This window comes from Hibiscus syriacus, unplaced genomic scaffold (assembly GCF_006381635.1).
Source record: "Hibiscus syriacus cultivar Baekdansim isolate YM2019G1 unplaced genomic scaffold, ASM638163v2 tig00110013_pilon, whole genome shotgun sequence".
In the NCBI taxonomy this organism is placed as follows: Eukaryota; Viridiplantae; Streptophyta; class Magnoliopsida; order Malvales; family Malvaceae; genus Hibiscus; species Hibiscus syriacus.
Window position 1 is genome coordinate 180,591 of NW_024062563.1, and position 72,089 is coordinate 252,679.

Here is a 72,089-nt window from a genome sequence, read left to right on the forward strand (position 1 = left end):
CGGACCGACTAAAAATCGGGAAAAAACGGGATTTTTGTTTTTTAAAAAAAAAATTAAATCAAACAACGTCGTTTGTTAAACTAGCCAAGTAGAACTCGAGTATTGTTGAGCTCGACTCGAATTTGAAAACTTTAAAAGTAAGCTCAACTCAACTCAAATTCACAAGCTAAAAATTATTAAGTTCAACTCAAACTCGAAATATAATATTGAAACTTGAACTCAAAAAGGCTTGAACTCAAAAAAAAAATTAGAAGCTCGATTGAAGCCTAAAATTCGAGCTTGATTGAAGTGAAAGAATAGTTCACTCAATACTCACCAAAAGGCTCCATGATTTTGAATGTCAAATTACCTCTATTATTTATAGAAGTTAGTTGTGATGCGCTTCTATGTTTCTTAGCAATGTGAGATTGTTTTATTCTCACATTTTTATTTTTTAGACTTTTGGGATACTCTTCTATGTTTCTTAGCCATGTGAGATTGTTTTTAAAAAAAAATTAAACCAAACAATATCATTTTATTATGATTTTTTTAATCCCAAATTTATTTTTTAATTATAGTTATATATTATTTATTATTTAATATGTTTTACCTTAAATATTATATTGTAGTTAATTTGAATCATTTTGTTTCACTTGATTTTATGGTTTTTAACTTATACATGTTATGACTTACTTTGAATATGACTTGTGATATAAAAAATTATTTTTATTAAATATTTTTGATATTTTTATTTAATTTTTTAAATAATTATGACGTCGTCCGATTTTTTCGACCGATCGAACCGATTCAACCGATTGAATCAGTAAACCAATAACATGACCGATTCACTAACTGATCCAGTTCTAAAATCCATGCAAGAAACTGAAAACAACAAAAGAAAACAAAACTAGAGAAAGATAAGATTAAAAAACCAAAATACACGGCGGTCCAACTTTTGCTTCTTGGAAAAACTAATGATGATAACTCGAGAATGAAGAAGTCTGGAATAGGTTACAAAACAGTAAACAAATACACCCTTCAAAGAACGGGAAAGAAACGAGAACCTTCATCTGAAAAGAGTCACAAAGGGTCTACCAGTCGATGACGGTCGGAGGAGCTTCTTCGATCCAGAATTAGTCAGTGTTTTCTTTAATCCCAGTTGTGGCTAAAGCATGCCCTACTTTATTTTCATTTCTTGGAACAAATTGAAAATGGCACTCTTCAAAGTCTTTGATCTTCTCTCTGATGTCTATTATGGAAAGGAGAATGGCTGAGAAATCTGAATCATTTGTTTTTATACGTTTATAACAAATAAAACATCTCCTTCGACTATGACACGCCTGAAACCCATTTCTTGCGCGAAACAGAGACCATGCAAAAAAGCCAGTGCCTCCGCTGCAAATGTCGAATTAACCAGGTAAGTCACTCGGTAACTAGTACCTAATATTTCTCCAGAAACATCCCTAATAATACTACCTGATCATGCCTTCTCCATTTGATGCAAGAAACTGGAGTCCACATTGATTTTCACAAATGGGTCGACAGGAGGCAACCAACGAGCTTCAGACGCAATGTTTTGGTGTTGAAAAGGACAAGTTAAAGCATTTAAATCAGTCAGGTAACTCTTAACAAAAGATATAACTTCCTCAGCACTTTGATTCTTACCTTCATGAACCAATCTGTTTCGAGAGAACCACAAACCCCATATGCAAATACAGAATAATTGTTGATTTTGTTTGTTGACATTCTGCAAAACCCATAGGAACCAATCTATGAAATTTGTGTGGCATGTGAAAGTAGTCCAATCAAAACCCAAACCCCTCCATACCCGAATTGCATAAGGACAATCACAACAAACATGGACATTAGATTTAACCACTTGGGGGCATCTAGGACAATTGTAACTTTGGGTAATTCTTTTAATATAAAAGTTGTGAAAGGTAGGCACATAATTATGAAATAATTTCCATAATAAAATGTGCAGCTTATTGGGACATTCTTGTTGCCACAGCTGAGTGAAAGCTTGTTTAGAATCCACATACAACTCCTGGGAAGCACAAAGCATCTTATAACCACTTCAAACTGTGTAAATACCAGTTTTTCCCCACTCCACACTTGCACATCGTCCGTTACAACCAAGGAAATACGAATCCTTAGAATGTGCAGGACGTCTTCAGTTTGGAATTTAGATTCCAGCAGATTAATGTTCCGTGATCTGTCATCTGATTTAATAAGTCTGCCATCATCATTAATCTTTAGACTAGATCCGTTTTAACCCTCCTTTGACCCAGGCCTGGAAACCAAAAATCATTCCAAATGGACACTGAATTCCCAATCCCAATTTTCCAACACAATCCAGAATCTATGAGACCTCTACTGCTCCAAACACTTCTCCAAATTAGCGAAGGATTTGCCCCTAGGGTCGCCTTCGAGAAAGCCGAGGAATAATAATATTTTGCACAAAAAACTCTCACCACGAGGGAGTCAGGATGATAAAGGAGTCTCCAGCCCTGTTTAGTCAGTAAAGTGATGTTAAATTTATCGAGATCACGCAAGCCCATACCATCTTCATCCTTTGAAATGCTCAGCTTCTCCCAAGTGCATTGTCCTCATTTTGTGAGTATTAAATATGGACGCGAAGTATGTGCAAATATACACAATCGAACAAGTAATAAAGTGATGAGTGAGTATCGTATCCACATGGATTGGAGAGATCTTGAGTAAAGTTTATGCACTATTCTAATTAACTAAGTATAGCTAATGGTATTGACAAATGAGAATGATGTGGCAAAATGAAATGGATGTTGGTGGGAATGGAATGATGGTGTAATGTAATGTGGCAACAAATTGAGATATTGTGGCAAATTATATCGTGTTCGGCGCAAACAAATGAAAATGTAAAGGCAAAACAAAATATAAATGTAGGATTTGATTACAAGAACTTTAACTTCCTCACACGACAAGCTACTATGAGAATGAATGATAGGAGTCACTTGGGAAACTTAAGTCTACTTCTCAGAATGGTCTTACTTCCATGCCTTATCTGCTCGACAGAGTTTACTAAGGGTGCCCTAAGCTATCTCTAGTTAAGGGACTCGACAGATTGAAGATGTCTTGGCAAACCGATTAGCGTTAGCCACTGCAGTGATCTTATTGGTTCAGATAACATGATATGTCTCGGCAATACCTTTTTGTGGTAGCATTAACATCTAACCTCCTGTTCATGCACAATTCTTTTTAGTTGAATGAAATCTTAGCCTTATCTCTAAGGTGGATTAGGCCTAGTTACTATCTAGAACCTCTTGCTTATGTGGTTCCTCCCTAGTTTCTATCGAACACTAAGGATGTGCTACCTAGTCATTCTCTCGAACACTAAGTAATCTCCTAAGTAATGGCTACTCTCATAGCTCCTACAACTTTAAGGCAATAAGCTTCATAAACAAAACATATAATAACATATAAAACAACCATTCATTAAAGCAAATCTTAAATATCCAAATTGAACACCTACCAAATAGGATTAGTTCATGGTGGGGTTCGAATATATCAAGCACAAAGCAAGTTAATCCGTTCCTTACAACCTAAACAATAAATAATTAAAGCAAAGAGTAAAGGGAAGGAGGAAAAGCCTTTGACGTGCACTACCGGAGCTTCCCTTGACCACCACGGGCTGTCCCAGTGAACTAGCTCCTCTCGGAAGCCTAAAATGCCACTCCCTCTAGCTTGTCAACGGAAGAATGCCACGGTAAATAGGATGGGTAGAGAAAGGAGAGACATTTTTCTCTGAATTTTTAGGCTCTTGGCGGCGTGTGTAAAGTCTCATTTTCATTGTGGCTTCATCTCTTATTTATAGGGGGAGAATAGCCCTAGGGTATTGTGTTAAATTTATCATAGTACCCTAAAGTTCATTCATTTTATGTGAGAGATGGTGCAGAGGTGGTAATGGGCCCCTCCTATGTGGCTGATAGCAGAAATCATGTGTAGACAATGACAACTGGCTCTTACTAAAAATATATTCTTTTATCGCGGCAATCGCATTTTGCTCAGTAGTCTTATCATGTCATGGCAATTCCCTTTTACTTATCCTTGCTCCCAAATCTTGCACATCATCAAACAAAACACATTCCCCATAAAGCATCACCGATTACAAAATAAAATGTCGTGACAAACATATTTTCACCACGTGCAACTATATGCTCCTAAATGCATCTATATGAGCTCTTAGACAGTCAATAACTTAAGTGAAAATGTCTCAAATATTACCTTTTTACGGAGTTATCACACCCCCAAACTTAAGCTATTGCTTGTCCTCAAGCAATAGATAGTATTAAGCAAAATAAAAATACCATGGCAAGTTTAGAAGCATAATAGTTATATGGGATAAAATTTCAGCCCTCAGAACATTTGGCTTCAACATGCTAGACTAGTTTGAGAAATCAAGTACTATCTCCTAGGACAAGATCCTTTGTGTGAGTGTATGCATGTGATTGTATCTAGTCCATACTTAACGAACCTAAAAAAATTCTAAGCAAGCTCTCTTATTTTGCCACGAAATTTACAAATTTACTCCCACATTGTTTTCTTTTTCTTCTTTTTTTTACACTGCTACGAGGGGAGTTAGCCCATCACACCTACTATCCCACACTCTAGGAGAAATGGAGCATACCTTCCACCCCCGAGCTAGTAAGGTAGAATTATCCCGTGACTACTTTTATTCACTCATATGTTGTGGCTTCCATTTATTTAAATGCAGTTTCCTAGCAATGTCGTCGCATAGCGGAGTGTCCCTCTACAGATATGCCGAAACATTTATTCGTAATTTTATTATTTTGTTTCTTTTTTTACGGGGTTTTCATCATTCATTATCAAAGTTTTATGTCAAGACATGCAAGAATTCTCTTATAAAAAATTTCTAAGTTCCTTAAGCATGGAAAACATACAACCGTGTATTCAAAGATTTCAAAGAAGCAAGTCCTAGAGTTGGTTCTATCATCCTCAACAGTCATGTACATTCAATTCTAGCCATAAAGATTTCATCATCATCGGGAATCCTTAATTTATTCCATAAAACTAATTTTAACACTTACTAATGTCATGGCATAATCATTCTACTAATACTATCATGCAATGATTTGAGAACCCAACCTCCCCCAAACTTGAGAGAAGCATTGTCCTCAATGCTAAATACAAACTAAGTAAAACTAAACTACATGTTATGTAATGCAATGCAATGTACCTTGACTTTATGCTAGTGGTGATGCGGCGGTCTTGCAATGTGTGCGCTTTCGCAGTTGTGTAAGGTTGGAGTGTTAAGAGTATGATGCTGGCGCAACAGGGGGAGTACTGGGGATAGTTGAGGCTCTAATTGTAATGCATCGTATGGCTTCGTGTGCTGCATTGGTGCTGGTAGAGTTAGTAGTTATGGCTCAGTCTCTTGTCGCTCGATTGTAGGCACAGTGTGGATTGAGTTAATATCTTTCGGCTCATCCTCATTATCTAGTTATTGAGCATCTGCTAATGTCGTGGCATTCACAGATGTTTGTAAAAGTGTATAAGTAAAGATTAGAAGATCAAGAGCTACATGCGGAAGGAGCTCCTTGAAGATTGTTTCCATAACCTCGTCCCTTTGCTTAACATAAGTAATGAAGGTTGACAGGTTACTGGTCAGATTTGCCACTTGATCCTGGGTCTGCTTGGCCAGAAGTGTTGCAATTTACCATGATATTTGTGCAGATGGGTGAACATCATCAGCAATGTCATTATTTGTGCTAACACCAATTGAGTCTTATTTCTAAGTGGGTGCAACATCTATAGGGGCTTTACCCTTGTCCACATGTTTGGGAGTTTGTTCTTTTCGAAACATCTTAAATTGTTATGACAATTTTGTCGCGTTCATCGGAGCACCAGTATAGACCAAAATGCCTCACACATATAATAGTCCCAACTTCAAAATATTTTGCCCTGACATTTTGTTCTATTTTCGCTCTTTTTGCTGTGGCAACTTGAAATCATTTGGGTAGTAAATTTGTTGAAGAGGTCGGGGTCATCCCTATGACAGTAGCCACCATCGTGTATGACCTTGTTTTTTCCTAGGCTATTCAAGTAAGGAAGCAAAACAATACTAACGAAAAAATTGACAATGTCAGCATACCACAAAATTATTGCGCCAAATAATAATTTCTCATTAGGGAATTTTTCCTTAATCTCCATTCCTTAATTCTTTTATAATTTATAGTCTAGACAGATGGGCAGTTACTTGGGGTTTAGGATGAGTAAATTCAATAGAATCCAAAGGTTCAAATTTCATACATGGTCTAGCTATGGGTGAGCTAGACTGACTCATCTTCTTTGGAACATCCTCAAGCTCCTCTTCATCTTCTTCATCAAGCTTCAAGTGATTATCAGTGCATAAAAATTTGTTGCGACAAAATTCTGTAGCTTTCCTTTGGTCATCAACTCCTACTGATGGGGGCTTTTCTTTTACCGTGGCAAAATTTTACTTGTCTTCATTAGTTGCACTCTTCGAACCATCATCATTGTTTTCTAGCGAATATGAATCTTCTTGCACCTTTGAATCTTCTTGCACCTTTAAATCTTCGTGCACATTCTCATGACCGGGCTCTTCGAGTGTATCCCCCAAACTTAGCATCTTTATAGATTTTGATGCCACTCCTTAAGGTGAATATACCAAAATGCTCTCTTTCTTGAGCCTTAGTGACTTCAATATCACTGGGAAGACTGCAATGTGGGTGTGAATGTAATGTCGTGGTAATTTGACCAACATGACCCTCCAAGGCCTTCAAAGATGAGCTGTGGCTTTGAAGTAAAGCTTCTTGTCTTTTTATAGAGGTCGCATGGTCATGCAACATGGTCTTCGTGGTTGCTATAAAATCTTGCATTATGGCCTCCAAAGAACTTGTGTTGGATAAAGATGACATTCCCTTGTTAGAATTATGCCATGACATATTCGTTTGAAAACCCTGGGAGTCACTGAAGTTTTGCTGCCTAGTGGCCTGACTAGTATTGTTGGTTTCTTGATTTCCCAAGAGAAGTTTGGGTGCTGACACCATCCAAGATTTTCATAATAGGGGTTGTTGTTGCCTCCATTGTAGTTCTCTACATAGTTGATGGACTCAAGATTGGTTGGACACTCGCTCTCATGATGATTGCCATGGCATAATAGACATGTTGAGTTGGTTGCCTTCACTTCTTTCATCTCACTTGATTGTTGCAAATTCTTCAACATATTAGTGATGGCAGAAATTTGGATGGACACGGAATCCGTAGTATCCAACTCAAATGTCCCAGGCGCTTTTTGCCCGACTCTAAGCCTTGAAGATGAAAACTGATAATCATTATTGGCAATCTTATCCAGAATGTCGAATGCCTCTGTAGGTGATTTATCAAGCAATGTCTCATTTGTCAAGGCATCTAACATCATCCTCGTGGGTGCATTGACTCCATTGTAGAACATCACAAATTGAGTCAGTCGTGGAATCCATGATTGGGGCACTTATGAAGCAAACTTTTGTATCGGTCTCAACATTCATACATAGACTCTTCATCACCTTGGTGAAAGGATGCTATGGCATTTCTAAGATGGTTGTTCATATTGGGTTGATTATGCCGTAGCAAAACTTTTTTACACAAGTCAGTCCAAGACCTTATCGAGCCGGAAACTAATCCATTGAGACATGCCCTGGCGTGATCTTTCAAATAATATGGAAATAACTTCATTTTCAGCACATCTTCATGCACACCTTGTTGTCGAATGGAGTCATAGACCTTTAAAAATGCATGAACATGTTGTCTTGCATCCTCATGAAGAGCACCACCAAATTGTTCAATCAAGTCCAACATCTCGAACATAACCAGTTTGAGCTCGAATTGGATTGTCTGAATCATGGGAGCTACAATATCAGGTTTTAGGTCGTCCAAGGTGGGAGTTAAGTGATCTCTAATAGTTCGTGGTCGAGCAGCATTCCTAGCGTTTGGAATTGTCGTGACATTTAGAACTGTAGGATCCTTCACTTGATTTTGAACAATATGAGCCTCAGGTTCAATATGAAATAATTGTTCTTTGGGTCTATTACGGGTCATGCGACAACGTAACACCTGAAAAAGGTAAACACAAAAACAAGTAAATGTGTACAAAGAGAAGAAATAAAACGGTGCAACAACTAAACTCAACATCGTCAATTGTCAATCCTTGGCAACGATGCCAAAAACTTGTCCGCGTTTTGTGAGTACTAAATATAGACGCGAAATATGTGCAAGTAAACACAATCGAACAAGTAATAAAGTAATGAGTGAGTATCGTATCCACAGGGATTGGAGAGATCTTGAGTAAAGTTTATGCACTATTCTAAAGTAACTAAGTATAGCTAATGGTATTCACAAATGAGAATGATGTGGCAAAATGAAATGGATGTTGGTGGGAATGGAATGATGATGTAATGTAATGTGGCAACAAATGGAGATGTCGTGGCAAATTATATCATGTTCGGCGCAAACAAATGAAAATGTAAAGGCAAAATAAAATATAAATGTAGGATCTGATTACAAGGACTTTAACTTCCTCACACGACAAGCTACTATGGGAATTAATGATAGGACTCACATGGAAAATTTAAGTCTGCTTCTCAGAATGGTCTTACTTCTATGCCGTATCTGCCCGACAGAGTTTAATAAGGGTGTCATATGCTATCTCTAGTTAAGGGAATCGACAGATTGAAGATGCCTTGGTAAATCGATTGGTGTTAGCCACTGCAGTGATCATATTGGTCCAGATAACAAGATATGTCTCGACAATACATTTTTTCGATAACATTAACATCTAACCTCCCGTTCATGCACAACTCCTTTTAGTCGAATGAAATCCTAGTCTTATCTCTAAGGTGGATTAGGCCTAGTTACTATCTAGAACCCCTTGCTTATGTGGTTACTCCCTAGTTTCTCTCAAATACTAAGGATGTGCTACCTAGTCATTCTCCCGAATACTAAGTAATCTCCTAAGGAATGGCTACTCTCATAGCTCCTACAACCTTAAGGCACTAAGTTTCATAAACAAAACAGATAATAACATACAAAAACAACCATTCATTAAAGCAAATCTTAAATATCCAAAATGAACTCTCATCAAATAGGATTAGTTCATGGTGGGGTTCGAATATATCAAGCACAAAGCAAGTTAATATGTTCCTTACAACCCAAACGATAAATAATGAAAGAAAAGAGCAAAGGGAATGAGGAAAAGCCTTCGACGTGCACTGCTAGAGCTTTCCTCGACCACCACGAACTATCCCAGTGAACTAGATCCTCTCGGACGCCTAGAACGCCACTCCCTCTAGCTTGTCAATGGAGGAATGCCACGACAAATAGGATGGGTGGAGAAAGGAGAGACATTTTTCTCTGAATTTTTAGGCTCTTGACGGCGTGTGTAAAGTCTCATTTTCATTGTGGCTTCATATCCTATTTATAGGGGGAGAATAACCCTAGGGTTTTGTGTTAAATTTACCATAGTACCCTAAAGTTCATTCCTTTTACGTGAGAGATGGTGCAGAGGTGGTAATGGGCCCTTTCTATGTGGCTGATAGCAGAAATCACGTGTAGACAATGCCAACTGGCTCTTACTAAAAATATCTTCTTTTATCTTTTCTGCCTAGAAATGTCGTTCGAGTTGTGGCAACAATCGCATTTTTCTCAATAGTCTCATCTTGTCATGGCAATTCCCTTTTGTTTATCCTTGCTCCCAAATCATGCATATCATCAAACAAAACACCTTCCCCATAAAAGCATCACCGATTACAAAATAAAATGTCGTGACAAACATATTTCCACCATATGCAACTATATGCTCCTAAATGCATCTATATGAGCTCTTAGACAGTCAATAACTTAAGTGAAAATGTCTCAAATATGACCTTTTTACAGAGTTATCATGCACCAGTGGATACCTTGCTTGGATTTTTTGTGTGACCACCAGAAATGCGCCATAATTGCTTCAAACTTCTTGCACATTGAAAGAGGGAGTGAAAAACATGACATCGCAAAAAGTGGAAGGGCTAAGAGAATAGATTTGATAAAATCCTACTTCCCATCATCGAAAGATGTCTAGAACTCCAACTATGATTTTACTTTCAAATCTATCAACTAACTCCACAAAAGTCTTCCTTTTATTCCTACCCACAATTGCAGGCAGACCCAAATACTTCTTCAGGCAGTTTGTGCTACTAACTTCCAAAATTCAGCAAACATCTCATTTATTCGAATCAACTACTTTAGAGCTAAAGAAAACCACCAACTTCTTATAACTGATCAATTGACCCGAGCATTTAGAATAAACATCCAAGATATTATTTATAGCCGAAGCCTCAGAAGAAGTTGCTTCACCAAACAACAAGTAGTCATCCGCAAATAATAAATGAGTAAGGCAAGGAGCCCCTCCAACTATATGTATACCTTGCATAGATCACCCTGTAGACACTGGCTTGTTTAACAAAGTAGATAATCCCTCAGTACAAATTAAGAAAAGATAAGGACTGATGGGATTGCCTTGTTTTAAACCCCGAATAGAGAAAAAAGGCTCCCCCACATTTCTATTTATCGCAACTGAGTAGGAGAAAGTTTTAACATAATTCATCTCCCACTCTATCCAGATATAGGAGAAAACCATTCGCTGAAGCATACCTTGGATAAAATGCCACTCAACTCTATGGTTGGCCTTACTCATATCAAATTTCAAAGTAAATGAGTCCATTCGGCCATAACGCCGATTTTTAAAAGAGTGAATGATTTCATAAGTGAGCATGATGTTGCCCGAAATTAACCTTCCGAGCACAAAAGCACTATGAGCTTCGTCAATGCAACAATGAAGGGTTGATTAAAATCTATTTGCAAGAACTTTCGAAAGAATCTTGTAAAGGACATTGCATAGACTTATTGGGCGGAATTGGTTCATACTCCTAGGATTCTCCATCTTAGGAATTAAAACAATGAGTTTTATTTGCCTTCGTCAGCTGAGTCTCACCCTTAAGAACCTCGGGGGAAAAAAGTAATGACTCTTTTCCAACAATATGTCAAAATTTCTAATAAAAAATTGCACCTAGCCCATCAGGACCCGAGGCTTTTAGAGGATGCATAGACTTCATTACTATCATCGCCTCCTTATAAGAAATATCCTTTATCAAATCCACATTCATTGAGGGCAAAATGGTAGTTCAGACCCCCTCTAAAATATATGATGAAAGAAATGTTCATTGAGAAGAAAATAAATATGCAAAATAATCACGAGCAATGGTAATTAAATCAGAGTCCTCGATGCAAAAAACACCTTGGGAATCCTAAAGACCTTTAATTCGGTTTCTGCGTCTGCGTTGGGAGGCAAAACTATAAAAAAACCCCAGTATTCCGATCTCCATGCTTCAACCAATTTGCTCTCGCACGTTGCTCCCAATATAATTATTCACTATTAGCCTCTAGGTTTAAAGCTAATTTGTGTGGATGAGTTCTTCCAAAATATCATCGATTACAGGAGCAGACATCAGAGTATCCAAATTCTTCTTCAAAATAGCTTCAGTTAACTTCTTATCTTTTCTAATTTTCTGCAACCAAACCTCCAAACCAGATTTACAGTCTTTAATTTCTCCATCAAAGTTCCAGTGGCATTATCCCAAAGCTTCCCCACCTCTTCTTCACAAGTTTCTTCAGTTAACCATACCGCTTCAAAACGAAAGTGTTAGTGATTATCTAAATTTTGAACAAGGGCTTCTGTGTTTAAGAGCAAATGTTAATGGTCGAAAATCAAATGAGGAAGATGCTCCAAACGGAAGTGCGGAAACAAATTCCACCAAGAGTCATTAGCAACTCCCCTATCCAGTCTTTCACAGACGTTTGTCGCATAAAAATTTTCCCTCTCCCACTTGAACCACCTTCTATGAAAACCGAGATCTTTAAGAGCACAATCATCCAGAGCAGGAAATCCATCATCTGACTCTATAATCTAGTCGATCCTCCTTGCTTCTCATGTAAAACAAGATTTCATTCAAATCCCCAATACTAACCATGGAGTTTCAGGATCCCAATTAAGCTGACGAACAAAATTCCAAGCCTCACTTCTCTGACTTTTGTGGGGGCGCCTCATAAAACCCTGTAAACCGCCACCTTATGCCCTCTGAGTCTTCTTCAATTACAACATCAATATGGCGATGGGAAAAGGATTGGAGAAAGATTTTACAATTTACTTTTAACCCAAGCTTAAGCCACCGCTCCTACCAACTGCAGGGACATCTATGCCATTTGGGAAACCACACCTTTTTCTTACTGTTTCCATTTTATAGTTATGTAGTTTTGTCTCAATCAGGAAAACTACAGAGGGGCTCACGTCTCACAGAACATGAATGAGAAACTGTACCATTCGAGGTGACCCAAACCCCGAACGTTACACCCTAATATTTTCATTGTTCTCGGCTGGCCTGCATAGCGAGGCCTGCCAATTTTTTTCAGTTCTTGAACCTGTGTAGATTCATTTGTAGCAACAAGTGAAACAATATAATTGGTAACAACTTGTGCTGAATTTTGATACTTGGGTGTTTTCTTTTTCCTGGAATCACCCATAAGAACGTCTTCCTCTTGTTGGGCCATGGTGACAATGAGATCTACATTTGGTGAATTTAAAATGGATTGGGTCTCCCTTTTTCGTTGCCCTATTAAACTTGGACCCACTAAATTATTTTTGATCATGTATGTGGAAATGAATTCTTTATTTATTTTAGCCAAACCAACTGTCATTGTTTTAATAGAAAATAATTTCAGTGACCGAAAATGCCTTATAATATACGATTTTAACCAACTTTTTTAGATTTACGAAAATGACCAATAAATTTGCAACACGATTTTCAAATTCGCAACACTGAATTTTAAATTCGCAACTCGATTTCTGAATTCGCAACGCGAATTTTATTTTCGCAACTCGATTTTTGAATTCGCAACACGAATTTTAATTTCGCAACAGGTTTTAGTTTCGCAACACAAATATTTTATGTATATAACTACGCAGCAGCAACAACTCATAATCTAAATCCCTAAATCGCAACTCATTCCATATCCATCTATCACTCTTTCCAGCGACATCCGTTCCTATATCCAACGACATCTTTTCCCATCTCTAATTTTTTTTTTACAAAATTTTATTTCTATATAATTTTCAATGATTTCTCTCCCAAATTATCAACTATCAACATAATAAATGTATGTTTTTCTCTAAGTTAGTGATGATATGTAGTTTATAGCTCGTTTGTTTAGTAAATTAATTTACAATTTGTAGAATGAAATCATCTAATGTTGATCATGTTTAGATATATTTGTGTTTTGGAGGGTCATGGGAAAATATTCATGGTGTTTTACAATATATGTCTTTACCTGTGAATCTTCAACTAAAATTATCATTAAAAAAGTTAATTTATGAAACTCTAATGTTACGTGTTGCAAAGAAATTGAATTTAGAGTCTCTAAGTGGATTTATGCTTTCTTATCAGAGAAAATGTAAAGTTTATTTGTTAATCGACAATGAAGATGTTGAACGATTCATTGATTGCGTTAGTGTTTCGCAAGAAGATGATGTTACATTGTATGTTATTGAACCTAGAAGTAGTGAAGTTGGGTCAGTAGCGGGTAGTAATCAACTAAGTTCTTCAACCCTAGTTTATGGTGTTCACAATGTACAACATGATTATCAACCTCAAAATTTAATGGTTCCACCATAATTTCATCACCAAGAAACACAATTTCATCACCAAGAAAATTTTGTTTCACCACATTTCAAATACCAAACACAATATCAAACACAATCTCAAAACCCACAACCTTTTCCTAATCCAAATCCCAATCAACTTTCAGCACCAAATTTCGATTTTTGTATTGACCAGTTAGACGATTATGAGCCAACAGAAAAAATTGTGAGTACTAGTCAGTATTCGAAATTTGATCTTGGTCAATACCCGGACTTTGATCTTGGTCAATACTCGGATTTTGATGATGTTTCAGAAGAAGAAACAAACTCTGCGTGTAATGATTTTGATATTGGTCAATACCCGAATTTTGATGATGAAACAGCCGCTGCCGAGGAAGATGTTATTGATAATAATAAGGAGGAAGTTACGACTGTGAATGAACATGTTGAACATCTATTCTGTAATTCATATAACCCTGAAGAAAAAAGAAGAAGAAGAAGTCCCGAAGAAAAGAAAAAGAAGAAAATACCACAAGAGTATAACTGGAATATGTCAGAATTACTTCAGATACCGGAAGAAGAGTTGGTAACAGTTGATTGTTACACAAAAGTTATTCGTATCAAGAAAGATGATTGCTTTGATACAAAAGAAGACTTGAAGATAGCTTTGTATACGAAATGTGTGGAAGATGGCTATCAACTAAAAGTTAACAAATCAAACAAAGATCGTTTCGAAACAAAGTGTATGATTGACAAAAATTGTACATGGCGTATGATTGCAAAGAGGATAAAAGATTGTGAAATGTTTCAAGTTAAGACTTTTATTGATAAACATACATGTTCAAGAACCCATGTTTTTCCTCACCATAAACAGGCAAACAAAAAGGTGTTGGGTGGTTTTCTGGCTGAGTTAATGTTTTTAATGGCATGGTATATCGGAGACATGAAATTATGATGACATGAATGCTCGGTTCAAGATTAGTATTCATATTCTCAATCTTGGAGAGCCAAATGTTATGCCTTGGAATTGTTGAGGGGGTCTCTAGAAGCATCGTTTGCCCAACTGTCGGCTTATTGTCACAATTTAAAGCTGAAAAATACTGGGTCGGTAACTCATATCAAAACAGATAGAGATAGACGCTTTGAGTTGTTGTTTATCACCATTGGTGCTGCGGTTAGTAAATAAATATAATTTTATTGACTCATTTTTGTTAGTTACATGCATTTCACATTTAAATGATTATGTATTGTGTATATTATTTTGTAGATTCGTTCATTTATTACTTGCATGCGCCCAGTTATTATAGTTGACGGAACACATTTGAAATGTCGATACCTTGGAGTAAACTTATTAGCAGTAGCCATGGATGCTAACAATGGGATACTGCCAATAGCTTACGGGGTTGGCAAATCTAAAACCTCTGATTCATGGACATGGTTTATGGGGCATCTTAGGGATTGTATAGGTTCTATTAGTAATCTAACAATCATATCCGATAGGGCAAACTCAATTGATAATGCTATTAGAAGGTGTTTCTCAGATGCTTTTCATGGACTTTGTGGTGTTCATTTGTACAGAAATCTAAAATCAAGGTCTGCTGGTATAAAAAAATCACAAATGAACATATTGGAAGGCTGTAAAAGCTTATCGGGAAGTGGATTTTAATAAGCATATAAATTGTTTAAGACGTGTTTTGCCTCAATGTGCTCAAACACTAGAATATGTCGGGTTTGAAAGATAGTCAAGAGTACATCAGCTTGGAACAAGATATGGTTTCATGACGTCTAATAGTGTAGAATCAATCAACGCTCTAAGTCGTCATTCCCGAAAATTACCCATTACTATGTTAATGGAGTTTTTTCGAGCCTATATTCAATAGTGGTACTACAAGAAAAGAAATCATGCATGTATTATTTCTTTAAATTCGTAACTTATCATATTTAATATATTTTACTAAGTATTATTTATTTAAATTTACAGGAACATTGGAACGTCGTGTTACACCATGGACTGAAAAAATAACGAAACGTGTTGTGAAGTCAACATCATAGAGAGTTGAACCATGTTCAAACACTTTGTTTTAAGTTTTGGATAATAACTTAAATGTGATTGTCGATCTAACTGCAAAGACGTGTAGTTGTATGAAATGACAAACATCTGGTTATCCGTGTGACCATGTTATAAAAGTTGCTCTTTATCTAAACCAAGATGATTCAAGCGCATACGCTATGGATTGCTACACTACAGAAGTATATCGACAGACTTATGCCGAGATTGTCTACCCTATTCCAAATCCTTCTGAGTGGGACATACCAGATGACTTACAAACAGTTTTGCAACCAGTCATGAACAACAGGCTACCTGGTCGACCAAAAAATCACGATCGTATACCATCTAAGGGTGAAGAGAAGAGGATATCGACATGTAGTCGGTGCAAGGAAAGTGGTCATACAAGGTTGACATGTGGATCACAAGTGCCATCACAATCATCTTTTCTTCTACCAAAATATGGATCCTCATCAAAATCCAAAGCTCATATTGTGCCAAGCAAAAGGAAATCAAAATCAAAATCCCAATCACAACCGGCTTCACCTTTTGGGACTTATTAACTTAGGTGATTTTTAAATGTAAACGTTGTATTATGTGTATTTTATGTGTGAATGCATACATTTCAGTTAAACATTCATTAGTAACTTGAGTTTGAACATTTCTATGATCTGTTCAGTTGTTATCAGATTGTTGTCTGTTATCTTTTTGAAGGAGTTTTCCTTGAATTCGCAAAGTGAAAGTCAAATTCACGTTGCGATTTTTTGTTGCGATTGTTGCGAAAGTCAAATTCGAAACGCGAAAATCGCAACGCGAATTTGACTTTCGCGTTGCGAATTTGACTATCGCAACGCGAAAATCGCATTGCGAAAGTGTACCCTCAACAGGTCTTTTTTGCCTTCAACATAATGCAGATTGAAATTTAAAACAACAAATCAACTTTTACAAATCAATTAAACAAGTAAAAAATAAGAATTATTTACACATCAATTAAACAAATCAACTTTTACAAATCAACTTTTATAAATAAATTAAACAATCAAAAAATAATTCTTATTTCCTCATCAATTAAACAAATCAACTTTTACAAATCAATTAAACAAGCAAAAAAAAGTGTACCCCAGACAATTGTTTATGCACAAATACATCAATTTCACGCAGCTCACTTCAGGATTAACATGCAGAAACCAAACATTTGCTCAAACAACACTTTCTACACATCTAAAACCAACAAACAACAAATTATTGAATTCTAGGTACTTAACCAAACATTTTCAAACCAACAAAGAGTATATATGTTAACAACACTTGTTCAAACTTACCAATTGTTTATGCATACTTTCAGCACGCAAATACAGGTAGGCAACGTCTCGCATATATCGCTCTAGCCATAAAATGCCGAAACCATAAGCCCTACTACACCTCTATCTCTATATGTGGGAGGTAGAAACTATTTACTTCCTGTCGTCAAATGTTCCTAGCACATGCATACGAGAGGACCAAAATCCCCTCTGGCTCCCTCCGTTTGTTGTGGCGCGGTCTCGTCTGTAATACCCCAAAATTTTAGATAATGACCAAAATGCAAATTTTAAAAGTTTGATAGTCAAAGTAAAAATTTGGAAACAGTGTTTAGGGAATTAAGTAATAATTTCCTAAAAAGAATTTTATTCCATAATTAGATGGTTTAATCTTGAGAGTGGGGTTTTATAGAAATCACATTTATGGATTTGGAATAATAGTAAAGAAAAATTAGAAAGGGTTAAAGCCGATAAGGAATCGAAAATTCGAATCGAATTGGAATGTTACAAAAATTTGAAGGATGTTATAAAATGGTTGGAAATATTATTGTAATATTTTAGATCAGAGAAAGTTGGTTTGGAAATGTGCAATTTTTTAGATTTAACCGAAACAGTGGAATTTAGTGACTAAAACGCAAGTTTTAAAAATTTCATGGCATTTTCGTAGGTCAAAGTCAAATTAATTTATATTTGACTTTGTAATATCAGATGGCTTGGTTTTATGGTGATTATGGAGATTCATTAAGGGTAAAAATGAAATTTCCTATTGAATGGAATAAAATATTCTATTATAATATATATATTAAGCATGTGTTAGATATTATATCATTAGAATATCAAATATAGTGGAGCAATATCTTCTTGCTCCAAGGGCCGGCACATTCAAGCAAGAAAGGTAAGCATTTTTAGTTTCAATTTTGAAGCTATTTCTTGAGAATTTGACTAAGTGTGGCTAGGAAAAATATTTTACTTTCAATTCTCTACATTTTGACATGAATATTACTAGGGTTTCATGTTCAAATTTATCTTGAGTTGATGAAGGGGATTTTGATTCTTGTGTTTTTATGGGTTTTGAAGAGTTAAGTGATTATAAAGAATTGGTTGTAAGAATTGATGAAGAACCTAAGAATGAAGTTAAAGAAAACAGTTTGGATTTTGATTCTGGCAGTAGGTTCGAAAATTCACCAGAAAATATAAAAATAATTTGGAGGTTATTTTATATATTGTGTTCATATATGGATCTAGTTTTGTTTAAAACAAACGGAGATCAATTTTAAGTTGTATACAAATATATATGAATTTTTAACTGAGGAAAGGTCAGAAAAGTCGGACAACGGAATTCTGCACAAAATAGATTATGTTGGTGAACTTTGAAAATTCACCGTAAATTGTACAGAATGAATTAGAAGGAGTTCTTTATATGAATAGATTCATATTCAAGTCTAGTTACTAACGGAAGAAACAGAATTGAATTCCAGTGTCTATATCAATACATAATAATGATTCTTTAAGGGTAGTGCGAGTTGTCTGAATTCTGGAAAATTAATGGGTTGTTGTGTAAGTGTTGTATAATTGATGTACTATGCTGGAAATTGTTGTTTGAGAATTGAAATAAGTGTTAGATGTGAAATTGATTATTTTGGGAAGATTGAAATGATTGGTGATTTAAGTACAACAATTGCATAGTTGGGGTACTTATATGTATTTATGCTTTTGTAAAAGCATTTGAATGGAAATAATTTCAATGTGGGAATTATTGGTATTAAGAATTTAAGTGGTAAAATGGTGAAGACCATTTTGAGTAAATTGGAAAAGTTGGTTCCAATGTTATAAGGAATTATTAAGAGTTGAATATTTTGTTAGATGATGAATTTCAAATATAGTATGGAGATATGGTGGAATGTATTTATGTTAGTAAAATACTAACATATGGATTATCATGAATTTGTGATTTATACAGATCGTGTTTGATTTGTGGTCGAAGCAAATCAAATAGAACAGGGTATACTATCGAACAATAGTGAGGCTCATATTATGAAAAATTATAAAGTGTCAAGGTGAGTGCAATACATGCATGAAATTATACATGGATGTTTTATACATCATTAGGAAGACTTGCGATAAGTCGACCTTGTTTTATTAGCATGATATTATATCATATTTTTATAAATCGACATGACATTGATATGTCAGATATTGAAATTATAATGCATTGAGTTTGGAAAATGTAATATTTTACCATTAATGTTATTTCGGGTATGAACTGCCCAATGTTAAATATTCATAATACTTTTCCATGGATGGATCAAATAAAATAGACTGTATTCCCAAGTCAGTTATTGAGGGACAGAGTATAGTTGGCATGCCATAGAGTCCAGCAGCAGGCTGCATATTCGGGAATACACTAAAGGATACCTAGTCTATATGGTGGGCACGACCTTATGTGTCATATTCGGGACTGTACTTAAGGATACCTAGTACAGATGGTGGACACGACCTTATGTGTCATACTCGAGATAGCACTACGGTGCTTATATTTGACTCGTGTACCCAAGGTCCTCAGGGTTGTATATTGGGCTATTGTCTATGGTTTATGGTTTATTGGTTAATAAATGGTAAGTTTTGAAAATAAGCTTACGAGTTATTGGAATGAATGGCAAGTATTTTGGAAAGAATATTTTTATATTCAGTTATGATATTTTGATCATGGTAAAATTATGAATATGCTAATAGCATGGTTTTATGGCGTTGGATTTGAAATCTAAATTCATGCATGAATTGTATTGCACTATTTATTGTTTTAATTGTCTCACTAAGTTCATACTTAGCGTGTGATGATTTTCACGCGTAGGTAAAAAGCTAATATTGGATTAAAGTGTTCAAAGTGACATCAAGCATCGACAGGTATATTTCAATATCAGTAAGACATCCTACGATGGAATTTGATTTTAGATAGTGGCATATAATTTGAAAATGTTCAATTTATTTGTTGAATATAGTTGGAAACAAAAATAGAATTTTTATAGTGAGGAAATGTTAAGTTTTTATAAGTTAATATGTAATTTTTGAAAATTACTGTAGCAGTTTCTGTAGCATGAACAGTAACCACAGTTTTAAGCAAAATTTTCCAAATTATTAAAGGGGTACCGATTCCCCTGCTACAGGGAATCGATTCCCCCACTACAGGGAATCGATTCCCCCACTGTTCACTGTTCGGGTACTATTCACTATTTATAATTAAAAATATTTTGAATTAAATTGTTATAATGAAACGTAATTTTATATGATATGATATTTTTATAATATCATTTACCATTTTAAGAAAATAAATTTTAAATCGTGCTAAAATTAAGAAATTGTTTTTAGAAAATCGGATAACATCTATAATCTATATAGGTATAATTATACGGGTTATGGGTGTTACATCGTCTTTGATCATTGTAACTTTGAACTTCTTTGGCTTCTTGTTTCCATAATTAGTCCAATAATCAATCGCATCCAAGTATTTAGCCAAATGAGCGCTCCATTCCTTACAAATAATATCTCTCAAATCAGACAATGGTATGTAATTCAACATACTGTCATATACCATTGTCTTCATGGATGGGAGCTGAAGCTCGACGAGAAGCCAATGACGACGTTTCAAAACAGGGATAAACACTTGTAATCATAAATAATAATTGAATTGCGCACATCAAATTTTTATTTATGAACACCTTTAAAATATTCAAAAATAAATACTAACCTTATCGATCTCCCACCACGCAGGATAAAGTTTAGCTTTTCCATTACCCAACACATATGAAGTGTCTCTCTGATCCTTCAAGTGAGCTACGTGAAAAGACATCGGCATAATAGTTAATCGCGTATTTTTATTTTCTTCAATTTCCTTATTATCAGAAGACGTGACACTCATGCATCAATGTGCCGTTTTATAAAAAAAAACATATATTAGTGAATTTCATAAATTAAAAAAAAATTAATCAAAATGCAATATAAGAATAATATAAGACTTACCCCCCATTCGAAATAGTCATTGTCTTCAACCTCTAATAACACACCCCACAAAGACAGTTCAAGAAACAAATGCATATCATTGTCGAGTTTGCATATGTCAGCGTAACACCCCTGGCTCCGCTCATGTAGATAAAAATCAATTGCGGTCTTAGCCCAAAGGGTATTATCCAGAATTGTGTCCGATAATGTTCTCATCTCCACTTCAGATACATGAATGGTACTGATCGGTAACTCATACGAAAGCCAAATCTCATCCATCATGTCAGGCACGTGAGGGGGTTTATCAATATGTCGACATATTATGCCATGTGAATCGGGCTCTTGAACGGTGGGAGGGACCTCCTGAACGATGAGAGGGGCCTCTTGAATGGTGGGAAGGGCCTCTTGAACGATAGGAGAGGCCTCTTGAACGATGACAGGTGCTTCGAGCTTCTTCTTACGGAGTCTTGGCACTATTAGGGTGAACGGAGACGTAATGGCACGTGCACGACGTCTGATGCGTGAATTCCGTCGTGCAAGAAAAACCCAACGTAAAGTATCAACCTTATCGGGCCGTTAAAAATAAATTAATACATAAATCAGTAAATAAACAAATAAATAATGCCGAAAAAAGGTTATTTGCATTTTTAGTATAGTATTAAACAAACTTATCTCATTGCGTAGAGTATGAACCTCATTCTGTAACGATGCAACAATCTTACGTAGAGCGGCTATCTCATCACGTAAAGTAAATACCTCACCACGTAAAGTACCATTGTCATCTCGTAAAACCTCTAACTCACCACGTAAAGACCGTACCTCATCACGCCATGCACCATTGTCATCACATAAAGTACCGACCTCCTCACGCAAAGCATTGACCTCATCACATAACTCCCCTAACTCATCCCGTGGAGGTGGAGAACAGGGAGATAAATGTCGTGACATCTTTGTCGGTCACCTATAATGAGGTGATGGTGGAGAAGAGACTTGATGATGTGATGGAATAGGTGATGGCTCTAGTTCTGGAGGTGATGGCTCTAGGTGTCGAGCTGTAGAATCGGCTTGATCAGGTGATGGCTCTCGAAGTAGGGGGTTCTCATCTTCCATGCCATCAAAAAAACGCTTACTAGCTTGCCACCAATCACTGGCAAGCTCAGCCTCTGTGGGTGTAAGCCTCTGTAATGGATAGTTGGCCTTCTAACAATATAAAAGCTCAAACAAAGTTAAACGTCTACTAGTAATAACTTGTTTATATATGTTAGTATTTGTGTTAACTTAAATCATTCATCGTTGTATATGGTAGTAACTCATCCCAATCCAATAGTTGGATCCTCCTCCAGGAAATAGCCCTAGGAATATCATTTGAATTTTTGATTGCATATGTTCGCATGCTGGGAAAAACCTCAAATATCCAAATCTACAAACAATATAATACACAAAAATTAGTAATTGTTAAATAATTAATTACAATTTTGGAAACATTATATAGAAATTCTTACCTTAAAGTCCCAAATAAAGCCTGCCAAAGTGTATTTGGAACCATGGCCACACAAACTTTTTCGATCCTCAAAGGCAGACGACAACTTTTTCCAGGTAGCTTTCCATATATATGAACCCCATGAAAATAGGTTCCATGCATTTAGGTCCTCTATGAATAATATTATGTCCTCAGAAATAGGTTGTCTGACCTCTTTACCTAAAAAGCCGGTATGCAAAAGTAATAAAAGGCATACTCGGACAACATCAAGGTTATCCATCCGAGTAAAACCATCTTTAACAAATAATCTTTTCAAGTCTTCGACGTGTAAACTCGGCTTCGCCTTTTCCAGATCAGGAAAAACCCGAGATAACCATAATGGGCGGGCGATATGACTAGTGTACCGACCTACATCATCATGTCCGAGTGATTAAATAAAACTCATCCCGCCCAAAACAAGTATACGCCGGAGGAAAATGAAACCATATCTCTTCATCACCACGTTGTATCCTCTCGGGTAGATCGTTAGTCATGGTCTGAAGAAACAAATTGGTCAATATAGCATCTCCACCCGGATATTGTACTTTCAGCCATGGCCCGAAGCAAGTATCCTCAAACAATTTTCTTTGTACAGGTGTACGCGTCGACGCAATTATAGTGGCTAGGCCTAATTTATTCCTTAAGATCAGTGAAGCCGAAAAAAATTTCTACAAAAACAATAAACATACCAAGTTAGATATACCAAAAACTACAAATTATACACTATAAACAGACATGATATTAAACAGTGAAAAAAAAGTCAAATATGTTTCAAACTTGCACGGTATTCACCCAAGTCATTATTCTATCATAGTTCACAAAATGCATCAGATAACATTCCAGAAGTAAGTACTTATATAAACAGTTAAAAGGACAACATATAGGTTTAGTGCAGGTTCAAGGACAACATAAAGAGTAGTACTTTATTCTTGAAACTTAAATTCGCAACACTTATATAAACGTTGCGATTGTTGCGAAAGTCAAATTCGCGTTGCAATTGTTGCGAAAGTCAAATTCGCAACGCGAAAATCAAATTCGCAACACAAAAATCGCAACGCGAATTTGACTTTCGCGTTGCGAAAGTGTACCTTCAACATGTCTTTTTTGCCTTAAACATAATGCAGATTGAAATTAAACAACAAATCAATTAAACAAAAAAAAAACAATTCTTATTTACACTTGACATCCCCTGACAGTATATCCAAATGCTCCTAACAATAGAGAGCTTACATCCAAATACATCAATTTGTTCACGCAGCTCACTTCAGGATTAACCTGCGGAAACGTTATGGCCATGAGATTTTCTACACATCTAAAACCAACAAACAACAAATTATTGAATTCTAGGTACTTAACCAAACATTTTCAAACCAACAAAGAGTATATATGTTAACAACACTTGCTCAAACTTACCAATAACAAATGGTTGTTTATGCACACTTTCAACACGCAGATACAGGTAGGAAACGTCTCGAATATATCGCTCTAGCCAAAAAATACTGAAACCACAGCCCTACTGCACCTCTATCTCTATCTGTGGGAGGTAGAAACTGTTTACCTCCTGTCGTCATACATTCCAAGCACATGCATACAAGAATACCACAATCCCCTCTGGCTCCTGTCGTTTGTTGTGGCGTTGTCTCGTCTCTTATCATTGTAACTTTTAACTTATTTGGCTTCTTGTTTCTTGAATTAGTCCAATAATCAATCGCATCCAAGTATTTAGCCAAATGAGCACTCCATCCCTTACAAATAATATCTTTCAAATCAGACAATGGTATGTAATTCAACATGTTGTCATATACTATCGTCTTCATGGATGGGAGCTGAAGCTCGACGAGAAGCCAATGATGACGTTCCATAACAGGGATAAACACCTGCAATCATAAATAATAATTCAATTGCGCACATCAAATAAAATTTATGAACACCTTTAAAATATTCAAAATAAATACTAACCTTATCGACCTCCCACCACGCAGGATAAAGGATAGTTTTTCCATTACCCAACGCATATGAAGCGTCTCTCTGATCCTTCAAGTGAGTTACGTGAAAAGACGAAGGCATAATAGCCCATCGCGTCTTTTTTATTTTCTTTAATTTCCTTATAATTAGAAGACGTGACACTTATGCGTCAATATGCTGTTTTATAAAAAAAATACATATATTAGTGAATTTAATAAATTTTTAAAAAAATAATCAAAATGCAATATAAGAAGAATATAAGACTTACCCCCTATTCGAAATAGTCATTCTCTTCAACCCCTAATAAAACACTCCATCAAGACCGATCAGGAAACAAATGCATATTATCGTCGATTTTGCATATATCAGCGTAGCACTCCTGGCTCCGCTCATGTAGATAAAAATCAACTGCGGTCTTAGCCCAAAGGGTATTATCCATAATTGTGTTTGGTAGTGTTCTCCTCTCCTGCTGAGGAATGGTACTGGCCGGTAACTGATACGAAAGCCAACTCTGATCCATCATACCGGGAACGTGAGGGGGTTTATCAATAAGTCGACATAATATGTCATGTGAATCGGGCTCTTGAACGGTGGGAGGGGCCTCTTGAACGATGAGAGGGGCCTCTTGAATGATGAGAGGGTCCTTTTGAACGATAGGAAGGACATATTGAACGATGACAGGTGAATCGGGCTTCTTTTTACGGAGTCTTGGAACTGTTGGGGTGAAAGGAGACGTAATGGCACGTGCATGACGTTTGATGCGTGAACCCCGTCGTGCAAGAAAAACCCGACGTAAAGCATCTACCTTATCAGGCCTCTAAAAATAAATTAATACATAAATCAGTAAATAAATAAATAAATAATGACGAAAAAAGGTTATTTGCATTTTAAGTATAGTATTAAACAAACTTACCTCATTGTGTAGAGTATGAACCTCATTCTGTAATGATGAAACAATCTCACGTAGAGCGGCTACCTCATCACGTAAAGTAGATACCTCACCACATAAAGCACCATTGTCATCGCATAAAACATCTACCTCACCACGTAAAGACAGTACCTCATCACGCCATGCACCATTGTTATCACGTAAAGTACCGATCTCATCACGTAAAGCACTGACCTCATCACGTAACTCCCCTAACTGATCCCGTGGAGGTGGAGAACAGGGAGATAAATGTCATGGCATCTTTTCCAGTCGCCTATCATGAGGTGATGGTGGAGAAGAGGCTCGATGATGTAATGGAATAGGTGATGGCTCTCGTTGTGGAGGTGTATAATCGGCTCGATCAGGTGATGGCTCTCGAAGTAGGGGTGCTCATCATCCGTCCCATCAAAAAAATGCTTACTAGCTTGCCACCAATCAGTGACAAGCTCAACCTCTGTGGGTGTCAGCCTCTGTAATGGATAGTTTACCTCCTAACAATATAAAAGCTCAAACAAAGTCAAACGTCTACTAGTAATAACTTGTTTATATATGGTAGTATTTGTGTAACTTACATCATTCATCGTCGTATATGGTATTAAATCTTCCCAATCCAACAGCTGGATCTTCCTCCAGGTAATAGCCCTAGGAATATCATTTGACTTTTTGATGGCATATGTCTGCATGCTAGAAAAAGCCTCAAATATCCAAATCTACAAACAATATAATACACAAACATTAATTTTAGTAATTGTTAAATAATTAATTATAATTTTGGAAACATTATATAGAAATTATTATCTTAAAGGCCCAAATAAAGCCTACCAAAGTGTATTTGGAACCATGGCCACACAAACTACGACGGTCCTCAAAGGCAGTTGACAACTTTTTCCAGGTAGCTTTCCATAGATATGAACCCCACAGAAACACGTTTCATACATCTAGGTCCTCTACCAATAATATTAAATCCTCAGAAATAGGTTGTCTGCCCTCTTTGCCTAAAGAACCGGCATTTAAAAGTAATAAAAGGCATACTCGGACAACATCAAAGTTATCCATCCGAGTAAAACCATCTTTAAGAAGTAATCCTTTACAATCATCGACGTGTAAACTGGGCTTCGCCTTTGCCAGCTCAGGAAAAGCCTGAAATAACCATGATGGGCGGACGATATGACTAGTGTACCGACCTACTTCATCGTGTCGTCCAAAACGTAGACCAATGATTAATCAAAACTCCTCCCGCCCAAAACAAGTATACGCCGGTGGAAAATGAAACCATATCTCTTCATCAGCACGTTGTATCCTCTCGGGTAGATCGTTATTCATGGTCTGAAGAAACAAATGGGTCAAAATAGCATCTCCACCTGGATGTTGTCCTTTCAGCCATGCCCCGAAACAAGTTTTCTCAAACAAATTTCTTTGTACAGGTGTACGTGTCGACGCAATTGTAGTGGCTAGGCTTAATTTATTCCTTAAAGTCAATGAAGCAGAAAAATATTCCTAACAAAAACAATAAACATACCAATGTAGATATACCAAAATCTATAAATTATACACTATAAACAGACATGATATTAAACAGGGAAAATATAGTCAAATATGTTTCAAACTAGCACGGTATTCACCCAAGTCATTATTCTATCATAGTTCACAAAATGCATCAGATAACATTCCAGAAGTAAGCACTTATATCACATTTAAAAGGACGACATATAGGTTTAGTGCAGGTTCAAGGACAACATAAAGAGTAGTTTATTCTTGAAACTTAAATTCGCAACACTGTGAAGTTAGTATTTGTCTTTGTTTTTTGGTTGAAGTAATGCAATTCATTCAAGTTTCAATTTGCAGAAGAAGAATAGTTTCTGAAACTTAAAATCGCAACGCGAAAATGAAAATCGCAACGCGAAACTAAAATACAAAACAAAGACAAATACTAACTTCACATGGTTAAAGACTAAACAGTTTAGCAGTATTGACTGCAACCGAATGAATTTACTAAGCAATCTAAGTGAAATGGTTAAACTATTATTGAAATTACCAGTAAATTTATCATCAATTTAAATATGAAAAATATAATAATAATACAAATTTTCAAAATAAAAATAATTAAAAAAAACTAACCCTCGGTGGTTGATTTTCTATTTCTGACCGTGAATGGTTGTGAGAGTGGCTCTGAGAGATGGAGATAGACAGATTTCGTCAGAGATGGGGATGGATTTCGTCGGAGATGGGGACGGATGTCGCCGTAGAGAGTGAGAGATGGAGATGGGATTGAGTTGTGATTTAGGGTTTTAGGCTATGATTTGCGATTATATTGTTTACATTTGTGTTGCGAAATTAATATTGTGTTTCGAATTCGAAAATAAAAGCGCTTTGTGAATTTGACTTCTGTGTTGTGAATTTGACTTCTGTGTTGCGAATTACAGATTCGCGTTGCGATTTTCAAATTCGCAACCAATTTGGAAAATCACAATGTGATTTACATATTCGTGTTGCGATTTTCAAATTCACAACCGAATTTGCTAAATTGGAGTTCACGTTGCGAATTCGAGATCGCGTTGCAAATTTGTTGGTCATTTTCGCAAATCAAAAAAAAGTTGGTTAAAATCGTATATTATAAGGCATTTTCGGTCACTGAAGTTATTTTCTCTTGTTTTAATTGAGATATTCTCCTTCCCATATATTTGTGTTGAATTAGCCATGATAGGTGCACTTATAGGAAATCTGCTCGTTAAACCCGTCGCAGATTGAGATCCCATTAAAGTTATCTCTCTCAGCCAGATAGTATATTTGTGTTGAATTAGCCATGATAGGTGCACTTATAGGAAATCTGCTCGTTAAACCCGTCGCAGATTGAGATCCCATTAAAGTTATCTCTCTCAGCCAGATAGTCGTCGGAGGAGACGCTTTCCGGGAATGAGCTCTAATCGATAAATCTCATCTCAGAGGTAAGTCCTTACTCCCCGGATTTGCCCTTAGCTGGAAAAAGCTTTCACTGTGACCAAGCTTACCATATAAGAATAAGAAAAGAGTTAGCTTTTCATACTCAAAACGAACATAATGTGGAATACCTTCCCTTGTCAGGACTTTCTTCTTTCTTTTTAGGGCATGTCTCACATCAAACCTAACTCGAATTCTCATTATCCTTCTGTGACTCAAAGCCATTGCACCAGAATCATACTCAAGGAAAGACCCAATAAAATCTCCTAATGATCTCACCACTTTTTCTGTCAACTTTCCTAGAGGAATATCATGAACATGCACCTAATAATTAACGAAATTGAGTTGGACTGAGAGAGGGTCCTCCCCTTCTGAGAGCCTATGCATGATCAATAAATGGTTGTTAAAATTCCATGGACCACCCATCTCTATTCTGTCAGCATCTGCTTGGTTGAACAGGTGAAAAAGGATCCTCATTTCCCCAAGATATGAGATGTCGATGTCACCTATTGGGTGCCACACATTAGCCAGAGTGGCTCTCATTGACTGGAAATGAACAACACTAGCAGTTAAAAAGTCCCAACAAAGCAGAACTCAAAAGATTTCGTCTCAGCAGGCAAGTTATCACCATCTTCTATAGCCTCCTCGTCGCTAGTATCTAACTCAAGCCATGCCATAACTTCTGCTATGTATGTCATCGCTATAAAGAAAGAACCACCGAGAAACAGGTAGGAAAAAACAAACAAAAAATGTTTCAAAAGTCAGAGGAAAAGCGTGTCAAAAGACCGAGAAACATTTATATCAAATTCTTGATTATATTATGATGCATATGAGGTATGTGCAATGTTTACTTTAAATCTATTCAATTTATTTATTGAATATAATACAATTATTATTTTGGCCACTTAACTATTAAATATTTAACGACGTTAAAACGACACCATTTTAAAAAAATAAAATTCACCAAAACGACATCATTTTGCATCTATACAACAACTCATTTATAGTGTTGTTTAGTAAAAAAACGTCAGAGTGATAAAAAAATGTTAATTGTGTTAAACTATGTGAAAAAATTAAAGAGATATAAGTACAGTGACTGAAATAACAGAAAGAACAAAATTTTAGTGATCATTGATGTGATTTACAAAAAAAAAACTGAGAAGGTAAATGGGCATTTAAAGCTGGGAATCAATGCAAATTATTGACTTCTCCACCTTCATCAACTATTTTTCGTTGATATTGAAATCCTCATTACATAAATGTTGGTTGCGGACTCATATTACTTGACACAATTTTTATTAAATTTTTCAATTTGATTTTGTAGAAAAAAAAGTTAAAATTTATTAAATACTAAAAATAAACAAACATTTATCAAAATTATCAAACTCCATCAAGTGAGGTCCACCTGCAACTTTAAAACAATTTGGAAAGAATCCATGGAATATATATCATGTTTGAAAACGATTCGTGCCTAAATATACCACAGTTCTTTAGGAATGAAAGGGTCACGCCCACTGTGGCCATGCGGCGTTGGAAACCTGGTTAGGAATTATAAATAATAATAGGGTAAACTATGCATTAAATACCTAAACTATCAATTTTAGTCTATTTTAGTACCTAAATTTTTAAGTTTTTTAAAACTCATACTTAAAGTTTAGTTTTTGTTTCATTTTAATATACATCCATTAAAAATTTAACGTGTTTAATACCTAAACTTTCAAAACTTTCAAAATATAATGTTAAATTTGAACGATGTACTAAAATAAAATAAAATTAATTAATTTTAGATATGTTTTTTAAAAAAATTAAAAATTTATATACTAAAACTATTAAATCAGGTACTAAATACATAATTTATCCTATAATAATAATGATAGCCAAAAGTGAGCAGTCAAAGAGCTTAAAAGGGGAAAAAAGTGTGGCCAGTAGCGCTGTTTCAAGGCGGCACGATCCACCACCGCCTCGGCCCTACCTTCCCTTTGCATTTGCATACGCGTTCCATCTCCCACCAAGCAGAGGCCAGGCTAGGGGGTCACAAAGCCGGTGCCACCTTAATGGTAAATTTGCACGTAAGCTCCTTTCAAGATATAGACTTATAAATTGGGCATAATGATAAAAAATATTTTTAATGTTTGATAAAATAGTCATTTTAATTCATGTTTTAGTGCTTTAGCCCTCAACTGTTTATTTTCAGACAAAATGACCCTAGTTAGATAGAAAATATTAATTGACTAACAATCAATTCTTATCATTGATGTGATAAATATTATGCATCTAAAGTTATGACGTGATACATATCACACCATCACTATGTATATATGATATATGTCACATCATTATTTATATACAGTCACTCATTTTCGTCCATATTTGGGCTTTTTATTTATTTATTTTTATTTTAGTAATATAGTATAATTTTTTGAAAATGTTTTTGAAAAATATAATATATATAGTTTTCAAAAAATATTTTTCGAAATATATATTATATAGTTTTTTTAAAACGTTTTTAAAAAACTTATATCTTATATACAATATATAAGTTTTTAAACATTTTGAAAATTATATAGTATATAGTTTTGAAATCATTTTGAAAATATAATATAGTTTTTAAAAAACATTTTTGGAAAATTTATATAATATATATAGTTTTAAATTTTTTTGGAAAACTTATATAATGTTTTTAAAATCATTTTTGAAAACTATATATAGTTTTGAAAATGTTTTTAAATATAATATATAGTTTTTTTTAAACATATATATTATATAATCTATATTATTATTATTATTAATATTTATTTTATTTTATTTTATTTCATTTTATTAATTTAATTTAATTTATTTTGTTTTGTTTTGTGATCTAGGTCCAAAAATAAGTCCAAGAGAGCCAAGTTGGGCCTGACCCAGCTCAGAGGTCAGATTAGGGTTCCAGCGTATGTAATAGTACTGCAATAGAGGATTAGGGTTGACAAAACCCTCAGATATCATTTGGGTCAACACAGTTTACAACGGTGCTGCACAGAGGTAACATAATGGTCAAAAGGCGAAACGACCGGTCGAACATCCCGGGACTGACCCATCCCGGGATGACCGGTCACACATGCTCGAGAAGATCAGACGCAACAGCCATAATCCCAACTATTTCGGGGCCACATCAAGTACACCGAGGCTATAAAAGCCCTTGGTATCAACACGGCCAAGGGGGGAACCATCAACAGTAAACCGAGAGTTCAAACCAACAACGAGCAAAAATAGATCCAGCAAACCTCAAACTGAGGCCAACATCACAACCACAGAACATATGGTAGAACACACGGCTAATACAGAACTGAAAAAACCCATCAAGGAACACTACACACCAGAGAGAAAACCCACACGGGGAAGGTATCCAAAACCAACAGAACATCAACGAAAAACCAAAGCATCAAAACATCCAATATTATCGAAGCCAAACCACAAGCATAACACAAAAACAAAACCAATAGCCATCACAGATACAACACAACCCAAAGCAAGACGAGAAATCAAAAGACCAGCAAGATAAAAAGCAAACACGTCGAAAACCACCCGGAGCATCGTCGGAAAAGCGAATGGTCATCGGAGAAGGTAAAAAGCCGAAGCTCTTTTCCTAGATCCACGCTGATCTATAGGGGTTCTTGTCACACCCCAAAATGGGGTTAGTTTTCTTTCAATTTAAAATATGTGTAATGATATAAAGTTGATTTGCAAATGAGTGTGTTATCATACTATTGTGTTATGAAACAAATTGAGGGCCACTCAATAAGAGATATAATTTTTTAAGTAAGGATAATGGTATTGCAGATAAGGTTGGAATACATTGCTTTCAACTTTCACTTTCAACCAGCTAGCTTTTGTATCCACCAAAAGCTGGAAATCAATTAAATAAAAGGTATTGCTTTGTCATTTCCAACAGCTCTAATCTTTTATTTCAAATGTTCGGAACTGGTATTTTTGGTGCCAGTTTGTTCAATGTTCTCGGCATCTTCCCACAAGTTCTTGGTTCTAGTTAATGGAGTTTCAGCAAGTGAAGAAACTGCTCAAACAAAGGAAACAATCTCCATGGCAACACCCTCAATACACCTCATGAAATCGTGTTACAGATGGCCGATTCGAAGCCCGTCCTTGTCTTCACCAATGGCTAACTCGTCCCGAAACTGGCTGGATCGGGTATCCCCGTCGTACTTTTTGACAATGAGCCAGTGACGATTGAAGACGTCGGCCAAGTTAAATTATTAAATATTGTTAACAAAATGATGAAGAAATTATCGATGATGGATAAGATCCGAGTCAGGGATTGAGTTTACTAGGATGACGTGGCGATCCTATTGTATTCGTCTGGCACAACAGGTGCCAGTAAAGGTATGTTATCATCTCACAGAAATCTCATGGCTTTAGTGCAAGCATTTTCAAACATTAGCACTCCAGAGGAAACCTATATTTGCACTATTCTCATGTTCCACATATATGGATTCAGAGTTTTGCAATCGGGAAGCTCGCGAACAGAACCAAGGTCGTGATTTTATTGAAGTTCGACATGAACGAAATGATGTCGGTGGTTGATGCGGTGTACCGACGATCGTCTGGCAAGCTTTCTTGCTTTACTTGCAGCGTAGAACATGAAGAAAGGAAAAAAATATTTAAAATGAACGTGAAATGGAGTGCACGTGATTTTGGGGGTTGTATTAAAGTGCAAATGGGAAAATCACCAAGTTAGTCATCCAAGAATGGTAAGAACTGACCTTGTCTCATAGTTTCCATTAGATTTAATTTATGGCTCAATAGTGCAAATTAATTCGGTCCAGTCCCTAATTTTAGTGATTAATTATTATAGTAACCCCACAAGTATTCTATTATATTAATTGGGTTTCCAAATTATTATTTCAATTCTAATAAGTTTTCTTTATGACGAGGAAAATTATTTGGATACGAGTTAGTAATTTTGATGGTCTGGATCGAGAGGAAAATATTGGAAGTTGAATCAAAGATCGAGGGCGTTTGAATGGAATTTTTATGGTCGATCGGTATTGCACGGAAATCGAGGTAATACTTTACTACCTCTTTATGCTTTATGGAACATGTTGATATTGGTAAATGCATAAATAAGATAATGTTGGTCACTTTTGTGGAGTTGAATAATTTATTCACTCGATATGAATGTGGTAGAAATTCTGTAACTGAATACGGATCGAATGACTAAGATAAGAGATTAATAATTGTTAGAATTAAATTACAAGTTTGTGATTGGTGATAAAGAAATCAGCTCTGGATTTGTAACTTATATTTTATATCATCAAGGGTTAAATGTTAAAGATACTTAGATGAAAAATTATGAGAATACTCCGATATGGTAAAATTACGAAATTACCCTTATGTTGGAAAATGATAAGAATTGCCCCTAGAAGTGGGTTAATAACTCTGAAAAGACATATTGATCTGATATAACTACTGATGTGCATAAGAAATGTTAGTTTTATTTGGAAATTATGGATAACCGGTTTTAATCCTATGAGAGTTTGTGAAGGAATCATTTCAAAATCAAAGAATGTTCGGGAAAGCAATTGATCATAGGATCTCTAAATTATAATTATTTTCGTTAAGTGCTAATATTGAAATTATTTGGTTAAGAAATTACGAAAATGCCCTTGAGAGATAAAATAGTCTGAATTGACCCTGAATGAGAGAGTACTTTGAGGATTTGTACTTAACTCGATTAAGTACGAATTTAATTGTTAAGATCCTGTCTTTGTACAGAAAAATTTAATATTCCGTTTGTAAAATCTGAGAAGACACTTGACCTGAAAATATTCGAATAAGGAGTAAATACTTGAAGAGTAATTTATTGGAGGTATTCTGCTGACAGAATTGTTCGAAAGGACTGAAGTAAATGATAAGATTGAATTAAATAATAAGACCGGATGGAAGGAAATGATTGAAATATTCTAGAATTATAAAATGACCAAATTACCCCTGGAATGGAAATAACTCAAGAATGTCACCAAGCTCAGGAATGAATGGATATACTCAAGCTTTGAAATGAATAGAAAAAAAATGTTAAGCACCAAAATGACCAAAATGCCCTTATGACCTAGAATAAGTAAATGTCTTGGATTAATTAAGAAATCCAAATAAACATGGATGTTGTGCTACCAGTAAAAGTTGTGAAACGCAACTTAAGTGATTAACCAACGTTAGTACCATATCATTACCTGAATGATATAAGTATCACTTGAATGTTTGTTCATCTGCTCAAATTTGGATCGATGATAATTCTGGAAGTACTTGGCGCAGCTCAACTCTAGAGCGCATACAGTACTAATAAGTGGGTAGTCGTTAGTCAAATCAACCACGAATACCAGAATGACTTTATTATATGAATAAATTGAAATGAAATGTAGTACAACGTGTATTTGAAATTCAGAAACGTCTGAATTATTCTGGAAAACTTTAAAGTAATCGGGATAGACTTGCTTACCAAACGAACTAAGTAACATCAATGAGTAAGGATTAAATAGGTGATTTGATGAGTTTGGAAACACTGTTGAACTTATATGATGAATTGTCATTATGGGTTATGAGCCATGGATCAAGTACGTCAGTATTTCCTGATATTGTAGAAACGTGAAATGAAATAAAGACCGTTGGAAGATTTATTCAGTGATGATTATGGGGATGATCTATGGATCTGCACTATGGTATTAAAGAGTGAATACACTGGAAGGATAATGAATTGACTTGTTGACATGCATCAGTTTGAGAGTTGTGTAACTCGAGTTGTTTGATAATATGATCGATAGTCGTAGATTGTAAATGACTTGAATATTCGATTCTATATTTCATCTAAAATCACTTCGGTCATGTTTGAAAAAAAAACAAGTAACGCAGATGGAAAAGATTCTGAATATCTCATTTGGTTCAATTGGGCTGAAATCCTATGAATTTAAAGTATATTCCTGAATACCCCTGATTGTTTGGGTAATGGAATCACTCGCAGTAAATCTGAATTTAGAATTATTATGTATAAAGGTTCCTGAACGTTTTCCTAAAGCACACGAAAATATAGTGGGATTCTAATGTATCAACATTAAATGTCTGGCTAGATCGGTTAGTAATCGATTCTCCTCAATAGGACCTTGTTCCAGGAATTCGATCAAATTTCATAAGTTTCATGTTATCCAAAATGATAACTACAATGGCCTCTGGAAATACTGGGATTCTCTAGTGTGTTCCCTACTTATTACTGAACTGTTTTATTGGTTTTAATATGTGGTACACCGAATTCATTGGTTATTGTTTTATGGATGCACCAATTTAATGTGACAATTTATGGAATATGGCTGCTATTTAATTTTTGTTTTGAAATGGTATATGATTACCATGTTTTTGGATTTATGGAATTTATGTCACGGTGCAATTGAATTTTGGAATTGAATTACGATGGAATAGCTCTGATCAAGCTAAATGGGCCTAATGTGACTCTTGAGGGCCCCAAGATGTTTCATTAGGTCGGCTTTCCTTTGCTGTGTGCTTAGGGTAAGCTATATGGACTTATTGACTTGGGCTTAAGGATACAAGCTTCATAGCCTATCCTTAAGTCGGCTTTCTTTTTTCTATGTGCATAAAGTAAGCTATATGGAAAATAATTTTGGAACTACTGATGGTGTACCAGAAAAGGGTTTAAACTATGATTTTCAAAAGTTAAACTCTTTTACGAAATTGTGAGATTTACTGGATTATGATTTGTACCTATTATGATTTTATTATACTGTTGGAACACACTAGACATCCTATTCGATCTCCTGAAAATGTCATACTTTGAAAGGTTTCTTATGAACTGAGATTCATGGCTTCTACTCGATGAACTTCTAAGGGAACCCAAATTATTCTGCAAGCTGGTATACATATGATTCAATAAGGAAATTATATGGCTTTCCATTTATCTACATGTCATGTAGCATCATCTGGTAGTTCTGTATTACTGAGCTTTCCAAAGCTCACTCTATTACTCACCTTTTCAGGTTAAAACAATTGTACCAGTGCATCTATCGACTTCAGTAAGGGAGTTCTTCCGGCGTGGTTGCAGAGTATGGTACTTGTGATTAGGGGGCATGTAATTGTATTTTGATTTATATACGAGTTTGGAAATCTGTTTTATTTTTAAATAGTGATAAATGATTTTATAAGTTTACATGTTCTGATAAAAAGTTTTAAAATTTCCGCTATTTTTACGGTGGGTCGCTCCGGTGGCCCTAATGTGACTTCTCGAATCGGATCGGGTTACCCATCGGTTTGGGGTGTTACATTTAGTGGTATCAGAGCTATGGTTGAGTCAAATTTTTCAAGATAGACCGGCCGGTCGAATTTTAAAAAGATGTCTGATCAGTACGTGCCCCTAGACTACAATCGTACCTCTCTGAGCTGGAACTCTAAGGTTGAGTCCCTATCTGTAATGAGCAAACCTAAGTTTTCATCCGTTGGGACTCTATCGTTTTATAAAGGAATACCAGTAACGTCTATTTGAATTATGTAAAGTAATTCACGAACAATGTGAGAGTTATTCATCTGAGAAATTCTGACCCGACTTCGGAAATGAAATTGAGATATGCTACTGCTCTCTGAGCCTATTCACACGACCAAGACTGAATTGATTACTCGAGGAAATTTTTGTTCGGATTCTTTTATTTGAAATGAGGTAAAGTTCTGATAAGAATGTATGCTCAACTGGTTAAGGATTAGTGGAGGATCCGTATTTCTATAAAAGTTACATGAAAGATATGAAAGAACTGATGGAAGTTTCATTTCTACAATTATCTGACATGAATGAATTTCGAGGACGAAATTCTTTTAAGGATGGGAAAAATTGTCACACCCCAAAATGGGGTTAGTTTTCTTTCAATTTAAAATATGTGTAATGATATAAAGTTGATTTGCAAATGAGTGTGTTATCATACTATTATGTTATGAAACAAATTGAGGGCCACTCAATAAGAGATATAATTTTTTAAGTAAGGATAATGGTATTGCAGATAAGGTTGGAATACATTGCTTTCAACTTTCACTTTCAACCAGCTAGCTTTTGTATCCACCAAAAGCTGGAAATCAATTAAATAAAAGGTATTGCTTTGTCATTTCCAACAGCTCTAATCTTTTATTTCAAATGTTCGGAACTGGTATTTTTGGTGCCAGTTTGTTCAATGTTCTCGGCATCTTCCCACAAGTTCTTGGTTCTAGTTAATGGAGTTTCAGCAAGCGAAGAAACTGCTCAAACAAAGGAAACAATCTCCATGGCAACACCCTCAATACACCTCGTGAAATCGTGTTACAGATGGCCGATTCGAAGCCCGTCCTTGTCTTCACCACTGGCTAACTCGTCCCGAAACTGGCTGGATCGGGTATCCCCGTCGTACTTTTTAACAATGAGCCAGTGACGATTGAAGACGTCGGCCAAGTTAAATTATTAAATATTGTTAACAAAATGATGAAGAAATTATCGATGATGGATAAGATCCGAGTCAGGGATTGAGTTTACCAGGATGACGTGGCGATCCTATTGTATTCGTCTGGCACAACAGGTGCCAGTAAAGGTATGTTATCATCTCACAGAAATCTCATGGCTTTAGTGCAAGCATTTTCAAACATTAGCACTCCAGAGGAAACCTATATTTGCACTATTCTCATGTTCCACATATATGGATTCAGAGTTTTTGCAATCGGGAAGCTCGCGAACAGAACCAAGGTCGTGATTTTATTGAAGTTCGACATGAACGAAATGATGTCGGTGGTTGATGCGGTGTACCGACGATCGTCTGGCAAGCTTTCTTGCTTTACTTGCAGCGTAGAACATGAAGAAAGGAAAAAAAATATTTAAAATGAACGTGAAATGGAGTGCACGTGATTTTGGGGGTTGTATTAAAGTGCAAATGGGAAAATCACCAAGTTAGTCATCCAAGAATGGTAAGAACTGACCTTGTCTCATAGTTTCCATTAGATTTAATTTATGGCTCAATAGTGCAAATTAATTCGGTCCAGTCCCTAATTTTAGTGATTAATTATTATAGTAACCCCACAAGTATTCTATTATATTAATTGGGTTTCCAAATTATTATTTCAATTCTAAGAAGTTTTCTTTATGACGAGGAAAATTATTTGGATACGAGTTAGTAATTTTGATGGTCTGGATCGAGAGGAAAATATTGGAAGTTGAATCAAAGATCGAGGGCGTTTGAATGGAATTTTTATGGTCGATCGGTATTGCACGGAAATCGAGGTAATACTTTACTACCTCTTTATGCTTTATGGAACATGTTGATATTGGTAAATGCATAAATAAGATAATGTTGGTCACTTTTGTGGAGTTGAATAATTTATTCACTCGATATGAATGTGGTAGAAATTCTGTAACTGAATACGGATCGAATGACTAAGATAAGAGATTAATAATTGTTAGAATTAAATTACAAGTTTGTGATTGGTGATAAAGAAATCAACTCTGGATTTGTAACTTATATTTTATATCATCAAGGGTTAAATGTTAAAGATACTTAGATGAAAAATTATGAGAATACTCTGATATGGTAAAATTATGAAATTACCCTTATGTTGGAAAATGATAAGAATTGCCCCTAGAAGTGGGTTAATAACTCTGAAAAGACATATTGATCTGATATAACTACTGATGTGCATAAGAAATGTTAGTTTTATTTGGAAATTATGGATAACCGGTTTTAATCCTATGAGAGTTTGTGAAGGAATCATTTCAAAATCAAAGAATGTTCGGGAAAGCAATTGATCATAGGATCTCTAAATTATAATTATTTTCGTTAAGTGCTAATATTGAAATTATTTGGTTAAGAAATTACGAAAATGCCCTTGAGAGATAAAATAGTCTGAATTGACCCTGAATGAGAGAGTACTTTGAGGATTTGTACTTAAATCGATTAAGTACGAATTTAATTGTTAAGATCCTGTCTTTGTACAGAAAAATTTATAATATTCCGTTTGTAAAATCTGAGAAGACACTTGACCCGAAAATATTCGAATAAGGAGTAAATACTTGAAGAGTAATTTATTGGAGGTATTATGCTGACAGAATTGTTCGAAAGGACTGAAGTAAATGATAAGATTGAATTAAATAATAAGACCGGATGGAAGGAAATGATTGAAATATTCTAGAATTATAAAATGACCAAATTACCCCTGGAATGGAAATAACTCAAGAATGTCACCAAGCTCAGGAATGAATGGATATACTCAAGCTTTGAAATGAATAGAAAAAAAATGTTAAGCACCAAAATGACCAAAATGCCCTTATGACCTAGAATAAGTAAATGTCTTGGATTAATTAAGAAATCCAATAAACATGGATGTTGTGCTACCAGTAAAAGTTGTGAAACGCAACTTAAGTGATTAACCAACGTTAGTACCATATCATTACCTGAATGATATAAGTATTACTTGAATGTTTGTTCATCTGCTCAAATTTGGATCGATGATAATTCTGGAAGTACTTGGCGCAGCTCAACTCTAGAGCGCATACAGTACTAATAAGTGGGTAGTCGTTAGTCAAATCAACCACGAATACCAGAATGACTATTATATGAATAAATTGAAATGAAATGTAGTACAACGTGTATTTGAAATTCAGAAACGTCTGAATTATTCTGGAAAACTTTAAAGTAATCGGGATAGACTTGCTTACCAAACGAACTAAGTACATCAATGAGTAAGGATTAAATAGGTGATTTGATGAGTTTGGAAACACTGTTGAACTTACATGATGAATTGTCATTATGGGTTATGAGCCATGGATCAAGTACGTCAGTATTTCCTGATATTGTAGAAACGTGAAAATGAAATAAAGACCGTTGGAAGATTTATTCAGTGATGATTATGGGGATGATCTATGGATCTGCACTATGGTATTAAAGAGTGAATACACTGGAAGGATAATGAATTGACTTGTTGACATGCATCAGTTTGAGAGTTGTGTACTCGAGTTGTTTGATAATATGATCGATAGTCGTAGATTGTAAATGACTTGAATATTCGATTCTATATTTCATCTAAAATCACTTCGGTCATGTTTGAAAAAAAAAACAAGTAACGCAGATGGAAAAGATTCTGAATATCTCATTTGGTTCAATTGGGCTGAAATCCTATGAATTTAAAGTATATTCCTGAATACCCCTGATTGTTTGGGTAATGGAATCACTCGCAGTAAATCTGAATTTAGAATTATATGTATAAAGGTTCCTGAACGTTTCTTAAAGCACACGAAAATATAGTGGGATTCTAATGTATCAACATTAAATGTCTGGCTAGATCGGTTAGTAATCGATTCTCCTCAATAGGACCTTGTTCCAGGAATTCGATCAAATTTCATAAGTTTCATGTTATCCAAAATGATAACTACAATGGCCTCTGGAAATACTGGGATTCTCTAGTGTGTTCCCTACTTATTACTGAACTGTTTATTGGTTTTAATATGTGGTACACCGAATTCATTGGTTATTGTTTATGGATGCACCAATTTAATGTGACAATTTATGGAATATGGCTGCTATTTAATTTTTGTTTTGAAATGGTATATGATTACCATGTTTTTGGATTTATGGAATTTATGTCACGGTGCAATTGAATTTTGGAATTAAATTACGATGGAATAGCTCTGATCAAGCTAAATGGGCCTAATGTGACTCTTGAGGGCCCCAAGATGTTTCATTAGGTCGGCTTTCCTTTGCTGTGTGCTTAGGGTAAGCTATATGGACTTATTGACTTGGGCTTAAGGATACAAGCTTCATAGCCTATCCTTAAGTCGGCTTTCTTTTGCTATGTGCATAAAGTAAGCTATATGGAAAATAATTTTGGAACTACTGATGGTGTACCAGAAAAGGGTTTAAACTATGATTTTCAAAAGTTAAACTCTTTTACGAAATTGTGAGATTTACTGGATTATGATTTGTACCTATTATGATTTATTATACTGTTGGAACACACTAGACATCCTATTCGATCTCCTGAAAATGTCATACTTTGAAAGGTTTCTTATGAACTGAGATTCATGGCTTCTACTCGATGAACTTCTAAGGGAACCCCAAATTATTCTGCAAGCTGGTATACATATGATTCAATAAGGAAATTATATGGCTTTCCATTTATCTACATGTCATGTAGCATCATCTGGTAGTTCTGTATTACTGAGCTTTCCAAAGCTCACTCTATTACTCACCTTTTCAGGTTAAAACAATTGTACCAGTGCATCTATCGACTTCAGTAAGGAAGTTCTTCCGGCGTGGTTGCAGAGTATGGTACTTGTGATTAGGGGGCATGTAATTGTATTTTGATTTATATACGAGTTTGGAAATCTGTTTTATTTTTAAATAGTGATAAATGATTTTATAAGTTTACATGTTCTGATAAAAGTTTTAAAATTTCCGCTATTTTTACGGTGGGTCGCTCCGGTGGCCCTAATGTGACTTCTCGAATCGGATCGGGCTACCCACATCGGTTTGGGGTGTTACAGTTCTTGTGATTTGGGCTACGGTTTTGGTTTCACGATGAAGAGAAAAGTGTTTTGAGGCTATTTATATTTTTTCGGCCACCAGAGGCAGTGGCCGGAGCGGCGGTGAACGGTGGGGTGAGTGGCCGTCCCTTTTTTAGGGTTCAATTTTATTATGTATATACTTATTTTATTTTACTATTTTCATTTTGGCTTTTTATTATTGTTTTTCTATTTTTCTTTTTGGTTTTTTTATTATTTGTTTTTTTACATTTTATATACATTTCTTGTCTTTTTTAAAATATATATATATATTATCTTTACTTTTTTCCTTTTTATCTTATTTTTGTTCATGTTTGTCTATTTTAAGTCTGTTACTTTTTCCTTTGTTTTATTTATTTATTTTGTTTTTGTTTATTGCTTTTTTATTTTGTATGTTTTATTTTTGTTTATTTTATCATTCTATTTATTTTGTTCATTTCTATTTACTTTATCAATTTTTTTTAATTTTTATGTTGTTTATTTATTTCGTATTTATGCATTTTCCATCTTAAGTTGATTTTGCACTTCTTTACAAATATAACAATTTCATTTTTTTAAGGGTCTTCGTTCAACCGATTAAAGGTAAGTAATCGGAATCGGTTTTTAAATTTTAATTTAAGTTTCTAATTTTTCGCAATTAAAGACAACCGATGAATTAATTGGTACCGAAAGGGCAGTTCAAGGGTGTTAATCCTTCCTTGACCGTAACCGACTCCCGAACCAGACATTTTTATGGTAAAATACAGATCAGGTAAGATGGTGTCCGACCCACCTAAATTCGTTTTAAAATGGTCGGTGGCGACTCTAACCCATTTTTTTCGCGACAAAGCCCAATTCCTGGGTCCAACCGAAAGACGGTTACGACAGCTTGGTGACTCTGCTGGGGACAGGTAAGTGAGTCAGGCCGAAATTAATTTTCGGTTGTCTTTTTTAGCGAAAGTTATAAATTTAAATTTAAATTTATTTATTCGATTCTAATTATTTACATTTGATTATTTTTCAAGTAAATAGTTGTACTGACGTTTTTTAATGATTTCAGATTTTTCAAAATTGTCATCTCTAGCTATATACCCGAGCTCCGAACCCTTTTAAGTGGGGGGCGAAAGCGACGCCTTCGTGGGAATTTATTCTCCGTATGGGCCTAGTAAGTAACCTTCGGGATTCATAAACCTTATGTCTTCGTGTGAATTTATTCTACCTATGGGCATAAGGGAATATGTCATCTTGAGTTTAACTTAGTCCACAGAAGCCTGTGATGGGTTTAGGACTAAGGGTCTAGCAAGCCCAAGGGGCACGGCAAGGAGAACTCGAGTACCTCTTTTTTTTAGAACCTAAACCGGGAGAGTTCAGGGAATTAGAGCCCACCCTAAAACCCCATTCCAAACCTAGGCTATTTATTTCCTGCTTTATTTTATGTTCAAAGCATGCGAACTAGACACATATGCGGTTAGGATTTGTTTGAAATTTGTATGCGGGATAGAAATCATGTCCGAGTAGGAATATTAAGCATGTTCGGGTAGATATCATGTGGGGTATGACTTTTATTTTCATGATTATTTTTTATTATTTTTACCTCACTAACTCTTTTTTTTCTCTTTCATTTTATTTCATCACTTGCATCATTTAAAAGAGGTGTTGATCCACCAAAAGCATGTTTGCTAAACATGAATAATCTGCATTAATGGACAAAGGTAATACAAGAGATGAAAATGCAGATGACGTCTACAAGAGACTATGTGTCACATTTAATCCAGAAGACGTGGTGCCCGCAATTGAAGAGTATATCACTATATTGCATTATAAAGGACTCAATGAACCGGGTCTACATCAGCACAATGAAAGTCTATCTTTGAAGAACTGACTGCATAAGTTGCAGGGCAAGATAAAGACCACTGATCTTAGGAGTCACTTCAAAGACGACAATGGAAAAATGATAACTGAAATTGGAGACCATTGCTGACGAATTCAAGAAACAGACAAATGGACTTCACATAGTTCCTATTAATTAAGGGCTCCAATGATGTATTCGTGGGGAACAGGCTCAACAAAAGATAAATTCTGGAGGTGTAGTCCTTCGAGACTTTTTTTTGGGCAAACAACTCGTCATTTGCTCGATTCATCCAGAGAAGCCAGAGCGGTTTGACAGGTTATTCAACCGGTGACGGATGAAGGCGGAAGACTAGTCAACATGTCAGAAGCTGTCATAATATTTTTTGTCTCTTAAAAGATAAAACACTTTTGTCCCCAATAAAGATTATTTCTAATAACAGACACGATTTTGGATTAATGCCTCGAACATTGCATGCATTATGCATCTAGACATATTTTGCATTTTGTTATTTTCTTTACATTTGCATTAACTAACATATGCATGTCTCTTCAAAAAGGAACACATACTGGATATACCACCTCAAGCATTGGATACACCCCATCCGTATAACACCCGCTTGAAAAAGAAGAAGATGGAAGCAAGAATCGAGAAAATCGAGGAGAACATGGCCAAATTACAGAAAGAGCTAGAAGACAAGATAAACCAGAGCAGTCAAAATACTCTGGAAACAATCACAAAGAACCAAGAGTCCTTGGTTGATCATCGTGCCAAGTTAGTTGGCCTACAACATACCAGTGCGCCTGGGCAGGTTCACCGGAAGGGGTAACTATACAACCTACCTCGCAAGTGGTTATCTCACCTGAAATCTTACCAAAACGTCGAGGGGACTCATCTGCTGCAAAAGCGAAGCCCTTGTCTTCTGTATTTAACCCTGAGAACAATCCGGGTTATTACCATGTACCGGATTTGGACGAATAGGACAAAGCGAGGAAGATGAAGGAAAAATCAAACAATTGGAGGACCAAATGAAGATAGTTAAAGGAGACCATGACTACCCTGGAATTGATGCTGCAAAACTCAGTCTAGTCCCAGACTTAATTCTTCCTCCAAAATTTAAGTCCCCAGAATTCGAGAAGTTTGACGGAACAATGTCTATCCGCTCACATCACCATGTTTGTTCTGCCGAAGATGACAGGATATGGAGGAAACGACCAACTCCTGATCCACTACTTCTAGGAGAGTCTGTTGGGCTCAGCCATTCGGTGGTACAACCAGCTAAGCCGATCAAATATCGAGACCTGGAAGGACCTGGCCAAGTCATTTCTGGAACAATACAAGCATGTCAATGACATAAGGCCAGATCGAGTTATGCTACAAAGCATGAAAAAGAAGCATAATGAAAGTTTCAGGCAGTACGCACAAAAATGAAGGGACTTGGATGTGCAAGTTTATCTACCTTTAGATGAAAAACAAACTCGGAAGCTTTCGTACAGACCCTAAGGCTCCATACTTCGGACACTGGTTGCGATCAGTCAGGGAGCTTTTTAGACTTGGTTATGGCCGGAGAAATGATCGAGTCGGCCATAAGCAATGCAAGATTAAGGATGGGGAAGCAAGTAAGAAACCTCTTACGAGGGAGAGGGATGGAGAATTAACAACATCAAAATACGTCAATAAAAGTGTTATAATCTCCGCCCAAAATCACTGCACTGTACCATCAGGTACTTCTAAACAAGATTTCAGAGAACCCCGGAAGGAAAGGGAGCATTTTGACCCTATTCCCATGACCTATAAAGAGCTTTACCAGCAACTTCTTGACACCCATGTAGTCACCATATCCAGTGGAACCCATGAAGCCCCCATACCCCAATGGTATGATAAGAATGCACATTGTGAATATCACGGTGGTGTCTCAGGGCTCACATTTGTAAACTTGTAATCTTTGAATATCATTTGAATTAAGAAATCTGTAAATGGTTCAAAGTTACAGATCTCTCACAAGTAACATGATCTAAAACAATGATTTTCTACCTTACCCAGAATATACACTCAAACACCGTACCCTGTTTTTATAATTAAACCTTCTCCTTTCATAAGGCGGACAACATGGGGCATCATTTGCATATGAAAATTACTATACTTTTATTTAAGACGTTCAGTGATGAACGATCTTCACATATGGATAGTCAAGTAGAATCTAGTTTAGGTCAGTTGCTTGGAAATTGAACTCTAAAGATGAGATTCCTTGACTTTAAAAAACAACTAGATATATCAGGTTCTTCTTGACAATCTTAAGAAATTAAATTCGTAAAACTAAGCTATTCCTCTAAGGCAATTGGGTTATAGAGGAAACTCGAAAGCCCTGGCTTTATGAATAGATTGCGTTCAAAACATGACATTGCTGGACACTTGGCAACTCGGTGTTTTGCTCCACTGCTATTGTCCGGTCGAAGACTTTGTGATGAGAACCTTCAGTGAACTTGATAAAACTGATTATAATGTTAAGTTGTCCCTCTAAGCATTGGTTAAACGCCCCGGCTTTATGGATTCAGCTAGCCAGATAATGACAAATTAAATCAAATTTATCTAAGCGAGAAATCTTCGGTAATGATGGACTAAGGAGTTAAGGAACACCTGTTATAGTTAACTACACACAAGCCTCAAGAATTTTATTTTTAGACTATATTTTTCACTGCCTTTGTTATAGGGGCCTACAAAGCTTGAACAATGGAAGATTTCAGAGGACCGAAATAAAGGGTCTAGTAATTGATCATGCTAGTTGCGTCATTTTGTCCGCACCCAATTAAAATGCCAAAGCATGTTGTGATGTTTTCAAAAAACATTTTGGGTTACTGAAACCTTAGAAAGGAGGCAACCTAAAGCCAACTAATCCATTTGAACATTTATCAAAGAGATGTAACTCTGAAAGCGTTTAAAAGAGCTCTTGATTCCTTTGATATTCTTTAAACTCACGTTTACGATTTGATTCAATTGCGAACAATATTTTACAGCATTTTCATTTTCCCTCATAAAACAAGAAAAAAACATTCAAATAGAACAGTCTCAGATATGAAGGGTTTGTAAAGCCCAAGCTTGAAAAAGGATGGGGCACGATCAATTTCTTGACCAGATTGGCAGACAAAGCACGAGACTCCGTCTAAGAGATGAAACAGAGCTCATTCATATTGCATGCATCTTAGACATACTTAGGTGCATCACATTTATCATTTTAGCATACATGATTTTTTGCGGTTTATAGAGTCAAGTTTCACTTCAGGATGAAGGATACTCGATTCACAAGCTCTTTAAAGAATGATGGTGGTACTACTTAGCAGTGAGAATTACACCTCAACTGACTTGACATATCAAATCTCAGAATCAATTTCAATAGGTTCAGAACAATTCAGAATAAATCCAGTTCAGCTCAACTCAACAATAAGCGCATGTTCCAGTTAATGTCTTCAAGCCATATTTCAATTCCACACGGAAGATATCCGGCTGTCAGAATTTATCAATAGGCTTCAGGGGAATCATTCAAAGGCCCGTGAAGAATATGACCGACTTAGACCCGTAAAGGGAAGCCATTTTTTAAGACAACATTCAGCAATCATTAAAGGGTTATCTGCCACAGACCCGAGGAAGCCATCCAAGGCAACATTTGCAGCATAACTTAAGTCGAAGGGTTATCTGCCAAAAGACCTTCGAGTTCGATACACTCAACTCGAGGCATCATTTACAGCATAACTTAAGTAGAAGGGTTATATGTACCAAAGACCTTCGAGTTCGATACGCTCAGCTCCAGGTAATCGTTTGCAGTATAGCTTAAGGAGAAGGGTTAGCCCAAAGACCTCAGTCGATACACTCAACTCGAGGGCACATCATTTACAGCATAACTCAAGTAGAAGGGTTTCTGCCAAGACCTCAAGTTCAACACTCAGCTCCAGGTATATCGTTTACAGTATAGCTTAAGGAAAGGGTTATCTGCCAAAGACCTCAGTTCAACACTCAGCTCGAGGGCACATCATTTATAGCATAACTTAAGTAGAAGGGTTATCTGCCAAAGACCTTTGAGTTCGATACGCTCAGCTCCAGGTATATCGTTTACAGTATAGCTTAAGGAGAAGGGTTATCTGCCAAAGACCTCGAGTTCGATACACTCAACTCGAGGGCACATCATTTACATAACTTAAGTAGAAGGGTTATCTGCCAAAGACCTTTGAGTTCGATACGCTCAGCTCCAGGCACATCATTTACAGTATAGCTAAGGAGAAGGGTTATCTGCCAACCAGAGACTCCGAGTTCGATTAGTTCAGCTCAGTGGCAAAACCAAATTTACAGTATAGCTCAAGGTAAGAAGGGCTATCTATCGATAAATTTGTCGAGTTCGACTCCATTAAGCTCGATGACACATCACACTACTGTCCAGTTGCATCAAGGTTTTCAAGTCGAGAAGAAGACCCGGGTTAACCGTGCCTCAATAACAAGAAAACGTTTCCCGACAGCATAGCTTAAGTCAATAAAAGTTATCTGTCAACGAAGACCCTTCGAGTTCGATTTCATTCAGCTCGAGGACTTATCAACCACATGGTAGAATCAAGGAACTACTTTCCATTCGAATTTTCCAAACAAGGTCTTTAAACCGAGAAGAAGACCGAAGGGGAACGAGAAGTCGCATCCTGATTCAAATCCCAAACTGCGGCTTCAATTCTATATCATTTTAGGATGGACTCGACTTCACGACGAAGGAGTCATCCGCAACCCCATTCGACAAGAAGTTATTCTATTCAATCTTCAACTCTACCGGACGAAAATTTGTGTCTTTTTATCTTTGTCCTATTTTTCGTTCCACGAAAAAGGACAAAGAGGGGCAGCTGTAGTCACTCATTTTCGTCCATATTTGGGCTTTTTATTTATTTATTTTTATTATAGTAATATAGTATAATTTTTTGAAAATGTTTTTGAAAAAATATATATATATTTTTCAAAAAATATTTTTCGAAATATATATTATAGGCTTTTTAAAACGTGTTTAAAAAACTTATATCTTATATACAATATATAAGTTTTAAAACATTTTGAAAATTATATAGTATATAGTTTTGAAATCATTTTGAAAATATAATATATAGTTTTTTAAAAACATTTTTGGAAAATTTATATAATATATATAGTTTTAATTTTTTTTGGAAAACTTATATAATGTTTTTAAAATCATTTTTGAAAACTATATAATATAGTTTTGAAAATGTTTTTAAATATAATATAGTTTTTTTTGAAACATATATTATATAATCTATATTATTATTAATATTTATTTTATTTTATTTTATTTTATTTTATTATTAATTTAATTTATTTTGTTTTATTTTGTGATCCAGGTCCAAAAATAAGTCCAAGAGAGCCAAGTTGGGCTTGACCTAGCTCAGAGGTTATATTAGGGTTCCAGCGTATGTCATAGTGTTGAAACAGAGGATTAGGGTTGACAAAACCCTAAGATATCATTTGGGTCAACACAGATTGCAACGGCGCTGCACAGAGGTAACATAATGGTCAAAAGGCGAAACGGTCGGCCGAACATCCCGGGACTGACCCATCCCGGGATGACCGGTCACACATGCTCGAGAAGATTGGACGCAACGGCCATAATCCCAACTATTTCGGGGCCAACATCAAGCACACCGGGGCTATAAAAGCCCCCGGTATCAATACGGTCAAGGGGGAACCATCAACAGTAAATCGAGAGTTCAAACCAACAACGAGCAAAAATAGATCCAGTAAACCTCAAATCGAGGCCAACATCACAACCACAGAACATACGGTGGAACACACGACTAATACAGAACTGAAAAAAACCCATCAAGGAAACACTACACACCAGAGAGAAAACCCACACGGGGAAGGTATCCAAAACCAACAGAACATCAACGGAAAACCAAAGCATCAAAACATCCAATATCATGAAAGCTAAACCACAAACATAACACAAAAACAGAACCAATAACCATCACAGATACAACACAACCCAAAGCAAGACGAGAAATTAAAAGACTAGCAAGATAAAAAGCAAACACGCCGAAAACCACCCGGAGCATCGTCGGAAAAGCGAACGGTCACCGGAGAAGGTAAAAAGTCGAAGCTCTTTTCCTAGATCCACGCCGATCTATAGGGGTTCTTGTGATTTGGGCTACGGTTTTGGTTCCACGATGAAGAGAAGAGTGTTTTGAGGCTATTTATATTTTTCCGGCCACCGGAGGCGGTGGCCGGAGCGGCGGTGAACAGTGGGGTGAGTGGCCGTTTTCTGGGAGATTCGAGAGAGTCTGGTGAGGGAGAGGAAGATGATATTTAGTTGAGAGAATGAGAAATGGTGAGAATGAGGGGAGGATAGAGAGTTTTTGGTATTTATATACCGAAGACTAATTTGCAATTATAGAATTGTTAAACTCTCTCCACCGTCCCGAAGAGTTTAAATCGCTTTACAATCTGGTCACTACATGCAATTTGGCTTTTTATTATTTGTTTTTCTATTTTCTTTTTGATTTTTTTATTTGTTTTTCTTACATTTTTATATACATTTCTTATATATATATATATATATATATATATATATATATATTTTTTTCCTTTTTATTTTATTTTTTTTCATGTTTGTCTATTTTAACTATATTACTTTTTCATTTGTTTTTTTTTTTTTTGTTTTTGTTTATTACTTTTTTTATTTTGTATGTTTTATTTTTTTATTTTATCATTCTATTTATTTTGTTCATTTCTATTTACTTTATCATTTTTTTATTTTTATGTTGTTTATTTATTTCGTATTTATGCATTTTTCATCTTAAGTTGATTTTGCACTTCTTTACAAATCTAACAATTTTATTTTTTTAACGGTCTTCGTTCAACCGATCAAAGGTAAGTAATCGGAATCGGTTTTTAAATTTTAATTTAAGTTTCTAATTTTTCGCAATTAAATACAACCGATGAATTAATTGGTATCGAAAGAGCGGTTCAAGGGTGCTAATCCTTCCTTGACCGTAACCGACTCCCGAACCCGACATTTTTCTGGTAAAATGCAGATAAGGTAAGATGGTATCCGACCCACCTAAATTCGTTTTAAAATGGTCGGTGGCGACTCTAACCCATTTTTTTCACGTCGAAGCTCAATTCATGGGTCCAACCGAAAGACGGTTACGACACATGTAATTTGTATTATATTATTTTGGATATATAAGACTTATCATATTAACAAAAAACATGAATCGTTAGTCAACTAATGATTTCTCTCCTATCAAGAATTATTTTGCTCCCAATAAAATGTTGAACGTTAATTTTGAAAAGTAAAAAGTAAAGGTTAAAGTAATTATTTTTTCAAACAAATTTTTTTTCGTTATGCTTATAAATTAATATAATGGTAAAATTATAAAAATGATGTGATTTATGTTGGTTAAATTTATAACCCTTAAAAAATATGGTATAAAGGTAGGACAACCAAATTTTACTTTGCATGGATTAATACAGTGGACTGGAAAGCTTGGTACAACGTTGAACATTGAAAAGGTTAATAAGTAAACTAAGAATATTATTAATTAATTAGAAAAGCAGGTCTTTTGGGTTATAGTTTCGTGTGTTACATTCAAAGCAAATGGATTATTGGCCGCATACAGCTAACTTTAGGTTTTAAATATTGTTAATTTCTTTTTTTTAAATAAAACCGGAAGGTAGGTTTGCTTAAAACAATATAAATGGTTGCAGATACCTAGGATTGATTCGCATGTCCAAAGTGTTTCCTGCATAATCAATGCACGTAGTAGCTGTTCCCGGTTTTTACCGGCGATTTCTTCTTTTTCGTTTTTAATGTCACTTTTGTAATGGCTTCGAATTTGATCTTTTCAAGAAAATGGATTTGTCACTGTCTTTTTGGTTCATAATTCTATTAAAATTTCTTAATTTTTATGAGACTTTATTTAAATCCCAGCTACCATTAATTGCAATCACCACACGGTTGTGTCATGCCGCCTACTCAGCTTTAACCCTTAAGACGATGGTGAATCCTAAGCCTTAATTATATGATTCATTATGGTGAAATTCGTCAGTTAATAACGTGTGATGAATGATAGCCTTTTGGACACAATTTAATAATATTTGTGCAATAATCAATTCTAACGTGCTGTCACTTGATCGGATCTCCAAGGAGGAAAGGATTCGTCCAACAAAAGAAATCGAAATTAATCTTTTTCTATTATATGACAATTAGAATGCACAGCACGTGGGATCATATCAAGAAGTTTCCCACTCATATCCTTAATCAAATACAATACACAACTTGGTTTTTTTTTAATCAATGAATTACCATCAGCGACGAGGGAATGAAAGTAGGAGAGACAGTTAGAGACCACGTTTTTATAGTATTACCTTGTCATTTGTAGGCAGCAAAAAGTCCCCAAAAAAAAAACACCGGTCACGTTTTTATAGTATTACCTTGTCTGCCTCTTTCCTTTCTCTTTCTCTCTCACACATAAAACTAGCGCGAAAGCAAGGGAAGGGGGAGAAGGGAGTAGGTTTATATAACGCATCCTCGTATCTCTTCCTTTCCTTTCTTTTGAGAGAAAACTTCAAAGTTTCCCAGAAACTTAAAGTTGAATTCTTTTTGTCTTTCCACATTTTTCTATCACAATGATTTCCCTGCACAGAAGCTGTTTTTGGTAATTTGTTCATTTTAGCTGTTTCTCGAATACCCATTTCCTATTATTTGATCCCGAAGCTTAGAAGATATTAAATCTCTAGTTTGAAAATCACATGATTTTTATCTTTGTTTTTGTTCTGTGTGGCTCCGTTTTTTTCATTGCTTTTCTACATTCCAAAACACAGCAACAAAAGTTTTCCTTTTTTTTTCTCTATAAAGATATCAGATTTACCATAAATTATTTAAAGAAAGAATCTGTTTTGTTTTCAATTTTGTTACTGTTTTTTTTTGGAAACAGAACAACGCTGGCATTTCTGGGTCGTCAAGCCCTTTCTCTTACAAGTTGAAGAAACTGCCACCAGCTTCAGTCAACGTGACGGCTTTAGGCCCCAACAGGGACCGAAACAGCAGCGTTTTGATTGAGAACAATAACCCATTGAAAGAAATAAAAGATGATGGCGCTTCTTCCGTTGCTGACGTGGACCCCATTTCTACCGTTGCCGGCGAAGACCCCGAGGTCTCATACGATGAGGCTGCCGCCGACGATCAACTTGTCACCCTTGGTCTCTCTCTGTCGCCAGGTAAGATTCTAGCGCTTTCCCTTTCACAATAGTTCTTTGTATTTTTCAGGTGTTATCTTTTCTGAGCTTAATTTATGTCCCTTAGATCTAGTATCATTGTCTTTGTCTAAGTGCTGGGTCTTATTTTATTTTTATATCTTATTTGTGGACTCTGAATGATGGATCTTGATGTTGTTGCCAACAATGATTTATCAATTCTGGTCTTCCATTTGTTGTTTTGTGGTGGTGTTTGTTCTTAGAGATTATTAGAATTCTGATGATACTAGATCGAATGGTATGTTTAATGAACTAGTCTAATATAGAAATCGAATATGAATTAGCTTTCGAATTCTTTTGAAGTCTTAGCTCTTCTTTGTCCTCTGCAGCGGGTATGCGTTGTTGCGAGATCCTCACCATAACAAAGGGCTTGCCTTCAACGATAAAGAAAGAGATTCTTATTACTTGCGCGGTCTTCTTCCTCCAACAGTAATTTCCCAGGATCTTCAGGTTATCTACCCTGATTGTACAACTTGTTTACCTTCATTTGAATCATTCGTGTTGAATTTTGTTTGTTTTCCTTAACCGTGCAATATTTTAATTAACCATTTTACTATTATTTGCCAGGTGAAGAAAATGATGCATAGCATCCGCCAGTATCAAGTTCCTCTGCAGAAGTACATGGCCATGATGGATTTGCAGGTAACCATCTTCTCTATTAATAGAGTCGTTTGGTTTTGGATGGAGTTCTCGCTGCATGTTTATTGATTTCAAACCAATGATGCTTTGTGCTTTAATCAATTTCCATGAAAGACTAACACTTTTGAATTGATTTCGATTTTGCTCTTTCTTTCAGGAGTTAAATGAACGACTGTTCTACAAACTTCTCATTAACAATGTTGAGGAGTTGCTGCCAGTTGTCTATACTCCAACTGTTGGTGAAGCTTGCCAGAAATATGGGAGCATCTTCAGGCGCCCTCGGGGTCTTTTTGTCAGTTTGAAAGAAAAGTAAGATTGTCAAACGAGAACTGGTTCCTCGGATTATAGATGGCTTACTTGAATTCCGCCTTCTTTCCCGGTATATTACTCTGATATGTGTCCTTTGTAGGGGGAAGATTCGTGAAGTTCTGAGAAATTGGCCTCAGAGGAATATTCAAGTCATTGTTGTCACTGATGGGGAAAGGATTTTGGGTCTAGGGGACCTTGGCTGTCAGGTATAAATACTTGGAGACATCCATCGAATAACTACTTCTTTCTCTCTCTCCTTTCTCACGTATCGTTTACTTGTTAATTGGCATTTGTATTCTCAGGGAATGGGAATACCTATAGGGAAGCTTTCTTTATACACAGCACTAGGAGGGGTTCGTCCTTCTGCTGTAAGTATCTGTAACGATGAGTAATCACTACCCTTTGCTGTATTAGTAAGAAGTGATGGCAGTTCGTTGCATATTGCTTCCATTAAGAGGTTATGAATTCGGACAAGCCTTCTAATGAGCTATAACTTACTGTTTGCAGTGCTTGCCTGTAACCATTGATGTGGGTACAAACAATGAGAAATTGTTGAATGACGAGTTTTATATAGGGCTTAGGCAAAGAAGAGCTACTGGGCAGGTACATAAGCTTAAACTACACTTGCTTCATTTTAGTTATCGGGGCAATAAAAATAATTATACTAAAGAGGTTTTTGCTCCTTTTGACTCCAGGAATATGCTGAACTTATGCATGAATTCATGTCTGCGGTCAAGCAGACCTATGGGGAGAAAGTTCTCATTCAGGCAAGTTGACTTGAGCAAAGAAATCTATGAAATATTAGCCGTATTACATGTGTTATGTGTTTGCCTATATGTTAAGTTTAATTGTTTTCTGAATCTTGAACGATTTTTGCAGTTTGAAGATTTTGCAAACCACAATGCATTTGACTTGCTTGCTAAATATAGCACTACTCATCTTGTTTTCAACGACGACATTCAGGTTAGCATTTAAGCTTAGTTTTATTGAATCAACTAAGCATAAACATTTCATTTATGATTTAGGTAAAATACCTTTTTGCAGGGAACGGCATCCGTGGTCCTTGCAGGGCTCGTTGCTGCACTGAAAGTTGTTGGTGGAACCTTGGCCGATCATAGGTTCTTATTCCTTGGTGCTGGAGAGGTGAGTTGCTGTTGCAACTTGTTGAAAGTACTCGATTCCATTCTCTGCTTTTTTGTTACCTGACTTTGAGTTTGGTGATCTGCAGGCCGGCACAGGCATAGCAGAGCTTATAGCTCTTGAAATTTCAAAACAGGTTTTACATTTAGCATTAATGATCATAGTTTTTATAATATGTTTTATAGTATATGTACATGCCATGAAGCCATTGGAAATAATACCGGATTACACATGCAGACAAATATGCCCCTCAAAGAGGCTCGCGAGAAGATTTCGCTCGTGGACTCCAAGGTAGTAAAAATCCGATCTACCTCTCTCCTACAAAGAAGATGGTTCTTCATTCTAGCGCATAACTGTTGCATTCATTTTGTTCTTTTTTGCAGGGTTTGATTGTTAAATCCCGCATGGACTCACTTCAGCATTTTAAAAAGCCCTGGGCTCACGATCATGAACCGATCAAGAATCTTGTTGATGCTGTTAATGTGTGAATCCTTTACCTTTCCCATTGTTCTTCCTTTTCTCACTCCTCGAATAAAAGAAGAAAAGATTCTTAGATTCTTCATTCTTTTGACAGGGAATCAAACCAACAGTGTTGATTGGAACATCAGGGGTAGGAAGGACATTTACTAAAGAAGTGGTTGAGGCTATGGCTGCCTTGAATGAAGTATAGTATCTCTCGATATAAATTTGCTTTATACATAAGTTAAATGATTGAGCTAAACTGATCCGTTGTTTATGTGAGCTTGCAGAAACCTATTATATTCTCTCTTTCTAATCCAACTTCGCAATCTGAATGTACTGCTGAAGAAGCTTATGCATGGAGTCAGTAAATCATTCATGCAGCTTTTGTTTTTGATTTCTTTCAGCCTTTCTGAAATATGACCGTTAACAGTGTGACACTAAATGGTTCTTCCCTTGTTTGTTCACCTTCAGGGTCGAGCCATTTTCGCCAGTGGAAGCCCGTTTGATCCTGTAGAATACAACGGAAGAGTTTTTGTGCCTGGCCAGGTAGTACCTAGAGTGATATTACCTCCATATATGGTTATGTCCTGCATTGAGTTGTGGGCTAATTTGAGTCTGTTGTATTTCTCTTCTGCAGGCAAATAATGCATACATCTTCCCTGGACTCGGTCTGGGTCTAATAATGTCCGGTGCGTTCCGTGTTCACGATGATATGCTTCTGGCAGCCTGTAAGTTCACATTTAACATGTAAGATTTTCAAATGCTATGGATAAATGAGCTATGGAGTTTATCCCAACCTTTTCTTTGTTTTCTTTGCGCAGCGGAGGCTTTGGCTGCACAGGTTACACGGGAGAACTTCGACAAGGGACTCATCTACCCGCCATTCAGAGATATCAGAAAGATTTCAGCCCATATTGCAGCCAATGTCGCAGCTAAAGCATACGAACTCGGTAAAATTCATCCGTTGTCGTCGATTAATATGGTACGACATGCAACTCCCATGTTATCTAATCGGAATATCATTACCCCATTGTTTGATAGGTTTGGCTACGCGCACTCCTCGGCCCCACGATCTGGTGAAGTATGCTGAGAACTGCATGTACAACCCTGCCTACCAAAGCTACCGGTGAAGATGGTGAGCACGAGAAGGCGTCTGCTTTTACCGCCTTAATAAAAAAAAACGAAAAGAACCCACTTTAACCAGTTCTTAAAGTGTTGTATTTTATATTTATTTTTTTGTTATCATCATTCTTGAAGTTTTGTTCAACCTGTAAGGTGGTGGGTGTAGTTAAGATCAAATGAAGAAAATATATAGAGCATTAGAACAAAGGTGGTTATGGACTTTCACATTACATGGAATAAAAGTTAGGGTTATTTTCTGTATGCTTTTTCAACTTTAATTGCAAAAATCAAAAGGAAACAAGTTGCTTTGTTGGTAATTTTACTTAGCCAATGGATAACACAAACACAAATTTCAAAGATAATTGTTGGAATACGAGTTTTTTTTTAGAAAGAACATGTTTTTTCGCTAAGGTAATTGATCATAATTATAATTCTAAAAAGAGAAACTTAACTTTTATTTTGAAAAGAAAACAGAAAAAGAGGCTTAAAAGTAGTGATCTCACCTTCTCACACTCAACACCATATTTCTTTACAAGAGGATAAAGGCGTCCATATGTTCACACCCAACCCAATTCTACTTATTATTCAATCTAATCCCAAACCAATAAACCAAATTATAAGTTATTAAAACAAGGATAAGATATAAAGTATAATAGGTTTAATTGGACTCACGATCCCTAAACTCTTAAAATTTAGTTTATTTATTTTTAATTATAAAATTTTAATTTCTCATCTGTTTGATTATTCAAATAATAATAGTCTTAATTAATTTCTTTTAAACTCGAATGTATACCATCAATTGATTATTGATTGAGTCTTAAAATAAAAAGGGTTATAATAGGGGAAGTTCTGCTGTGCGGCGGTTAAAAAACGGCGTGATTGGTTAAAATTTAGACCGGTTATGTTATATCATTTAACCGGAAATATTATCAAGTACAATAACATATTAGGTAGCGCTTATATAATGTAATAGGTAGCACTTGTATAATAAAATAGACATTTAACAGGAAATATTATCAAATACAATAACTTATTAGGTAGCGCTTATATTGACATATTTTCTCATAAAATCGGTATATTTATATCGGTAACATTGAAATTTAGCTATTGCATTGTAATTATCGGTTTCGATGTTTTTGGGCACTTTATGTGTGCACCTCATTTGGCATTCATTCTAGACAAAATGTATCGACACAAATTTAAAAAGTGTCGATACATTATATTGACCGCTTTTCTAATTAAACCAGTATATTTATACCGGTTATATTGTAAATTTACCTATTACATTATAATTATCGGTTTCGATGTTTTTGGGATCGATGCTTTTATAAATGTATCGACACTTTATGCGTGCACCTCGGTTGGGCTTTCATTCTGGACAAAAAGTATCAACACAAATTCCAAATGTGTCGATACATTATGTTGACATGTTTTCGAATTAACCGGTATATTTATACTGGTTACATTGTTAATTTACTTATTACATTATAATTATTGGTTTCGATGTTTTTGGGGTCGATACTTTTATAAAATGTATTGACACATATGTTTACCTATTCTCTCATTAAACCGATATATTTTACCTATTACTTTATAATAATTGGCTTCAATGTTTTGAGGATCGATACTTACAATAAATGTATCGACACTGTTTTGGAAACTTTATGTTTGAGAATCATACTAGACATTGTTGGAAACAAATCTTTGTGTTTACGAATTTTGTCATTAAAAAGTCAATTTTTACCACCTACATTGTAAATTTACCTATTACTTTAAAGTTATTGAATTTTGTAGTTATTGTACATACCTAAATATGTCCTACGAATTTAATGTTGTACCCACCCTTCAACTACCACTACCAATACCACATCCTATTGAAAGCACGACTGAAACATGTTGTTCAATGAACCTTTACTTACATCTCCATCAACTCCTGTTGGGACCACTGAACTTGCACAACAAAATTTTTTCCATGGATCATACTGATGCAGACAATGTTAAGCCAACCGAGGAATGCCATGAAGTACATAATGTTGATGAATCTGACAGATTGGTTGGTCAGCTCTTCTCTTCATGTGATCAAGCTTGGTACCTTTACAAGGGATTCGCACGGGAACATGGGTTTAGTGCACGTCGGGGAACAACGCGGCTTGATACGGAAGGGAATGTGAAGACACAAGAATTTTGTTATTCCAAAGAAGGGTTTCAAGTATCAAAAGTCAATATTTTTATCGTCAACGTGATCATACGCCAGTCACAAGAACATGATGCAACGCTAGAGTCGTAGTTACAGTAACAAATACAAACGATCACTTGGTTATAAGTAACTCTTATCAGAAACATAATTATGAATTGTGCACACCTGCTATGACACCATTTATGCGTTCTAATAGAGTTGTAAGTAAGGCTGATATCGATGAGGCAACAACATTGAAAGAGGTCGGTGTTGGCACGTCACAAGTAATGAACTATTTAACGCAGCAGGCATAGGGCTATCATAATGTTGAATTTACACATAAAGACCTCTACAATGCACTTCAAAGAGGTAAAGCAAAGGAAATCGTCGATGGGGATGTGAATGCGCTTATTGCTTACTTTGATTATAAGAAACATGATGATCCTGAGTTTTTTATGACATACTCAGTAGATGAATCAGGGGCATTGCATAATCTTATTTGGTCGGATTCTACATCGAGATCAGATTACACATGCTTCGGTGATGTAATTGAGTTTGACATAACGTACAAACATAATTTGTATGGTCGACCAATTATGCCTATTGTCGGTGTCAATCATCACCATAACACAATTGTGTTTGCTACTGCCATAATCGCTGATGAGACATCCCAATCTTTCGAGTGGGTGCTACAGAATATTTTAGAAGCCATGATGAATAATCACCTATTTCAGTTGTCACCGATGGGGATAGGGCAATACAGAGGGCTATCAAATTTGTTATCCCTTATGCTAAGCACAGATTATGTTCTTGGCATCTTTCTCGTAATGCACAAGTTAACATTGGTGACCCAAAATTTACAGCAACATTCTCAAAATGCATGGCTTTCTGGTGGATAACCGACAAATTTGATATTGAATGGCGTTCAGTTGTTTTAGAATTCAACGTCGAAAAGCATCTATGGGTGATTGAGAAGGGAAATACTCGACACTTATGGGCACAAGCATATCTAACGGTCATTTCTTTGCCAATATTCGCTCAACACAAAGGTGTAAGTCTATGAATGCTTCACTCGCGATTGCACTGAAACACAATAAGACATATTTAGATGTTGTTCGTGCAATTGAAGATGGAATTAGTAGAATGCATATGAACGAGTTGAAAGAGAATTACTTAAGTTCCCAGATGAAGCCCTTCCAGATCACAAAACTGGTTGACTTGAAAGCCATGCTTCTGAGATTTATACTCGCGAATCTTTTCGTGCGTTCCAAGAAGAACTTCAACGGGAGACGTTGTACTGGATTCAAAAAGAGATTCAGTCCTTATCAGACGAATGTCAAAATTATATTTTGACAAAGTAAAAGAAAAAAATATAACATTTGAAATTAGTTTTGATTCTCGTACGGAAACCCTAAATTACTCATACAGAAAATTTGAGACCGTCAGACTTCCATGTCGCCATCAACTTCACGTTTTGAAGCACTTGGATTACACATATTTGCCCGGGTCTTTGATTCAAATTAGGTGGACTAAGGATACGAAGGCTTCTGCACCCAGTTTTGTTGACTTGAATGTGCCTCTAGAAGTAATGCAAATGGCAAGGTTCGTTGCTCTACGTGCAACGTCAAGTAGGTTATGCTACATTGCATCAAAGAAATATACGTCTTTCAAAACCGCAAGATATGAGATGAAAAGACTAACAGAATAATTTGAAAACTCGTTTAGTTTGAATGATTAAGTCAATCGGAGCAGTGTAGTAAACAACGTTCGTGACCCTCAACAAAATAACACAAGCGAAAAAAAGTACCAAAGAACAAGGTCGAGAAGAAAATTAGGCGATGTGGGTTCTACAACGGTGAGGGACATAAAAAACTAACATGTCTTCAAGTTAAGCTCAGTTTGAATACAAGCACACAGCCTACATAAACTGATTTTTTTGAAGATGGAATGGAATGGCCATTCAGTCCTGCACATGATGACAACGATCTCCATATATCGTAAGTATCAACATGACTCCTACTGTGTATAAGAAACATGTACAACAACCTATTGCTAACTTTTCTTATCTCATACATAATTACATTGACATACAAAATTATAAATCGTATACAAAATTATGAATCGTATACAAAATTTCCCCTACATTTACATCATCGCTTCCTTTTGTTATTATTGTGTCTCATGGCAGCTCTTGTCATCTCCTCTCTTAGTCTATTTTGATTGTGGCTTACGAGATTGTTTAATATTCCATCTGCATCATCACATAAATGCCAAATAATCTGTAGAATAGAGTTCCCGCAAATCATGGCCAGAATCAATTTTGTAACTGGGATTATCCAGGTTAATCATGTTGACTGCATAGCCAATAAAACCTGGGGGTCCAAATAGTAAGCTAGGAATTGGTAAGGTAAGCTAGGAATTGGTAAGGTAAGATTTCTTTGAGGGTTTAGGGTTTAGAACCCTTCAACATAAGGAGTACATGATTGAACATTACATATAATAATTGTATTCAGTTGTTGAAGAATTGTTCTTAATTTTATATAAAGATAGTTGTAATGATATACGTTCACGTTTCGGGACCAATTAGTTAGATGCATGCAGTACCTTATATCCTCGAGGCATATCACAAGAAATCTGGCACTTAAAGATTTACCAAGAGCGGTAGCTTTTGATCTGAATGAAGATCGAACCTAGAGATTTGAAATTTGTAATCAATTAAAATTTATTAATACTTTAATCCAATTACCATTTCAAGAACAATTACATGAATACATTGATACTTACTGGTCGCTTTTGATTTTCTTCAATGTTGATACGCCGGGGTTCTATTTGAAGGTCATCATATTCGCGAACAAAGATTGAAATTTCAACCTATAATCATTCGAAAACAACAAACTTTAAAACCTAACCCCTATTTCTGAAGACTAACATTCTAAAAAATTAGGGTTTCGACAACATACCTATCGAACACATGTAGGAAAAAAATGTCCACTCTGAAAATCAATCAAAACATAATTTGAATACCACAATATCGATAAATTTACATGAAGATCTGATCGTAATTGTTATGAATGCTGGTATTCGTCAGAGTGGAAGAGTTCTCTTCTGGCTTTAGGGTTTTTCGATTTGAAATGCGTTGACGTATTTAAATAATGAAGGAAAACAAACATGCATGATTTAAAAAAATATCGATACAAATTTTAAAAGTGTCGATACATTATGTTGACCTATTTTCTAATTATATCGGTATGTTTCTACCGGTTACATTGTAAATTTACTTATTACATTATAATTATGGGTTTCGATGCCTTTGGGATCGATAAATTTAATATATGTATCGACACTTTATGCGTGCACCTCGTTTGGCTTTCATTCTGGACAAAAAGTATCGACATAAATTTACAAAGTGTCGATACATTGTGTAGGCCTATTTTCTCATAAAACCGATATATTTATACCGGTTACATTGTTAATTTACCTATTACATTGTAATTATCAGTTTCGATGTTTTAAGCATCAATACAATTTTAAATATATCGACACTTTATGCGTGCACCTCGTTTGGCATTCATTATGGACAAAAAGTTTCGTCACAATTTAAAAAGTATAGATACATTATATTGACTTATTTTCTAATTAACCGGTATATTTCTACCGGTTACATTGTAAAGTTACCTATTACATTATAAAGTTACCTATTACATTATAATTATCAGTTTCGATATTTTTGGGATCGATACAATTTTAAATGTATCGACACTTTATGCGTGCACCTCATTGGGCATTTATTATGGGCAGAAAGTATCGACACATATTTAGAAAGTGTCGATACATTGTGTAGACCTATTTTCTCATAAAATTGGTATATTTATACCGGTTACATTGTTAATTTACCTATTACATTATAATTATCAGTTTTGATGTTTTTGGGATCGATACAATTTTACATGTATCGACACTTTATACGTGCACCTCGTTTGGCATTCATTCTGGACAAAAAGTATCGACACAATTTAAAAAGTATCGATACATTATATTGACCTATTTTCTAATTAACCGGTATATTTATGTCGGTTACATTTTAAAGTTGCCTATTACATTATAATTATCGGTTTTGATGTTTTTGGGATCAATACAATTTTAAATGTATCGACACTTTATGCGTACAGCTCGTTGGGTATTCATTCTGGACAGAAAGTATCAACATAAATTTAGAAAGTGTCGGTACATTATGTAAACCTATTTTCTCATAAAACTGGTATATATCTATCGGTTACATTGTAAATTTACCTATTACATTATAAATTTACCTATTACATTATAATTATGTGTTTCGATGTTTTTGGGATTGATACATTTAATAAATGTATCGACATATTTGTATACCTATTATCTCATTAAACCGGTATATTTTACATATTACTTTATAATAATATGTTTCGATATTTTTAGGATCGATTTAGAAATTTTAATCGATTTAGAAATTCTAAGATTGGAAACTTTGTTGTGAAGATTATAGAAAACATTCTTTAATAATGTGTTTCGATACATTTGATACATTTGAACGCAGATATAAAATACATTAATAACTAGTATTGATATTTCAACAATCCTCAAATGTGTCGGTATACAGAGAAGCAAATATGAATATAAAAGCCCAACCAATCAACCAACAACAATTCCGAGATCAAATGTCGTTATATATTCGGAGCAATAAACCTAAATGAAACGCGAGGGAAATCTCGACCATCATAATTTTGAGTAACAACAGGAAGACTGGATATGCGAAGAATGCCTTCCGAATATTATTCATTTCATCCTGCTCATGAAGATAGGATACCGTAAATTGAAACCGTCTGAGAGAAACATAGTTGATGTAGACGCAGCTGCATATTTAAAATCTCGAAGGCGGTCCATTTGGTTCTCAAACATTTAAAGCATCAGAAGCATTTCGGACTTATGATTTGGGTGGTACACGGGTAATGCAACAAAATGCATCCAAAAATTCTCGAGAATTAAACGTTAGATCTTTTAATAATAATGGAAGATACACACGTAAAGAATAAACCCCGATACAATTAACAATGTAAACGGATAAAAGTTCTCCGGTATAATGAAAATAGTCGTAAATGACAAGTTGAGACGCTTGTCATGTACTCTTATTATCATTACACCGGTAGAATTTTACCATTTACATTGTTAATTTAGCAAATTATCGATAGTTTATACACGTGTACCCTTCAATTATTTTTGTTATTATTACAAGTTGTAGCCCTCAATTATCGAGATTTTTAGTTGACATTTGTTGCATTTCCCGTATACCACCCAGATCATACGTCCGAAACGTTTCTGACGCTTTAATTGTTTGAGAACCAAATGCATCACCGTTGAGATTTTAAATCTGTAACTGCTTCTACATCAAGTATGCTTGGCTAAGACAATTTTGGTTTAGGGTTAACCTATCTCAATGAGCTGTATGAAATGGATAATATCTGAAAGGCATTCTTCGGATGTCCAATATTCTTGTTTGTTAACAAAAAATTATGATGGTCGGGATTTCCCTCACGTTTAAAGTTGGAAGAAAAACAATGGAAAATAGTAATAATCAATGATAACATGTATATTGTCTAAGTTAATAAGTTTTGAAAAAGGTAAGTTGTTACCTTATAAATAGAATTTGATGTTACCTCCCGATGCTTTCATTGAGTAAGTTGTTGTTTGGATAGAACAAAGGCTCGGGCTAATATTTATAGTGACGCCAAAATTTATATTGAAATTCAAACTCAAATTTAAATTTAAATTCAACCTTTGGTTAAATATGAAATAAACATGAAATGCAGTGTTAAATTGAACATGGAAATTGCATAATTGATTCATACTGTTCAAGTAACATGCGTTATGAACTATCAAGCGGGTAAAAGACAATATTGATCCAGTTCAAAGATGAGTTATGAGTTGATGGGGTTGTCACACTTGTCACATGGGAATAAAGTACTCACATGAAAGAGATAGATAGTTTGTTTTGTTATGCACATCCCATCCGAATGGAATATTTATTGTATAAGTCACATGTTATACTGTGTAATTTTAAAAGACACAGTTATTGTGTTATATGTTTTAGTATTTTTGAATCGAATGAAAATATACACACAATATAATGAAACCAAAACATACATACACAACAAATTTATAAATAACAATGTTCAAATAATGTACCCACAACGAAATTAATCCGATGGAAAAGGGTTATTGCTAACGAAGTCCGGAACATTATGTGCTTTCAATAATTTTTCCAATTACTCTCGTATGTTTCCACCTTTTTTGAGGACATATATAAATAATTTCAATTATCAAACTAATCAGGTGCAATTTTACTAACAAGAAACTAAATTAGCATAATTAGGAATAAATTTGTGTCATACCTAGAGAATCATCGTCCGAATAGGAAGCAGTGTCGAAGGGATGTGGACATATGTAATTGTTTATCTATATAAAGCATAAATTGTTAATCAATCAATGTATGAACACCTGCTTAACTGGAAAAATATGGCATAAATGTAACTTACCGGATTATAAATCATTTTTCACGTTGAATCATCGACCAACAGTGTATTTAGGGCGTTAAAATCAGGAAACTCGTTCCAAACATCATTGAGATCTTTACAGTAGGTAACATTATCTTCTATTTTGCACTTTCCTTGATCTTGTTTACAAACAGTCGAACGTAAATATGTAGGAATCATAGACAAATAAAAGTTAGCAAAGTGTAATGACATTCATCTTACCCAAACGAATAGAAACTGGTCAGAGAACAAAGGTAGTTTCTCAAGTACACGGTCAATGTTATGCCTGAGATTGCAATCAAGTTTGAATGTTAACATGTAATTGTATATTAATGATTTTGGCTATATTTATTCATTTGTTCAACAGTTCTAACCTCATCTTCGAAGACCAAATAGCAACAACAAAATTCTGTACACAAAAATGCATAAATTCATATAATCCTGTTCTGAGGATAACATCTACAACATGAAAAAAATGAGATTAAAGTTGTACGCTTATATGTTAAAATAATGGATACAGATTAACAAAATTATAACCTTTTGGATGTCTTGGGATGTAGGTAAGGACACAATTGACATAAAAATTACAAGTTTTCTTGTAGGCGACATTGCAGACACGATATACTTGTTTAGATCATCATCATAATCATCTTCATCGTCATCTTCATTGACCGCTTGGTTGTCCACACCTGTTAAAAGAAAAGAAAATGCATTTTAAAACGTGTAAATGTTTAGAAACATAAATAATTAATTACCTAACTCATTTGAAGTCGTTGACATAATTTGTCACGCAAGATGAAGACTTCATCGCGCAATGATGCAATATTGGCTCGCATTTCGCTCACAAGGGAATCAATATGCTCCCAAAAATTGACCATGTATTCCATCATTGTCTTAATTATGACATCATCTCCACCTGGAGCTTCTTCCATCATTGCGTCTCCCATTGGTTGGTTGTCTTCATGGCTAATAGGGTCCATTTCCTCCCTCTCTTGATCTAATCCGACATCCTTGACAAGCTTCCAACTGAAATTTTTAACAAAATCATATCCCACTCTGGTAATAAATAACATGTGAATCTTGCGGGTTAATCGAACAAGGGAGTCAAGCGAAAAATCAACTTCTTTATTATTCAACAGATGGGTGATGACACATCCATATGGTAGTGAAGTTGAAATTGATGTTTCCTTTGTGACCATATATACAAATGTCATAAATATCAGTTGAGCAATGTTTGGAGTCGTTTTGGATCTATACTTTGCTATCCACCAATAATCGTTGTCTCGGATCGTTGAATATTTTCCCCAGTAGGCCGAATAAACCAAGTGAGCATTTTGTAAAACACTCTCGACTCTACATCTAGGTGAATTGGGCTATTTCTAACAACCTTTTGTATTGTAGTATCTAAAGCATTTTCATCTGAATCCCCTTTATTCTCGATACCTATACCCTCCGCAATAGTATCCGGAGATATATATATATCATTCCCCATGACATGGGTATTAATTCGTGTTATATTACTTTTATTAGGCTCACGCTGGAAGGAAACATTATTCTAGAAGACTCTAACTAAGTTGGGGTAATATTTTGGTTCTACACCAAGGAATTTAAGCCAACCCGAAGATGTAAATATGAATTTAAAACTAAAATCATATTTATCATCAAACAAGAAACCCAAGTCAATGACACGTTCGGGACGAATCTTCCTTACTTTGAAACTCCTCTGCCGTATTTCTTTCTCCTCATCAGTTCTAAAGTTCAGAGTTTCAAACGACCTGATTTGCTCAGAAGAAGTGATTGCTTGAGAAGGAGGTTGTCGTTGAGAAGAGCTTGGTTGAGAAGAAGTTTGAATAGCATCGCGCCTCTGACGTTTTGGAGCCATTTGGGTGTGGATGTTGTTACATTGGAACACAAACACATTAAGGGAAAAAAGAGTCCAATCTGGAAATCAATCAAACCTTAACTTAAAACAAAATATCGATACATTTGCCTGAATATCTGATCGTAACTGCTATGAATGCTGGTATTCGTTAGAGTCTTTCAGTTCTCTTTTGGCTTTAGGTTTAGGGTTTTTTCGATTTGGAGTTTGTATCGATTGTTTTAACATATAAATAATGAAGGAAAAAAACACGCGTAATTTCAAAAAAGTATCGACACAAATTTATAAAGTGTCGATACTTTATGTAGACCTATTTTCTCATAAAACTGGCATATTTCTACCGAGTACATCGTAAATTTACCTATTACATTGTAATTATAGGTTTCGATGTTTTTAGGATCGATACTTTTAATAAATGTATCAACACTTTATTCGTGCACCTCGTTGGGCATTCATTCTGGATAAAAAGTATCGACACTTTCGAAATTTGTGTCGATACTTTATGTAGACCTACTTCCTCATAAAACTGGTATATTTATACTGGTTACATTGTAATTTTACCTATTACATTGTAATTATTAGTTTCGATGTTTTTAGGATCGATATAATTTTAAATGTATCGACACTTTATGCGTGTACTTAGTTTTGGCATCATTGTGGACAAAAATGATCGACACTTTCTAAATTTGTGTTGATACATTATGTAGACCTATTTTTTCATAAAACCAATAGATTTCTACCGGTTACATTGTTAATTTACCTATTACATTGTAATTATCGATTTTGATATTTTTGGGATCGATATAATTTTAAATGTATCGACACTTTATGCGTGCGCCTTGTTTTTCATTCATTCTGGATAAAAAGTTTCGACAAAAAATAAAAAAGTATCGATACATTATGTAGACTTATTTTCTCATAAAACCGATGTATTTATATCGGTTACATTGCAAAATTACCTATTACATTATAATTATGTGTTTCGATGTTTTTGTGATCGATACTTTTTATAAATGTATCGACCCTTTATGCGTGCACCTCGTTTGGGCACTCATTATGGACAAAAAGTATCGACACAAATTTAAAAAGTGTCGATACATTATGTTGACTTGTTTTCTAATTAAACCGTTATATTTATACCGGTTACATCGTAAAATTACCTATTATATTATAATTAAGGTTCGATGTTTTTAGGATCGATATGTTTTATAAATATATCGACACTTTATGCGTGCACCTAGTTTGACATTCATTCTGGACAAAATGTATCGACACAAATTTAAAATGTCTCGATACATTATGTAGACCTATTTTGTCATTAAACATGTATATTTTACCTATTACTTTATAATAATCAGTTTTGATGTTTTGAGGATCGATACTTACAATAAATGTATCGACACTTTATGTCTGTATTTCGTTTGTCATTCATTATGGACAAAAAAGTATAGACAAATATGTTGGAAACTTTGTGTTTACTAATTTTGTCATTAAAAAAAGTCTATTTTTACCACTTACATTGTAAATTTACTTATTAATTTAAATTAATTAATGTTGAATTTTGTAGCTATTGTACATACCTAAATATAATAAACATGTACAACAACCTATTGCTATATTTTCTCATCTCATACATAATTACTCCGACTATGTATAAGAAACATGTAGAACACCCTATTGCTAACTTTTCTCATCTCACACATAATTACATTCAGATACAACAATCTATTGCTAACTTTTCTCATCTCATACATAATTACATCAATATGTATAAGAAACATGTACAATAACCTATTGCTAACTTTTCTCATCTCATACATAATTACTCCGACTATATATAAGAAACATGTAGAACACTATATTGCTAATTTTTCTCATCTCACACATAATTACATTTAGATACAACAATCTATTGCTAGCTTTTCTCATCTCATTCATAATTACATCAACATGTATAAGAAACATGTACAACAATCTATTGCTAACTTGTCTCATCTCATACATAATTACATCAACATGTATAAGAAATATGTACAACAACCTATTGCTAACTTTTCTCATCTCATACATAATTACATCAACATGTATAAGAAATATGTACAACAACCTATTGCTAACTTTTCTAATCTCATACATAATTACATCAACATGTATAAGAAACATGTACAACAACCTGTTGCTAACTTTTCTCACCTCAAACATAATTACATTTAGATACAAAATTATAAATAATATAAAATTAACCCTACATTTACATTATCGCTTCCTTTTGCTATTCTTGTATCTCGTGGCAGCTTTTGTCATCTCCTCTCTTAGTCTATTTTGATTGTGGCTTACGAGATCGTTTAATATTCGCATACGATCCTATTCTCCAACAACCTATATTCAAATTGTCAGTACGTTAAGTATTATAAACCACATCATTCAATCAACGTCTTTTAACAATTTAACCGCAAACTAATTTTTAATTTCACTTACAAAATTATCAGTTGCCACTCTAGAACCGATCGATTCTATTCGCATCATCACATAAATGTAGTAATAATATATGTTACAAAATTTGAATACCACACATGTCAATTATGAAACCTGCATAAATTAAGCTTTCAATTTATGATAACATCTCATACCCATTCAATTGCTCATTCATCTTATGCTCCACAAATTTAAAAATTTTCAAGGGGACTTTTCCTAGAGAGCCACATGCTTCTACCTAAATGTGTTTCTTATTATAACTATCTAATTTTTTCATCTGCATTAAAAAAATATCAAGTTATGATCGAAACAAATTATGCATTATAATTTACATAATTTCCTTTCATACATACCAATCTCTTAGCATCATTCACTCTCTCTTTAGTTGCTTCAGAAGAAAACAAATTATCGTATACCGTTGCAACACGTTCTACCATACCCAACACCAACAGATATCAAAGTGAATTATGGTAGTTTATTGTGATCAGGATCTGCAACAAATTTCAAACCCAATTTGACAAAATTCAACATTATATATCCGAAAACATCATTTGCATTTCGTATGGTGTCTTACCTTATCACTGTCGGTGAATTTCACATAGTCATCCAATATGGAACCCCTAAAGCTCACAACACCCTCAACAGTTACTTTGATGTCGGGCTCTAATGCCTGTTGCTGTAATTACGTGACAATCATTATTAATTTACCGTCTATAACACTACTTTTCAACATTTATTAATTTAACTCACCGCTAATTGGTATGGAAGGTAGCAAATCTGTTAAGATTTTCGGAAGCTCGAATCGACAACCAGAACGATTTGCAAAGAGGGTCGGAACGGTTTTGTGTTTAAGGAGTAAGGAGATTGAAAGATAGAGAATTGCACAGAGATTTATAGTGGTTCGACTTTCTAAACCAAAGTCTACGTCCACTACCTTAGCTCCTCACCAAGGATTTTCCAACAAATTCACTAATTTGTTCTTTCTTTTGAGGATAAAGAGTAACCTTACAAACTCCCTAGTTTTTCTGGGATAAACTAGAACCTTTCCCTAGCTTTTACACGGGATTAGCTAGAACCTTTCCCCTTTACAAAAGGATAAGAAATGTAAACAAGAAAACCTCTCTAAGGTAGGTGTTTACAAGATTGAGCTCACAAGAACAAAATATTTACAAGAGAAAGATGAAATAAGATTGAAAAACTCTTCTCTTGTGTTTGATTGCTTGGATAGTTGTTCTCTTACTTCTTCAAGTGTCCTTAGCTTGTATTTATAGCTTGGAATGTGTTTGATGTTGTATATAGCCGTTGGGGATATTTTGGAGCCTTTTGGGGATGAATTTTCTACTCAAAAAGCCTGCCCATAACATGGTGCATTGGTGCACTATCATGGTGCATCGATACCCCTTCATTAAATTCAAATAAACTAGCCGTTACTAGCCGTTGCAGCCTTCGTGCATGGATGCACAACAGGATGCATCGATGCACAGCCTTGATGCATCGATGCACAGAAGGATGCATCGATGCACTAATTGCATTCGGTGTTTGAGGAATGCACTGCATGATGCATCGATGCACTAGTGCAGGTGCATGGATGCACTGCAAGGATGCATGGATGCACTGCAGGGGTGCATGGATGCACTTTAACACCCTTTAGCATTTTGGCTCAAATCCGAATTTAATGGACTTTGAATTATTTTTGAAACCTTTTAAAACTTTGAATAAATTTAATTAAGTCCAAAAACATTTTGTAAATTCAATTCAAGTCCAAAAACCATTTTGCCTTAAATTTGTTATATCGAAACATAATTCAACAATCTCCCCCTTTTTGATATAACAAAACATTTGAAAAATTATTTTTGGCAAAACTCCCCCTTAATAAATTGTTTAATGAAAAAGATATCAATTATTTGAAAATATATGAAAATGTTAAGCTCCCCCTTTTTCATTTAGAAATTGAATTTTTCAAACCAAACTTCTCCCCCTTTTTGTTATATAAAAAATAATTCAATCTTTGAAGTTCAAAATAACTTTGGAGAGTAAGTGGTAAATTTTACATTTAAAAATCATTTGAAAAAAAAAATCAAAGCTCCCCCTCAATAAATGCATTCCAATCAAAATTTAGCTTTAAGAACTTGACACTTAAAAAGAAATTGAATTTCTACAAAGAATAACAAATATGTTAGTAGTACATGAAATTCAATATATCCAAGTCTAAAATACTTTATGCAATACCAATTGTTGAAATTTGA

The 72,089-nt window shown here is 35.2% G+C and overlaps 1 pseudogene; it reads left to right on the forward strand.

Moving 5' to 3' along the window:
- The first annotated feature begins 30,268 nt into the window (after positions 1–30,268).
- Positions 30,269–56,888, forward strand: LOC120212369 (annotated as a pseudogene).
- The last annotated feature ends 15,201 nt before the right edge of the window (positions 56,889–72,089 follow it).